At 42.8% G+C, this 72,089-nt stretch overlaps 1 long non-coding RNA gene and 1 pseudogene across 3 annotated transcripts; both read right to left on the bottom strand.

Annotated features, from left to right (window-relative positions):
* Positions 1-24,447: 24,447 nt before the first annotated feature.
* LOC128581507 (long-chain fatty acid transport protein 2-like) lies at positions 24,448-27,196 on the bottom strand (annotated as a pseudogene). The gene has a single exon (XR_008378859.1). The product of XR_008378859.1 is annotated as a long-chain fatty acid transport protein 2-like (transcript).
* A 5,155-nt stretch (positions 27,197-32,351) lies between these two features.
* LOC128581630 (uncharacterized) lies at positions 32,352-63,449 on the bottom strand. 2 transcript variants are annotated; one of them, XR_008378893.1, is made up of 3 exons: positions 61,821-63,449; positions 35,509-35,667; positions 32,352-35,373 (listed from the first exon to the last, which is right to left on the bottom strand). It is a non-coding gene; the product is annotated as an uncharacterized LOC128581630 (long non-coding RNA). The 2 variants fall into 2 exon arrangements; XR_008378892.1 differs by lacking the exon at positions 61,821-63,449 and adding an exon at positions 49,310-49,433.
* Positions 63,450-72,089: the final 8,640 nt, after the last annotated feature.

Here is a 72,089-nt window from a genome sequence, read left to right as displayed (position 1 = left end):
TAAATTAAAGAATCAACTTTTCAATGAAAAAGTAAATTCTAAATGTGTTCTATTTTAAACTCATTAAGACTAACTCAATTTTCAAATTTTGCTTACCTCCCTTCATAACATCAAGCATTAATTTGAAATTGCAGTCATTATTAAATTTACTTAGTGTATGCATCTCAGTTCCAGATAATAATTCTAACATCTTCAGGCATATTTTTGGTTTTTTTTTTTTTTGTAGAGACAGAGTCTCACTGTACTGCCCTCGGGTAGAGTGCCATGGCGTCACACGGCTCACAGCAACCTCTAACTCTTGGGCTTACACGATTCTCTTGCCTCAGCCTCCCGAGCAGCTGGGACTACAGGCGCCCGCCACAACGCCCAGCTATTTTTTTTGTTGCAGTTTGGCCGGGGCTGGGTTTGAACCTGCCACCCTCGGCATATGGGGCCGGCACCCTACTCACTGAGCCACAGGCGCCACCCTTCAGGCATATTTTTGAACCCACTGGATGGAAGAATCTGTAGTCGAATTTGCTGGATTTTCACAAGGCAGACACCCCACTTATCTCCATCTTCATTTTGTTTCCATAACTTGATTTTTGTGACCCATAATGAGGGTGAAGATGGGGCCTGAGTGCCCTAAGTCAATAATTTTAGGGGCCTAGATTCTGGGGGTGTTGGCTGAGCTGTGTCATAGACTAGCAGACATGGCCAACAACAGGGTCTGGTGATAGCAGTGTCTGTGCCCTTGATTCTAGAAGGTAAGAGTGAAGGGGTACAGAAGAAACAAGAGGGCATTGGAAGAGAAGCCAGGAGCTCAATGACATCCTTTGGGCCTCAGGTCCCAAGCCCTAGGGTTTAGGTTCTGCCCTAGGATGACTGTGTTTCTAATTCCACTCATGTTTTCATAGTCTGAGAAAGAGAATGTGACTGCCTGAGCCTGGATCAGGCTCCCCTCCCTAGAATTGATCAGCCATGGCCTGAGGCAGGGGGACAACCACCACTCACACCTACAGTAATTGAGAGCTGAAAATGCCCCACTTTCTATATCCTGAACATCCTAGATGAAATTTTCTAAATTTTAATTGTGGCTTAATTAGCCAACTCAAGCCCAATCTCAGTGATGAAAATCTCACATCTACTATATGCAAATAATTTGTGTGTCCCCTGTCTGTTGGTGTTTTTAAAAGGTGAAAGATTTACACCATCTGAAGAGAAACCAGAGTATCTCTCTTGGCCTATTTAATAATCAAAGTACAAAACCATGGGCTAGCTAAGCACTAGCAAGTGAATATTAAGACTAGAGGTTCAATTACGCTAGGTCTGAGAACATTTATGGAAAACAGGAAGAAGGCAAAGACTGCTCTGGAAAGAGTGGCTAAAGGGAACGGCTTCTGTCTGCAGTCCAGCCCAGCTCAGGGGCCGGCTGGGAGCCTGGAAGTCTGAACTGCCTCTCACATGTGCATTTCTACAGCAGTAAAGAATCCATGGCATTAGCAAGTGACACCAAATCAGCCTGTCGCCGTTTAGCTCTGACATGCCCGAGTGTGAACTCTCCATACGATATCAGTACAGAGGGAATGGGAGTGACAGGAAACCCAGTGACCTCCCCAGATCACACACTGCCCATCTCTGGAAGCTGCTGGGAGTCGGGGGCCTCTCAGAACATCATGAATTTAAGGCACCTCATGAGATCTGCTCCCATACAGCAGTGTAGGAAATGTTCAGAAAAGGCGAGCTCTGTGCTGAATGCCAGCACAGATGTGTTGCATCAGTGGCCACACTGCTTGGGGAATTCCCTCCCGGGTCTGTGCTCTGAAGGGCAGACATTGTCTGTCTGGGACCTTGGAGTCACCCATCCCAGGAATTTGACCACAAACACAGACTTATAATTGGCAAGAATTGTTGTTCTGTGGCCCCAAATATGCATGCCACACTTTCTTTGGAATAAAAAGTTGTGATGTCTCAGAGAAAGTAGAATGTTTACCGAAGAGCGTTGCCCTGCAACTACCACCGTGGCTCAGCCCACAGTCTGCAGAATAGTTGGTAATGCTCAAAGTGGCTTTAATCCTTTCACCTAATTTTGCGCTTCTCTGTAAGACAGGCCAGCACACATCCAGCAGGTCACCTAGTCATTCAGAAACGTTAACTACACCTTCTAATTTGCCTCCCTGGTTCTTAGGTGAAAGAAAATTGAGGCTGTAGGTTCCCTCCCTCACTCAGCATGCTCTTTGCCCAAACATAGGATCTAAGGCATTCTTTTAACTTGTGTCTTAAGATGACAATCAAAATGGCAGCTCTATAAAAAAAAAGCAGTCAAGAAAATTTCTACTCCCAGTATTTTGATTATCAAAGTCAGAACTGGACTCCATTCAAAGGCAAATGTATTTAAAATCACATTAAATACTAAATAAAGCTTTTAAAAATGGAGGAAGAATAGAGAAAAGAAGAGAAGAAGCTACAGAATGAGTAGGGAAGGAGAAAAAGAGGGAAGATAGAAGGGAGTAAAGCACACAGTGTGCAAAGGCAGCTGACCAGGACACTGCAGGAGGTTCACACCAGGAAAACAAAGAAGTAAAGTTAATGACAAGAAAGAAGAGCACAGAGAAAGTGACAAGGGTGAAGTTAACAGAGCCAAGGAAGAGGAAAAATGGAAATCTAACATAAAAGTAATTTGTATACCAAAAGAAGATATTAGAAAAAAATAGAAAGACATAAAATTCAAATGGGATCTTTTCTACAATGAATGAAAACATAAATACTATATAAACTCTTACTGTATCCCAATAAAAAGAATATAGGGGGAAACACCAAGATTTGTCCAACAAAGAATCATAGATGAACTGAGAAAATCAAAGCTGGTATCCTAAAAGAGCTAACTATTAGCTGACTGCCCCCTTCTCCTGAGCCTTCTTACCAGAACACAATGAAACAAGAGAAATTTGAGGGAAAGCATGAGCTCTGTTACTTTCCAATTGTCATGTGTGTGTGGCAATAGAAATACATTCTAAGATGGGTATGCCGTCTAGATGCGGATGATCCACATAACTTTCTGATACTTATTTTTGAAAACATAATCCAGCAAAAGCGTAGCCATCAAAATTAAGTATTCATTAATTGGGAATATAAAGATGAAATGGCTGACAGTGATCATTTAACCTATTTAAACTTAAAATTAAATGTAATGGAACTTAAAATTTTAAGTAACTTAGCTGAACTAAGTCACTGAGTTTCTCTGAATTCAATTCAAAGCTCAGGAATGTTTATAGCAAGGCCAAAATATCCTGGATCTAACAAGGCAAAATTTACAATGTCTGGCTTCCAATAAAATAACTACCAGACAGGCAGAGAAGCAAGAAAATACAACCCACAATGGGGAAAAAAATCAATTAGCTGAAACTGGCTAAGCAATTAAACAGGTGGTAGATTTAGTATACTAGCACGTAAAAAAAGCATTGTAAGTGCCCAATAAGATAGATCAGAAATTTAACTGATTAATTAGAGACCTGGAAGATATACAATTGACCAAGATTTAACTTCTAGAAATGAAAATTACAATGTGTGAGAGACAAAAAATACACTGAATATTATTGAGGACAAATAAGATGTTGCAAAAAAGAAAAAAAGAGTGAGCCTGAATTCACAGAAATAGAAAAACTTCAAAGCTAACATGGAGTGAAATAAGAATTTCAAATAAGAATTTTCAAAAGTGAAAAGAGCATTTGTGAACTGTGGAAGCACTTCAGGCAACCAAATGTATGCACAAGTTGAGTCGCAGAATAAGAAGGTAAGAGACTGAGAAAATATTTGAGGAGAGAATTGCTGAAAATGTTCCAAATATGAGGAAAATTATAAACTGACAGATCAAAGAACCTCTATTAACCCTAAAAAAAAGAAACATAGAGAAAACTGCACCAAAGTGCATCATGATCAAATTGCTGACAAACAATATACAGAGAAAATTCTGAAAGCATCCAGATTGGAGAGAAAAGATGCATTAACACAAAAAAACATAAGAATGACAGCAGATATCTCACAAAAAAAAAAATGCAAGCTAGAAGACATAGTAGAGAAATATTCTTAAAGTACTGCAGGAAAATAACTTTCAGCCAAGAATTTTTTAACCAGTGAATTTTGTTTTCAAAACTTATGGCAAAACAATGACTTTTCTTGACACACAAGATCTGAAAGAATTTATCACCAGCAGACCTAAGTATGAGAATGTAAAGTCTTTCAAGAGAAAATTTGCAGATGGAAACTTTGACCTATACAAAGAAATAAAGAAAACCAGGAATGGTAATGAAATAGGCAAAGCTAGAATATTTTTCTGTTATTTAAGTATTTTTAGAAAATATTCAAATATTTAAGGCAAATAACAAAATATTATGGGATTTATAACATGTGTAAAAGTAAAATATGTGATGGTGGTAGCATAAAGACTGAGGGTGAAAATGTAGTGAATGTTGTGAGATTCTTATGCTGCATGCAAAGTAATATAATATCACTTGAAACTAGACTGTGATCATTTAACTAAGTACCCTACAAATCCTAAAGAAATCACTAGAACAATACACGAAAGAGGTATGGTTGTAAGCTAACAAAAATGAAATGAATCAATTAAAAAATTAGCCCCAAAGAAGGAAGAATAATACAGGAAAAGGACCCAAAAACAGATGAGGCAGAAAAACAACAAATAACAACATGATAGATTTAAACCTATCGTATCAATGATCACATTAAAAGTAAGCGGCCTAGATCCTCAATTCAAAAGCAGAGGATGGAATACAGGACAAAGAAGTAAGACTTGAGTATGCTTAAGAGAAAAACATTTTAAATTTAAAGGTACAAAGAGATGAAAATTCAGGGGTTGGAAAAAAACATACAATGCTAACATCAATCAAAAGAAAATGGGAATAGCTGTACATCAAACAAAGCAGATTACAAGCAAAGAATATCAACAATGGAAAAGAGCATCATTTCATAACGTTACAAAGGTCTAAAAACCCAGAGGTTTTCTGTAGTTGATAACAGCTTCAAAATACACAAAACGAAAACTGATAGACTAGTAAGAGGAAATAGATGAACCCACAAATAGAATCTAATATTTGCAAACCCCTATCTCAAGAATTGATAGAACAAGTAGGAAGAAAATAAGTAAGGGTATAGATTTAAACAAAGCTGGCAGCCAACTTTAACCCAATTGACACTAATAAAACATTCTAGCTGATGAGCACAGAATACACATTCTTTTCGCAGAAAATATTTACCGAGGCCTACTCCCAGTCATAACCTAAGTCTCCATAACTTTAAAAGCGTACAAGTCATACAAAGTATGTTCTCTGACATAAAACTGCTTTAGAAAGCAGTAAAAGAAAGGTATCTTTTAAAATTCTCAATTACGTGGAATAACAAATAACACACTTCTAAATGACTCACTGATCAAAGAAAGAATCAAAACAGAAATTAGAAATTATTCTGAAGTAATTAAAAATGAAAATACAACATATTCAAATGTTTGAAATGTAGCTAAAGCAGAATTTGCAGGAATTTTCTAGCACTAAATGTCTGTGATAGAAAGAAAGAAAGAAAGAAAGGTCTCAAATCAATGACTTCAGCTTTTGCTTTAAGAACCTAGGAAAAATGTTTCAAAACATTTGTTGTATGCAATAAATACATACAATTTTTATTTGTCAATTTTTTTTGCAGTTTTTGGCTGGGGCTGGGTTTGAATCCACCACCTCGGGTATAAGGGGCTGGCACCCCACTCCTTTGAGCCACACACTGCCCCCATTTGTCAATTTTTTAATAAATTAGACTTATACACACAAAAGACTAGGAAAGGGAGAGCAAATGAAACTCCAAATAAGCAAAAGAAAGGGAAAAATAAAGATCAGAGTGGAAATCAATGAAATGGAAAAAAAGAAAAACAATACACAAAATTAATAAAGCCAAAAGCAGGATCTTTGAGAAGACTGACATTGATAAACCTTCATCCAGACGGACAAGGAGGAAAGGAGAATACACAAATTAGCAATATCAAGATTGAGAGGAATGACATTGCCACAGTCTGCATGAACACCCAAAAGTCAGGATGGGAAATAAGACATGGAGCCCAGAAAATGATGGTACATATCCTTTTTTTTTTTTTTATTTTTGCCAACACAGCATTCAGTTCAAAGAGCAGATCAAAGAACAGCTGTTTCAGTGTGATCTCAATTATAAAAAGGTACTGACATGTGTATCAGCTGATATGAAGAAGTATCTGAACAATGCAGGTCTGAGTGTTTACAAGGGTCATCATAGGCTATTGGGTCTCTGGGGATTTTTGACAATGAACTTACTTCATTTTACAATAAAACACTAAAGCTATTTTTGAAGCTTTTATCTTCAGATAGAAATTCATGTTTGGGGGGACATTGCATTGCACACATTGTGGTATTATGACTTTTTTTGTAATATGATTTGACAGAAGCTATTTAAAGTTAAAGCATGCATATGACTTGACTAGGGAGCTGATCTTACATAAATAATGATTTTAAGATGTGAGGACTCCTACATAAAACCATGTGTGAGCTCTAGAATGCATCATTTCACTATTAGTCATCAAGGATTTGTATATATTCTGTAACAGTTTTCTTTTTTCTTTTTTTTTTTTTTTTTATTGTTGGGGATTCATTGAGGGTACAATGAGCCGGGTTACACTGATTGCAATTGTTAGGTAAAGTCCCTCTTGCAATCATGTCTTGCCCCCATAAAGTGTGACACACACCAAGGCCCCACCCCCCTCCCTCTGCCCCTCTTTAAGCTTTTCCTCCCTCCCCCATAAACTTAATTGTCATTAATAGTCCTCATATCAAAATTGAGTACATAGGATTCATGCTTCTCCATTCTTGTGATGCTTTACTAAGAATAATGTCTTCCACTTCCATCCAGGTTAATACGAAGGATGTAAGTCTCCATTTTTTTTAATGGCTGAATAGTATTCCATGGTATACATATACCACAGCTTGTTAATCCATTCCTGGGTTGGTGGGCATTTAGGCTGTTTCCACATTTTGGTGATTGTAAATTGAGCTGCAATAAACAGTCTAGTACAAGTGTCCTTATGCTAAAAGGATTTTTTTCCTTCTGGATAGATGCCCAGTAATGGGATTGCAGGATCAAATGGGTAGTCTAGCTTGAGTGCTTTGAGGTTTCTCCATACTTCCTTCCAGAAAGGTTGTACTAGTTTGCAGTCCCACCAGAAGTGAAAAAGTGTTCCCTTCTCTCCACATCCACGCCAGCATCTGCAGTTTTGAGATTTTGTGATGTGGGCCATTCTCACTGGGGTTAGATGATATCTCAGGGTTGTTTTGATTTGCATTTCTCTAATATATAGAGATTGTGAACATTTTTTCGTATGTTTGTTAGCCATTTGTCTGTCATCTTTAGAGAAAGTTCTATTCATGTCTCTTGCCCATTGACATATGGGATTGTTGGCTTTTTTCATGTGGATTAATTTGAGTTTTCTACAGATCCTAGTTATCAAGCTTTTGTCTGATTCAAAATATGCAAATATCCTTTCCCATTGTGTAACAGGTTATATCTTTGCTTTGGTTATTGTCTCCTTAGCTGTACAGAAGCTTTTCAGTTTAATGAAGTCCCATTTGTTTATTTTTGTTGTTGTTGCAATTGGCATGGCAGTCTTCTTCATGAAGTCTTTCCCCAGGCCAATATATTCCAGTGTTTTTCCTATGCTTTCTTTGAGGATTTTTATTGTTTCATGCCTTAAATTAAGTCCTTTATCCATCTTGAAACAATTTTTGTGAGTGGGGAAAGGTGTGGGTCCAGTTTCAGTCTTTCACATGTAGACATCTAGTTCTCCCAACACCGTTTATTGAATAGGGAGTCTTTCCCCCAAGGTATGTTCTTGTTTGGTTTATCAAAGATTAGGTGGTTGTAAGATGTTAGTTTCATTTCTTGGTTTTCAATTCGATTCCAAGTATCTATGTCTCTGTTTTTCTGCCAGTACCATGCTGTCTTGACCACTATGGCTTTGTAGTACAGACTAAAATCTGGTATGCTGATGCCCCCAGCTTTATTTTTATTACTAAGAACTGCCTTAGCTATACGGGTTTTTTTTCTGGTTCCATACAAAACGCAGAATCATTTTTTCCAAATCTTGAAAGTACGATGTTGGTATTTTGATAGGAATGGCATTGAATAGGTAGATTGCTTTGGGAAGTATAGACATTTTTTTTTTTTTTTTTTATTGTTGGGGATTCATTGAGGGTACAATAAGCCAGTTACACTGATTGCAATTGTTAGGTAAAGTCCCTCTTGCAATCATGTCTTGCCCCCATAAAATGCGACACACACCAAGGCCCCACCCTCCTCCCTCCATCCCTCTTTCTGCTTCCCCCCCCATAACCTTAATTGTCATTAATTGTCCTCATATCAAGATTGAGTACATAGGATTCATGCTTCTCCATTTTTGTGATGCTTTACTAAGAATAATGTCTTCCACTTCCATCCAGGTTAATACGAAGGATGTAAAGTCTCCATTTTTTTTAATGGCTGAATAGTATTCCATGGTATACATATACCACAGCTTGTTAATCCATTCCTGGGTTGGTGGGCATTTAGGCTGTTTCCACATTTTGGCAATGGTAAATTGAGCTGCAATAAACAGTCTAGTACAAGTGTCCTTATGATAAAAGGATTTTTTTCCTTCTGGGTAGATGCCCAGTAATGGGATTGCAGGATCGAATGGGAGGTCTAGGTTGAGTGCTTTGAGGTTTCTCCATACTTCCTTCCAGAAAGGTTGTACTAGTTTGCAGTCCCACCAGCAGTGTAAAAGTGTTCCCTTCTCTCCACATCCACGCCAGCATCTGCAGTTTTGAGATTTTGTGATGTGGGCCATTCTCACTGGGGTTAGATGATATCTCAGGGTTGTTTTGATTTGCATTTCTCTAATATATAGAGATGATGAACATTTTTTCATGTGTTTGTTAGCCATTCGTCTGTCGTCTTTAGAGAAAGTTCTATTCATGTCTCTTGCCCATTGATATAAGGGATTGTTGGCTTTTTTCATGTGGATTAATTTGAGTTCTCTATAGATCCTGGTTATCAAGCTTTTGTCTGATTGAAAATATGCAAATATCCTTTCCCATTGCGTAGGTTGTCTCTTTGCTTTGGTTATTGTCTCCTTAGCTGTACAGAAGCTTTTCAGTTTAATGAAGTCCCATTTGTTTATTTTGGTTGTTGTTGCCATTGCCATGGCAGTCTTCTTCATGAAGTCTTCCCCCAGGCCAATATCTTCCAGTGTTTTTCCTATGCTTTCTTTGAGGATTTTTATTGTTTCATGCCTTAAATTTAAGTCCTTTATCCATCTTGAATCAATTTTTGTGAGTGGGGAAAAGTGTGGGTCCAGTTTCAGTCTTTTACATGTAGACATCCAGTTCTCCCAACACCATTTATTGAATAGGGAGTCTTTCCCCCAAGGTAAGTTCTTGTTTGGTTTATCAAAGATTAGGTGGTTGTAAGATGTTAGTTTCATTTCTTGGTGTTCAATTCGATTCCAAGTGTCTATGTCTCTGTTTTTGTGCCAGTACCATGCTGTCTTGAGCACTATGGCTTTGTAGTACAGACTAAAATCTGGTATGCTGATGCCCCCAGCTTTATTTTTGTTACTAAGAACTGCCTTAGCTATACGGGGTTTTTTCCGGTTCCATACAAAACGCAGAATCATTTTTTCCAAATCTTGAAAGTACGATGTAGGTACTTTGATAGGAATGGCATTGAATAGGTAGATTGCTTTGGGAAGTATAGACATTTTAACAATGTTGATTCTTCCCATCCATGAGCATGGTATGTTCTTCCATTTGTTAATATCCTCTGCTATTTCCTTTCTGAGGATTTCATAGTTTTCTTTATAGAGGTCCTTCACCTCCTTCGTTAGGTATATTCCTAGGTATTTCATTTTCTTTGAAACTATGGTGAAGGGAGTTGTGTCCTTAATTAGCTTCTCATCTTGACTGTTATTGGTGTATACAAAGGCTACTGACTTGTGGACATTGATTTTTATATCCTGAAACATTACTGTATTTTCTGATGACTTCTAGGAGTCTTGTGGTTGAGTCTTTGGGGTTCTCTAAGTATAAGATCATGTCGTCAGCAAAGAGGGAGAGTTTGACCTCCTCTGCTCCCATTTGGATTCCCTTTATTTCCTTGTCTTGCCTAATTGTATTGGCTAGAACTTCCAGCACTATGTTGAATAGTAAAGGTGACAGAGGACAACCTTGTCTGGTTCCAGTTCTAAGAGGAAAAGCTTTCAGTTTTACTCCATTCAGTAAAATATCGGCTGTGGGTTTGTCATAGATAGCTTCAATCAGTTTTAGAAATGTGCCACCTATGCCTATACTGTTCAGTGTTCTAATTAGAAAAGGATGCTGGATTTTATCAAATGCTTTTTCTGCATCTATTGAGAGGATCATGTGATCTTTATTTTTGCCTCTGTTAATATGGTGGATAACGTTTATGGACTTGCGTAAGTTAAACCAGCCTTGCATCCCTGGGATGAAGCCTACTTGATCATGATGAATGACTTTTTTGATGATAAGCTGTAATCTATTGGCTAGGATTTTGTTGAGAATTTTTCCATCTATATTCATGAGTGAGATTGGTCTGAAATTCTCCTTTTTGCTTGGGTCTTTTCCTGGTTTTGGTATCAGGGTGATGTTTGCTTCATAGAATGTGTTGGGGAAGATTCCTTCTTCCTCAATTTTTTGGAATAATTTCTGCAGTACAGGAATAAGCTCTTCCTTGAAGGTTTGATAGAATTCTGGAGTGAAGCCATCTGGACCAGGGCATTTTTTAGTTGGAAGCTTTTTTATTGTTTCTTTCATCTCAGTGCTTGAAATTGGTCTGTTCAGGAGGTCTATTTCTTCCTGGCTAAGTCTAGGGAGAGGGTGTGATTCCAAATATTGATCCATTTCCTTCACATTGTCAAATTTCTGGGCATAGAGTTTCTGGTAGTATTCAGAGATGATCTCTTGTATCTCTGTGGGATCAGTTGTTATTTCCCCTTTATCGTTTCTGATTGAGGTTATTAGAGATTTTACTTTTCTATTTCTAGTTTGTCTGGCCAATGGTTTATCTATTTTATTTATTTTTTCAAAAAACCAACTCCTTGTTTCATTAATTTTCTGAATGATTCTTTTGTTTTCAATTTCATTGATCTCTGATTTGATTTTGGATATTTCTTTTCTTCTACTGGGTTTAGGCTTAGATTGTTCTTCTTTTTCCAATTCCATAAGATCTCTTGTGAGATTGTTGATGTGCTCTCTTTCTGTTTTTTGAATGTAGGCATCTAAAGCGATGAATTTTCCTCTCAAAACTGCTTTTGCAGTATCCCACAGGTTTTGGTAGCTTGTGTCTTCATTGTTGTTATGCTCAAGGAAGTTAATGATTTCCTGTTTTATTTCTTCCTTCACCCATCTGTTATTCAACAGAAGATTGTTTAATTTCCATGCCTTTGGGTGGGGTTGAGCATTTTTTTTAGAGTTGAGTTCCATCTTTAGTGCCTTATGGTCTGAAAAGATGCAAGGTAAAATTTCAATTCTTTTGATTCTGTTGATATTTGTTTTGTGTCCCAGGATATGATCAATTTTGGAGAATGTTCCATGGGGTGATGAGAAGAATGTATATTCTTTATCTTTGGGGTGGAGTGTTCTATATACGTCTATCAAGCATAGTTGTTCTAGGGTCTCATTTAAATCTCTTACATCTTTGTTTAATTTCTGTTTAGAGGATCTGTCCAGCTCTGTAAGAGGTGTGTTAAAGTCCCCTGTTATGATGGTATTATCAGATATCATATTGCTCAGACTGAGTAAGGTCTGCTTCAAGAATCTGGGAGCATTTAAATTGGGTGCATAAATATTTAGAATGGAAATGTCTTCTTGTTGTAGTTTTCCCTTGACCAATATAAAGTGACCATCTTTGTCTTTTTTGACTTTAGTTGCTTTAAATCCACATGTATCTGAAAATAAGATTGCAACTCCTCTTTTCTTCTGAATTCCATTTGCCTGAAAAATTGTCTTCCAACCCTTGACTCGGAGCTTTAATTTGTCTTTTGAAGCCAGGTGTGTTTCTTGCAGACAGCAAATGGATGGCTTGTGTTTTTTAATCCAGTCAGCCAATCTATGTCTCTTCAGTGGGGAATTCAAGCCATTAACATTTATTGAGATAATGGATAAGTGTGGTAGTATTCTATTCGTCTTATTTTGTGAGAGTCCATTGCTTAGTTTTATCTTTTGCATCAGTGTGGAGGTTAGGTTCTGTCCTTTGATTTCTGAGTTCTTACTTTGCTGCTGATCCATTGTGGTGGTCAGTGTGCAGAACAGGTTGAAGTATTTCCTGTAGAGCTGGTCTTGTTGTGGCGAATTTCCTCAATGTTTGTATATCCGTAAATGATTTGATTTCTCCGTCAATTTTGAAGCTTAGCTTAGCAGGGTACAGAATTCTGGGCTGAAAATTGTTCTGTTTAAGTAGATTAAAGGTAGATGACCCTTGTCTTCTTGCTTGGAAAGTTTCATTAGAGAAGTCTGTGGTAACTCTGATGGATTTGCCCCTGTAGGTCAACTGGCGCTTACTCCTGGCAGCTTGCAGAATCTTTTCTTTTGTCTTGACTTTGGACAGGTTCATCACAATGTGTCTTGGAGAAGCTCGGTTAGAGTTGAGGCGACCCGGGGTCCGATATCCCTCTGAAAGCAGTGTGTCAGAATCTTTGGTGATGTTTGGGAAATTTTCTTTTATAATATTCTCTAGTATGGCTTCCATTCCTCTGGGGCATTCTTCTTCCCCTTCTGGAATTCCTATAACTCGTATGTTGGAACGCTTCATAAAGTCCCATAATTCTGACAGTGAACGTTCTGCTTTCTCTCTCTTCTTTTCTGCCTCTTTTACTGTCTGAGTTATCTCAAGAACTTTGTCTTCTACCTCTGAAATTCTTTCTTCTGCATGGTCTAACCTGTTGCTGATACTTTCCATTGCATCTTTAAGTTCCCTAATTGACTGTTTCAGTTCCTTCAGGTCTGCTATATCCTTTTTATATTCTTCATATCGTTCATCTCTTATTTGATTCTGTTTTTGGATTTCCTTTTGGTTATTTTCCACTTTATTAGCAATTTCCTTCATTGTTTCCATCATTTCTTTCATTGTTTTCAACATGTGTATTCTAAATTCCCTTTCTGTCATTCCTAACATTTCTATACTGGTGGAATCATCTGCAGTAGCTACCTCATGGTCCCTTGGTGGGGTTGTTCTAGACTGGTTCTTCATGTTGCCTGGAGTTTTCTGCTGATTCTTCCTCATGAGTGATTTCTTTTATCTGTTTGCTTGCCCTAAATTTTCCTTTCACTTCCTCTTGCTCTTTAAGTTCTTGTGCCTGTGGACTAAAGGTTACAGGACCAGAAGGGTGAGAAGGTTGAAGAGCAAGAAAGGGGGATGAAAGAAAGGAGGACCGAGTGATAAGAAAAAAAGAAAGATAGAGAAAGGAGAGGGGGTGGGTATAAGGAATATTGACAAAAAGAAGAGAGGCACAGAAAGAGGGAGACAGGGCAATATAGGTGTACAGTAGGGTACTTTGACACAACCTTAAAAAACCCCACCTTCTGGGGGTGCCCAGTTGCGTGGTTCCCTTGAGGTCAGCAGCTCTTTGCTAACCTGATCAGACACAGTACCCCACCTCCACCAAGTAGAGAGGAAAGACAAAAATGCTATAAATCAAACCAAAAGAAGCAAACAGAAAACTTTACAGGGATAAAATTGGGTGAAAAACCAAATTATATTGGTAGAAACACTAGCAAAAATGAAGTTGAAGTTATTAAAAAAAGCAGCAATGGGAAATTATAATTAAACTAGGAAAATTGAGAAAGAAAAAGGGATCTGTGTGGAAAAGATTGAAATTAAAAAAAACAAAAGAATATCAGCAACGTCAAAATAAACAAACAAACAAAAAAAAACAACCAAGCAAAAAAAGAAAGAAAAAAATACACAACCAAAAACAAAGCAGTTTGTATATGTTATTGAATATTGTCTGGGCAACACGTGGTCTTCTGGGGTATGAGATGTTAGTCACAGTTCAGATACGACTGGAGGCTGCTGATTACTCAAACCCCAGCAGGTAGACACCCTGAATCTCTCTTCAGCCTACTTAAAAGGCACTTCAAACTTGTAAACTTGTTGAGCAGAAGCTTTCCCAGCTTTCTTGCTGGAATCGCTGCTGAAGTGGCTATCCACTTACTCAGTGTGCCAAAACCGGTCTCACTCTGCCCCTGAGGGTTAGGGCTGCAAGGCGGCTCAGACCCCACCCTTAGGCTACTTGGTTGCTGGGTTACCAGCTCCCACCCGTTTCTAGCTCTGCGACCCTGAGGGCGGAGCTTGCCGGGGCAGATCGCTGACAATGGATCCGTGTGACCCACCACCAAACACTATTAGCTCCGTCTGGCTCAGCGGCTCAGACTGGGGCCCTAGACAACGGCCAAAGTTCTCGCACTCCCGCTCAGGCCTTCCCCAAGGCAGTTCAACTCAGTGCCAAGTCCAAGGACATCAAAACAGTTCACAGGTAAGGCCTTTCTGGTTTGCAGTCTCGCTGCTACTGAACTTACAGTTGTGGGCGGGTTTAGACGGATTGAACACACGCGACCACTTGCCGGTTTTCCACGGATTTAGTCCTCCTCTTGGGGTCCAGAAGTCTCTCGCTGACTCCCTGTATCCTCATAGGAGTGATGATAGGCAGTTCTCACCAGCCAGAGATGCCTGGAGTCCTATCTCCCCAGACTCACGGTGCCCAGATGCAAGGAAGCTGTTACTCGGCTGCCATCTTGCTCCGCCCTCGGGAAGTATAGACATTTTAACAATGTTAATTCTTCCCATCCATGAGCATGGTATGTTCTTCCATTTGTTAATATCATCTGCTATTTCCTTTCTGAGGATTTCATAATTTTCTTTATAGAGGTCCTTCACCTCCTTCGTTAGGTATATTCCTAGGTATTTCATTTTCTTTTTAAACTATGGTGAAAGGAGTTGTGTCCTTAATTAGCTTCTCATCTTGACTGTTATTGGTGTATACAAAGGCCACTGACTTGTGGACATTGATTTTATATCCTGAAACATTACTGTATTTTTTGATGACTTCTAGGAGTTTTGTGGTTGAGTCTTTGGGGTTCTCTAAGGATAAGATCATGTCGTCAGCAAAGAGGGAGAGTTTGACCTCCTCTGCTCCCATTTGGATTCCCTTTATTTCCTTGTCTTGCCTAATTGTATTGGCTAGAACTTCCAGCACTACGTTGAATACCTTTACTAGGTGACAGAGGACAACCTCTGTCACCTTTACTAGGTGACAGAGGACAACCTTGTCTGGTTCCAGTTCTAAGAGGAAAAGCTTTCAGTTTTACTCCATTCAGTAAAATATTGGCTGTGGGTTTGTCATAGATAGCTTCAATCAGTTTTAGAAATGTGCCACCTATGCTATACTCTCCAGTGTTCTAATTAGAAAAGGATGCTGGATTTTATCAAATGCTTTTTCTGCATCTATTGAGAGGATCATGTGATCTTTATTTTTGCCTCTGTTAAAATGGTGGATAACGTTTATGGACTTGCATATGTTAAACCAGCCTTGCATCCCTGGGATGAAGCCTACTTGGTCATGATGAATGACTTTTTTGATGATAAGCTGTAATCTATTGGCTAGGATTTTGTTGAGAATTTTTCCATCTATATTCATGAGTGAGATTGGTCTGAAATTCTCCTTTTTCTTTGGGTCTTTTCCTGGTTTTGGTATCAGGGTGATGTTTGCTTCATAGAATGTGTTGGGAAAGATTCCTTCTTCCTCAATTTTTTGGAATAATTTCTGCAGTACAGGAATAAGCTCTTCCTTGAAGGTTTGATAGAATTCTGGAGTGAAGCCATCTGGACAAGGGCATTTTTTGGTTGGAAGATTTTTTACTGTTTCTTTGATCTTGGTGCTTGAAATTGGTCTGTTCAGGAGCTCTATTTCTTCCTGGCTGAGTCTAGGGAGAGGGTGTGATTCCAAATATTGATCCATTTCCTTCACATTGTCAAATTTCTGGGCATAGAGTTTCTGGTAGTATTCAGAGACGATCTCTTGTATCTCTGTGGGATCAGTTGTTATTTCCCCTTTATCATTTCTGATTGAGGTTACTAGAGATATTACTTTTCTGTTCCTCGTTAGTCTGGCCAATAGTTTATCTATTTTATTTATTTTTTCAAAAAACCGACTTCTTGTTTCATTAATTTTCTGAATGATTCTTTTGTTTTCAGTTTCATTGATCTCTGATTTGATTTGGGAGATTTCTTTTCTTCTACTGTTTAGGCTTAGATTGTTCTTCTTTTTCCAATTCCATAAGATCTCTTGTGAGATTGTTGATGCGCTGTCTTTCTGTTTTTCAAATGTAGGTGTCTAAAGCGATGAATTTTCCTCTCAAAACTGCTTTTGCAGTATCCCACAGGTTTTGGTAGCTTGTGTCTTCATTGTTGTCATGCTCAAGGAAGTTAATGATTTCCTGTTTTATTTCTTCCTGCACCCATCTGTTATTCAACAGAAGATTGTTTAATTTCCATGCCTTTGTGTGGGGTCGAGCATTTTTGTTAGATTTGAGTTCCACCTTTAGTGCCTTATGGTCTGAGAAGATACAAGGTAAAATTTCAATTCTTTTGATTCTGTTGACATTTGTTTTGTGTCCCACGATATGATCAATTCTGGAGAATGTTCCATGGGGTGATGAGAAGAATGTATATTCTTTCTCTCTGGGGTGGAGTGTTCTATATGCGTCTATCAAGCACAGTTGCTCTAGGGTCTCATTTAAATCTCTTATATCTTTGTTTAATTTCTGTTTAGAGGATATGTCCAGCTCTGTAAGAGGACTGTTAAAGTCCCCTGTTATTATGGTATTATCAGATATCATATTGCTCAGACTGAGTAAGGTCTGTTTCAAGAATCTGGGAGCATTTTAATTGGGTGCATAAATATGAACCAAGTGTATGGTGCCCCATGATCATATTAATGTACATAGCTATGGTTTAATAAAAATAAATAAATAAATACAAATATTTAGAATTGAAATGTCTTCTTGTTGTATTTTTCCCTTGACCAATATAAAGTGACCACCTTTGTCTTTTTTGACTTTAGTTGCTTTAAATCCACATGTATCTGAAAATAAGATTGCAAATCCTCTTTTCTTCTGAGTTGCATTTGCCTGAAAAATTGTCTTCCAAACCTTGACTGGGAGCTTTAATTTGTCTTTAGAAGTCAGGTGTGTTTCTTGCAGACAGCAAATGAATGGCTTGTGTTTTTTAATCCAGTCAACCAATCTATGTCTCTTCAGTGGGGAATTCAAGCCATTAACATTTATTGAGATAATTGATAAGTGTGGTAGTATTCTATTCATCTTATTTTGTGAGAGTCCATTACTTAGTTTTATCTTTTGCATCAGTGTGGAGGTTAGGTTCTGTCCTTTAATTTCTGAGTTCTTACTTTGCTGCTGATCCATTGTGGTGGTCAGTGTGCAGAACAGGTTGAAGTATTTCCTGTAGAGCTGGTCTTGTTGTGGCAAATTTCCTCAATGTTTGTATATCCGTAAATGATTTGATTTCTCCATCAATTTTTAAGCTTAGCTTAGCAGGGTACAGAATTCTGGGCTGGAAATTGTTCTGTTTAAGTAGATTAAAGGTAGATGACCATTGTCTTCTTGCTTGGAAAGTTTCATTAGAGAAGTCTGCGGTCACTCTGATGGATTTGCCCCTGTAGGTCAACTGGCGCTTACTCCTGGCAGCTTGCAGAATCTTTTCTTTTGTCTTGACTTTGGACAGGTTCATCACAATGTGTCTTGGAGAAGCTCGGTTAGAGTTGAGGCGACCAGGGGTCCGATATCCCTCTGAAAGCAGTGTGTCAGAATCTTTGGTGATATTTGGGAAATTTTCTTTTATAATATTCTCTAGTATGGCTTCCATTCCTCTGGGACATTCTTCTTCCCCTTCTGGGATTCCTATAACTCGTATGTTGGAATGCTTCATAAAGTCCCATAAATGTGACAGTGAACATTCTGCTTTCTCTCTCTTCTTTTCTGCCTCTTTTACTATCTGAGTTATCTCAAGAACTTTGTCTTCTACCTTTGAAATTCTTTCTTCTGCATGGTCTAACCTGTTGCTGATACTTTCCATTGCATCTTTAAGTTCCCTAATTGACTGTTTCAGTTCCTTCAGCTCTGCTACATTCTTTTTATATTCTTCATATCGTTCATCTCTTATTTGATTCTGTTTTTGGATTTCCTTTTGGTTATTTTCCATTTTATTAGCAGTTTCCTTCATTGTTTCCATCATTTCTTTCATTGTTTTCAACATGTGTATTCTAAATTCCCTTTCTGTCATTCCTAACATTTCTTTATAGGTGGAATCATCTGCAGTAGCTACCTCATGGTCCCTTGGCAGGGTTGTTCTGGACTGGTTCTTCATGTTGCCTGGAGTTTTCTTCTGATTCTTCCTCATGAGTGATTTCTTTTATCTGTTTCCTTGCCCTAATTTTCCTTTCACTTCCTCTTGCTCTTTAAGTTCTCATGCCTGTGGACTAAGGGTTACAGGATCAGAAGGGTGAGAAGGTTGAAGAGCAAAAAAGGGATGAAAGAAAAGAGGACCGAGTGATAAGAAAAAAAAAGAAAAATAGAGAAAGGAGAGGGGGTGGGTAAAAGGAATATTGAGAAAAAGAAGAGAGGCACAGAAAGAGGGAGACAGAGCAATATAGGTGTGCAGTAGGGTACTTTGACACAACCTTAAAAAAAAAACCCACCTTCTGGGGGTGCCCAGTTGGGTGATTCCCTTGAGGTCAGCAGCTCTTTGCTAACCTGATCAGACACAGTACCCCACCTCCACCAAGTAGAGAGGAAAGACAAAAATGCTATAAATCAAACCAAAACAAGCAAACAGAAAACTTTACGGGATAAAATTGGGTGAAAAACCAAATAATAGCGGTAGAAACACTAGCAAAAATGAAGTTCTAGTTATTGAAAAAGGCAGCAATGGGAAATTATAATTAAACTAGAAAAATTGAGAAAGAAAAAGGATCTGTATGGAAAAGGTTGAAATTAAAAAACAAAACAACATCAACAACATCAAAATAAACAAAAAAAACAACCAAAAAAAAAAAAAAAGAAACATAACCAAAAACAAAGCAGTATGTATATGTTATTGAATATTGTCTGGGCAACACGTGGTCTTCTGGGGTATGAGATGTTAATCACAGTTCTGATACAACTGGAGGCTGCTGATTTCTCAAACCCCAGCAGGTAGACACCCTAAATCTCTCTTCAGCCCACTTAAAAGGCACTTTGAACTTGTAAACTTGCTGAGCAGAAGCTTTCCCAGGAAAGTGCTTGTCGCTGGAATCACTGCTGAAGTGGCTATCCACTAACCTAGTGTGCCAAAACCGGTCTCACTCTGCCCCTGAGGGTTAGGGCTGCAAGGCAGCTCAGACCCCACCCTTAGGCTACTTGGTTGCTGAGTTACCAGCTCCCACCCGATTCTAGCTCTGCAACCCTGAGAGCGGAGCTTGCCAGGGCAGATTGCTCACAATGACTCCCTGTGACCCACAGCCAAACACTATTAGTTCCGTCTGGCTCAGCAGCTCAGACTGGGGCCCTAGACAACGGCCAAAGTTCTCCACACTCCCACTCAGGCTCTCCCCAAGGCAGTTCAACTGAGTGCCAAGTCCAAAGACACCAAAACAGTTCACAGGTAAGACCTTTCTGGTTTGCAGTCTCAGTGCTGCTGAACTTACAGTTGCAGGCGGGTTTAGACGGATTGAACACACGTGACCACTTGCCATTTTTCCACTGTTTTAGTCCTCCTCTTGGAGTCCAGAAGTCTCTCGCTGACTCCCTGTATCCTCTCAGGGGTGATGATAGGCAGATCCCACCAGCCAGAGATGCCTGGAGTCCTATCTCCCCAGACTCATGGGGCCCAGATGTAAGGAAGCTGTTACTCAGCCACCATCTTGCTCCACCTCATTGTAACAGTTTTCTGACAGTAAGACATCTCGGGTGGTGCCTTTTTCTAATTGCACAAAGTCCCCATTTGGGCTAGCAACAGTGCTTAGAGGATACAGGGATTTGCCTGCAAATTTGTACAGATCAGAAGACAGTGGGAGAGAGGAGGAGGGAAGGGAGAAAATAGAAAGAGGAAGAAAAAGGAAGAGAAAGAAGAGAGAAAAGAGGCTGGGCAAGGCCAAATTACAACCTACTCCTATCAGGAAATATTATGAAACAATTTTTTTTTATTAAATCATAGCTGTGTACATTGATATGATCATGGGGCATCATTCACTAGCTTCACAGACCATTTACCAAGTTTCACATATACCCTTGTAAGATGCACCACTGGTGTAATCCCACCAATCCCCTTCCCTCTTCCCCTCCCTCCCCTCCCTTTCCCCCTTCCCCCTATTCTTAGGTTGTAACTGGGTTATAGCTTTCATGTGAAAACCCTAAATTATTTTCATAGTAGGACTGAGTACATTGGGTACTTTTTCTTCCATTCTTGAGATACTTTACTAAGAAGAATATGTTCCAGCTCCATCCATGTAAACATGAAAGAGGTAAAGTCTCCATCTTTCTTTAAGGCTGCATAATATTCCATGGTGTACATATATGAAACGATTTAAAAAGAAAAGTAATACACTATCTATTTGAATTGGCCTAGAGAAATAGGCAGGATTTATTTAGAGTACAGAAGCAAATTGCAAAGTAAATGAAATCGTCAGTCCTTACTTCTGGTGAGTTTTTTTAAAGGAAAGGAAATGTCCTATACATTTGTCCACGTAAGTATTATGACCACTAAGAAAAGTATGAAGACATGCATATCAACAGTTTACCTCTGGGATGTGCATTTGGGAAAGTGGGCATTACTTTTTTCCTTATTGTTTACTGTACTTATTTAAAGAGTGCAACATGATGCTTTGAAATACATATTCATAGTGACGTGTTTACTACAATCAAGTAAATTAAAATATTCATGATTCGCCATCTAACATAGTCTTACCTTTCCTGTTTGTTTGTGTTTGTGTGTGTGCGTGTGTGTGGTAAGAGTCCCTAAAGGCTACTTTAGCAGATTTTCAATATACGATGCACAAACTATAGTTCACTCCTGTACTTTAGGTCTCTAGACTCATTTATTCTACATAACTGCAAATTTGTACCCTTTCACTTACATCCCATTTCCTCCCTAGTAACCACCCTTCTACTCTCTGTTTCCGTGTGTTCAATTTTTTTTCTTTTTTAGATTCCACATCTAAGCGAGATCATGCAGATTATTTTTTTCTCTGTCTGGCTTATTTCCACAAACGCATGTCACAAGACTTCCTTCTTTTTAAGGCTAAATAATATTCCATTGTACATATGTACCACATTTTCATTATCCATTTATCCAGTGACGGACAGTTAGCTTGTTTCCCTAGCTTGACTACTATTGTGAATAAGGCTGCAATGAGCATGGCATGAGTGCAGACATCTTTACAAGGTGGTGATGTCATTTCTTTGGGTATACTCTCAGAAGAGAGATCGCTGGGTCATATGGTAGTTCTATGTTTAACTTCTTTAGGAAATTCCATAATATTTTCCACAATGGCTGCATAAATCCACATTCCCACTAACAATGTGCAATGGCTCCATTTTCTCTACACCCTTGTCAACACTTGGTATCCCCTGTCCTTTTGATAATAGCCATCCTAACAGGTGCGAGGTGATCTCTCCTAGTGGTTTGGATTTGCACTTTCTTACTAGTGAAGTTGAACACCTTTTCATATGCCTGTTGGACATTCTTATGTCTTCTTTGGAGAAATATCCATTTGGTTCATTTACCCTTTTTTAAAATTATTTGTGGTTTTGCTATTGAGTTTGTGAGTACCTTACATATTTTGGATATTAACCTCTTATCTGATTGATGGTTCACCACTATTTTCTCCCACTCTGTTGGCTGCCTTTTCTTTTTGTTGGTTGTTTCCTTTGCTGTGAAGAAGATTTTTAGTTTGATGCAGTTTTACTTGTTTTTGCAACTTTTGTTGCCTATATTTTTGGGATCATATCCAAAAACTCATTGAAAAGGCCAATATCAAGGAGATTTTTTCCCTATATTTACTTCTAGGAATTTTATGGTTTCAGGTCTTACATTTTAGGTAGGTCTTTAGTCCATTCTGAGTTGATTTTTTTGAATGCTGTCAAATAAGGGTCCAATTTTATTCCTTTACTTGTGGATATCTAATTTCCCCAATACCATTTATTAAACCATCCTTTCCCCCTTGTGTGTTCCTGGTGACCATGGCAAAAATTAGTTGACCATATACGCATGGGTTTTTTTCACAGCTTTCTATTCTGTTTCGTTGGTATATATACTATGTCTGTTTTTATACCAGTATGATACTATTTTGATTACTATTACTTTACAACACAATTTGAAATCAGAAATGTGATGCTTCCAACTTCGTTTTTCTTTATCAAGATTGTTTTGGCTACACAGGGTCTTTTGTCATTCCATATAAACTTTAAGAATTTTTCTATTTATGTGAAACATGTCATCATAATTTTAATAGGGATTGCATTGAATCTGTGTATCACTTTAGGTGGTATAGACAGATGGGTATTATTGACTTTTATGTATACACTCCTGTTTCATGTACACTAACACTTTGAACATGTATTACTCTCTGCCATCAAAAAATAAAAATAAAATTTGGAAGCAAATTATAACTTTAAAGTTTTTAATGATCTTTAAAGTTTTCATTGGAAGGCTAGCTCTATTGTCCTTTCATTTTTCCAATATTCAGAAAAGTTTACAGCTATTCATTTATCTGTCCATCCACCTGCCCTCAGCCCATCTTCCCAGCCATGGAACAAGTGTTTAGTGTCTAAGCCCCTCCTCTCTGCTAGGAGCCAGGGATTCTGCTAGGAGCCTCTTGAGGAGTAGCTGGAGATTCTTGCAGCCAACAGAGGAGCCACCACATTGTAGCAGCTCTCAGGTATGAGGGCTAATTAGTGCATAGCTGAGCCCTGCACAATTACCCTTCCTGGCAACTGGCATACCACTGGAAAAGTAAGTGGTGATTTTAGGTGACACAGTAAATCGCAGGTAGACTTGTCTCTTTGAAAGCATAAGGAACATTTTCCAGTGAGAGCTCAAACGCCCAGCTGTGTTAAAATTAACTGTGAGCATGGTTTTAAAGCCTGCTTCACATAGTCAACTGTCTCAATCTTTCAGATACTACATTTTATGAAGGAGCTCAGATAGATGATCTTTTAACACAACCAAAGTTTGAGAATCACTTTTCTATAGACTCTGAAAAACCTCAAGTGGAGCCAGATATTAGCAAGCACTGAATAAAAGCTTCCAAAATTCCTGCCTGCCTTCGTGTTCCCTGGGTCAGAAAGAACCAGCCCTTGAGAGGTAAGGGCAGTGAGAGCTGGTGCTCCCAGGGTGAACTGTTAGCCCTCTCATCCACAAGCTGGCAGCTCAGAGCCAGTCTTCTGGTGGCACAGAGTGGGTGAGCGGGAGACCCAGTGGTAGGAAAAGAAGGAAGGTGTGCAGGCCAGAGACCTCCTGCGCTTCCCTCTCCTGGGGAGAGCACAGCAGGGGACTGACACCTCTGGCTCCCTGTGGTGAGGAGGGTTTGGAGAGGCCAGTATGAGGAGGTGGGTCAGGGAGGACACAGGGTCACCACTTGTGTGGTGTGTGCTGTTGTTGTCAACGGCCCAGGGAAAGCTTCAATGTGCTGCCCAGAGAAGCAGGCACTGTCCCCCTGAGACCTGATCACTGATTCCTAAGAGGTGAATGATAGCCTTGAAGACACAAGCTTTGGCTCCAGAAAGCGAGGCCAGCAGGAGAAATTGCTGTGTTTGTGTAACACAGAAGAGGGGAGATGGTATGATCAAGACTGGGAAGATGCCCACAACAGCAAGACCAGTGAGCCCCAGGAACCTGTCCCCACCCCACATGGGGGCCTGGGGACAGCTAAGGCTTTGGGGAGCAGGGAACACAGAGGAAATTACCTCTGCTGCCTCTGAGGCGAGCAGCAAACTCTGGCCAATAACTACATGGTATGAACTGTATTTCTGTGGTCACCCAACACTTTGCTACAAGTGGACTTGTAACAAAAAGGACATAGCAGTGCAGTGATGCCAATCACCAGAGCCAAGAAGCAGCTCTTGTTCATTTTCCAGGGCCCATGAACCCCAGGATCTTTGTGTGATCTAACTGGAGGGGAAGGAGCCCCAATAACAGCCAGTGTCATGTTTCTTGTTAACCCTGGGGAGCAGATGCTTGGAACCAGGTGTAATTTAATTTAGAAAAATAAAGAAATGTGATGCTTCTTGCACCTGAGTGTGGAGGAGCAATTCATTTATTTATTTTTTTATTATTAAATCATAGCTGTGTACATTAATGCAGTCATGGGGCACCATACACTGGTTTTATAGAACGTTTGACACATTTTCATCACACTGCTTAACATAGCCTTCCTGGCATTGTCTTAGTTATTTTTTTTTTTTTTGGTGTTCATCTATTTTATTACATATTTTAAAAAATAATACCCTCCCTCCAGCCAGGCTCTTTTTGCATATACGAACAGTAGGTACACATTGAAAAATAATTATCTCTAAATCTTTTCACGTGCAAAGGTTCAGTGGTAATTTTAAAAAGTCTCCCCTTATTGGTATGCAAAATTTCCTAAGAAAAAATTGCATCTCACAATCTTTGATCAAATTAAAGTTGAGTTATATCAAGTGGCTGTACTAAGTCCATTCAATTTCTTTCAGGAAATATTCTGAGTTATCCTCCCGGGAATAATCAGAGTTTCAGAGTTTTAGCACTTATGGCATTATAAATGTCCTCAGTCATGGGCACGTACGTTTTGGCTGTGTCATCCAAGAAATACAAGGCATCTTTGATGACAGTGGGGTTAAAGCCCTCCTCCACCAAGGTCACTTTGCGGTGTTTAAAAGTTCCAGTGATTTCAATGGTGTCCTGTATTCTTAGAAACCGTGGCCTTGCATAAGTGGGCAGATAATCAGCAATGCGCTGGAAGAGTTTCTTTCCATCAAACTTATGGTTTTCTTTCACCTTGATCGAAGCCATGCCAATTCACCCTTCATGACCTGGCACAGGCACTCCGTACACATTTACTTCCTGGACAAAATCAACCAGTCCTACTATGTCAGCGACTTCCATGGTGGCCACATTTTCCCCTTTCCACCGGAATGTATCTCCAACTCTGTCATGGAAGTAGATGAAATTTTCATGGTCAATCATTAAGAGATCTCCACTGTTGAAATACATGTCTCCTTTCTTAAAGACATCCCTCAGTTTTTTCTTCTCTGTCTGAGTTTTTCCCCCAGCATAGCCACTAAATGGTGTAAGCTGTGTGATCCTGCAAACTAGGAGTCCAATTTCACCTTTAGGAACTCTGATGCAGTATCCATCTCCATCACGGACAGGTTGATCCTTCACCACATCCTATTTAATCAGGTCATAACTTACGAATCTTCTCTGTAGGTAGTTTAATCTTCCAACAGCACCTATTTTTCTTGTATAATTCAGGAATCTGATATTGCCTTCAGTGGCAGCATAGAACTCGTAAATGTGAATATCCCCAAACCTCTTGATGAATTCTCTCCACACATCTGCTCGCAAGCCATTTCCCATTGCCAGTCTCACTTTATGATCACGATCGTTTGGCTTCTGGGGTGAGTTGCATAAATACCGAAGCAGTTCACCAATGTACTGGATGACAGTGACGTTGTATTTTCTGCAATCATCCCAAAATTGGCTGGCTGAGAATTTAGCCCGCAAGGCAAGAGTAGGACCAGTTAGGATACATCCATGGACGCCAATCAAAAGTGCAGCACTGTGGTACAAGGGCAAAGTGACATAGATGGTATCATCTGCCTTTATCCTGGTTGCTACAAAAAGAGCAGTTCCATACCATATGCGGTGATGATTGATCACAGCAGCTTTTGGGAGACCTGTGGTTCCAGAGGTATAAATGTAAAAGGCAGGAGTGGAAAACGTGACTTCAGACCTCCAGGCCTCTGGGACAGGTTCAGCTGACACTTCATCCACTTTGTCCAGCAAGGAGTCGATCCCGTCTGTGTTAGAAGTTCTGCTCACATAATAGACGGAGACATCATCTTTTTTTCAGGGTTGGCAATACCTCTTCAACAGCTGCTTGTAGTTCTGTAGCGGCCAGCAGCACCTTCGCCCCGGAGCACTGGAAGCAGTGCAACAGGGACTTTGCGCGGATGTTGTAATTCAGGCACGCCATGGCACAGCCCAGCTTGGCCAGCCCCAGCCACAACCACACGTAGGCCGGCTCATTACCCATAAAGATCGCCACGCAGTCTCCCTGGCGCAGGCCGAGGGGGTCGTGCAGCGCCCGGGCCACCTGGTTGCTGCGCGGGTCCGCCTGAGCTTAGGTGAGCGTCTCATCACCGAAGAGCAGGAAAGGCTTGTGCGGAGTCTGGCGCGCTTTCTCTAGGAAGACCCCCAGGATGGTGAGCACCGGCCGGCGCCGACCGTTGCTGCGCACCCGCCAGGCCATGCCGGCCACCTGCAGGAAGTAGCCTACGTCCTGGAAGAAGTAGGGGCAGCAGAGGTTCACCAGAAGCGGCAGGAGCAGCACCCCCGCCCGGACGGTGTAGATGACCGGCAGCATGACGGTGGCGGGTCCCTCTGTCCCAGCGAGGGCAGAGGACGCACTTCGGGCGTGCAGCGCGGCGGCGGGGCGGGCTCCGGGCGGACAGCTGGCGGGCTGCGCCGGGGCGCACGGCGGAGGGACGCTGGGTTCGCAGCAAAGCTGGGACTCAGCGGAGCGCCTCGCTGCCAGCACCGCCGCGGGCTCTCGGGCAGGTGCAGTGGTGTGTGGCTGCGGCGGGTTCCGGGCGGGACCGTCCGGCTGAGCCCGCCCCCTCGCGGGGCGCTGCCACCTGCGCTCCCGGCCCGCCCCTGCGGTCCCCACCGGGCTGGCCAGGCGGCTCTGCGGCTAGCCGGGGAGTCTCGGACACCGCTCCGCCCAAGCGCAGGTGTCTGAGGTCAAGTCTGGACGCTCGCTGCGATCGAAGTCTACCGCTCGGACGGAGCCATGGCTTCCTTAAACGGCGAAAATAAGACGTACTTAGCGGATGTTGAGACGATGCCAGCGGGGAGCTATTGTTGTTTGTTGTTACCACTGGTAGAGTGGCTTAGGGAAATCGCTTATTGTTATCGATAAAGTGCCTTACTCACGTGAGTCAGTCCTATTACTGATTCATAGCGGGTACCAGGTGCCACTGTCAAACTAGAATCCCATCTCGCCTTCCTGGTCCCCAGGGCTTTCCGCCTGCTCTCTCTTTGTTTCTCTGATTTGCTTCCCCGCCCACCCCCAGCTTTGCTGCCCCGCGGCCTCCCGTGGCGAAGGCTTCCAGGTTGAACGAAAGCATCAGCGACGGTCACGTCCAGCTTATCCTCATTTTCTTAGTTATCGTGTTAAGCATTCACATTCTACATTTACTAAGTTTCACATGTACCCTTGTAAGATGCACCGCAAGTGTAATCCCACCAATCACCCTCCCTCCACCCATCCTCCCTCTCCCTCCCCTCCCTCTCCCCCTTCCCCCTATTCTTAGGTTGTAACTGGGTTATAGCTTTCATGTGAAAGCCATAAATTAGTTTCATATGAGGAGCAATTCATAACTTAGCCATTTATTAATTCCTCTGTCCACATGTGAACGATTTGAGAGCACCTTAACTTGGCTGCTGCAAGCCGCGTTCTCCTTATTGTTCAACATCCAGGCTATTCAAGGCACTTTTGCAAGAGCTGAAGTTTATAAAAATTGTATGTCTGAAGTTCTTATCAAAAATCAGTTTTCCACTATTTATGTTTTAGACTTCTTGCCACCTTTTGCGAGTAGGGAAGGGAGGGGTGGGCTGAGTTCTTGGCCAGAAAATTTTAAAAGTGGCTCCCAAGAGAGTGAGGAGCTGAAAAGTGAAAAAAGCAAACCTCCAATGTGTTGGCACCAGCAGCCTGAAGCAATTTAAGAAAGTAGGGTGAGAGGGCTTGCCAAAGACATAGGCATGGAATCATTTCCCTTTTTAAAACTGATAGATGAAAATAAGAAAGCTGTAATCCTTAGAGGTAATTTACCCACATGGAAAGGTCTCCCAGCATTCTCACCAGTTACACATTTAAGGTTTTTTTCCTAGTAAATAAAAATATTTAAAGTTTTTTTCCTAGTAAATAAAAATATCCATATAGAGAGAGAGATTAGTACAAAATATAAAAGGGATCGAAAAATACAAATAAAATAAAAAGTGGTCTTTTCCCCTCTTTTTGCTCCCCCAGTTACCTGCCCCAGAGAAGGTTACTGGTTTCTTCTCCATCTTCACAGAGCTATTCTGTGCACATCTAAATACATTCACATACAAATGCATTTCAGTTCCACAATCCCTTGTCAGTATGGACCATGATTTATTGAACCAGGCCCCTCTTGATGAGCCCCAGGGTGTGCCCAATAGACCCATGCTACAATCCATGCTGAGAGAAATACTGGCGATGTATTTCCAAGACTCTGTAGGTTAGTGAAATCAGGGCTTGCCTAAAACATAGGAAATGTTTCCAGGGGGCAATTTGTTTAATTTAGTTGGCTCATGGAAGAAAATCTAAGAGTGTCCAGAATTCCTTTGGGAGCAGAATCCCAGCCTTTCCATGCCCAGCTCCTTGGCTCAGCATAGTCAGGGCCTTGCAGGGCCTTGTCCATTTCCCAAGACCCCCTCTCCCCACCCCACTCTCCTCCCCCTATCTCCATCCCCTATCCCCACCCCTGCCCACAAGGGGCACTGCTGGGATGCCTCACCTTTGTTAGTTAAATGGTGGAAAGGCACTTCGACCTTGAGAAGAATCCCTTTCCTTTTCACAAATGCTCTAAAAAAAAAATACAAGAAAATTGAAGAAGTGGAAAACATATTGCAAGAGGAGGCTAAGTCCAAAATAGCTTCAGAACAACCTTCTGGGAGCCTGGACCACCAAGGTGGCCAGAAACCTGAGTGAGTGTCAGGAGAGGCAGAGTGAACTTTCAGTCTGAACCATAGAAAATCCATGGGACATTTCCTTTCCTAATAAAACTTCACACACCAAAGCTGTTTCTGACAGGGTTGACATTTCTGTGGAAGTGGTATGGAGGTCTTCACTTTGCAGGTGCAAGAGGTCCCATGGTAAGGCCATTGGGGTTGTTGAGAGCATTTCGTTTGTGGCCCAAGGTTGACACAATTGGAGGACAAGAGAGAAAATGGGAGAGAGCCTCGTCCCTGGGAACAAGAAAATTCCACCAAGCCCCATGCTCCCTCTTTCAGGACAAGGTCATAAGGATACAATGGGGTTATAGAGAGGGGAAAAACAAAGGAAAAGTCACTTTATAATCATTACCTCATTTAATTCCTGAAGAAGGGGTGGGAGGGCACATTGTTTCCATTATATTAACCACATTCCAGAAAAATTGGAGAATAGTGAAGGAGAGAAAAAAAAATCACCCCAATCACATAATTGAAACAAAGCTATTGTTACTGTGTTGGCAATTGTTTCTTTCCACCCTGACATGTTAATGTATTTGTTATTATTTCTATATAATTATTGTCAAAGTGGTACAACTTTACAGCCTTCTTAATTTTTCATTAACCATTATGGCATATACAGTTTCCATGTTACCAGATGCTTCAAAATCATCACCTTCCTAAATACTGACCAATCATCTTCATGGCATCAGTTTTCCTTGGACAGTTTCTTATTGCTGAACATTTGCATAGCTCTTGAGGTTTTATGTCTGCAATATTTTAAATATTATTATCATTTCAGATGGTTTTATTAAGATAAATCCCCTTCCCCCCGCCCCGTGGGTAGGGGAGTAAGGGGTAGGGAGAGGAAGTGAGAGGACAATCACCTTAAAACGCCCTCCAGAGCCTGGAAAATGAGATTTCCTTTGAGAACTCTGCTGTAATGACTGACCCGCAATCAGGGAGCACAGCAATTTGAGATGTGATCTGAAGGGTAGAGGCAGCAAAACGGTGTTAAAGGTATCAGTGTAGCTGATGGATATGATAGTCAGCCAAGAAAAAGTCACCATGCCACCCAGAGTGCTGGTGATGCCGGGTGAGTCCTCGTTCACTCCTCTTTTCTCAGTATCACTGGTATTAACTCAGTCCCACCCCACTCTCAAACTGTCTTGTTTCAATAAATAATTGCATGGTCGCTCTCCTACACAGATAGCTTGACAAGGGCCAGGCCTCTCTCTTCTAGTGGGGTCAGACAGATGAGCGCTACTGTGCCCAAAAGGTTGGAAAAGGGTAAGGTACATCTAACAGAGGCAGAGGAGTTACTGGCTTCACAAGGCTGAGTCCTGAGCCCACTTGGACACAGATGCTCTGATGAGACAGGGCCTTGGTAGGTGCATCTGGAAACTGAGCCCTGGCTCGGTGCCCGTGAGCACAGTGGTTACAGCACCGGCCACATACACCAGGGCTGGAGGTTCAAACCCGGCCCAGGCCTGCTAAACAGCAATGACAGCTGCAACAACAAGAAAAGAATAGCCAGGCGTTGTGGCAGGCACCTGTAGTCCCACCTACTTGGGAGGCTGAGGCAAGAGAATCTCTTTTTTTTTTTTTTTATTGTTGGGGATTCATTGAGGGTATAATAAGCCAGGTTACACTGATTGCATTTGTTAGGTAAAGTCCCTCTTGCAATTCTTGTCTTGCCCCCAGAAGGTGTGGCACACACCAAGGCCACACCCCCCTCCCTCCTTCCTTCTCTCTGCTTTTCCTTCCCCCACCATGACCTTAATTGTCATTAATTGTCCTCATAGCAAAATTGAGTACATAGGATTCATGCTTCTCCATGCAAGAGAATCTCTTAAGCCCAAGAGTTTGAGGTTGCTGTGAGCTGTGACACCACAGCACTGTACCAAGGGTGACATAATGAGACTCTGTCTTGAAAGAAAGAAAGAAAGAAAGAGAGGAAGGAAGGAAGGAAGGAAGGAAGGAAGGAAGGAAGGAAGGAAGGAAGGAAGGAAGGAAGGAAGGAAGGAAGGAAGGAAGGAAGGAAGGAAGGAAGGAAAGAAGAAAAGAAGGAAAAAGAAACTGAGCTCAGAGTCTGGGCCCTGTACTCCCAAGTAGCTAAAAGGATGCCTCAGAACCACCAGGAGCCAGGAAAAGGGGTAGTAGCCACAGGAACCTCCCCGTGCCCACTGAGGGGGCAGCGCTGCCCTGTGGTTATGGAACCCAAAAGCTGAAGAACCAGAGCCCCCCACCTGGGGAAACAGAGGCCCACCAGACCCTCCTGGACTTGGAGAATCACCAGAAGGGTGAGCCAACATTGCAGCGCCACGATCACCCACCCACCAGCAGTGGGGAGGAGAACTGAAGCAGGTTCTGGGGCATCTGGGAAAACAAAGGAATGTGCTGCCCTCGGCTATACCTTAAAGTGTTCAGCAGGTTATAATTCACAGGTTGGGGACAGCCTGCAGGCCCAACACTGGACCCAGTCCAGCCTCCTCGCTCTGACTCCATACTCACCATTAGTGTCCTACGGTTGTGGGAAGAGGACACCCAGGCAACTCCATGTCTCCTTGTCAATTGGAGAGTTAATGAAACAGAATAAATAATTAGTAATCTATGTATTGGTTTTATGAATTTGGACAGCTCAAATCAGCCTACAGGGGCTTACTCGACCCTAAGACAGTTTTAAAAATGAGTTTCTGAACCACAGGATGAAGAGCAGACCTATCCTCCAAATATTTTAGGACAATCACCCTAGAATGCCCTCCAGAACCTGGAAAATAAGATTTCCTTTGAGAACTCTGCTGTAATAACTGACCCACAATCAGGGAGCACAGCAATTTGAGATGTGATCTGAAGGGTAGAGGCAGCAAAACGGTGTTAAAGGTATCAGTGTACCTGATGGGTGTGATAATCACACTTTCATCTGCCTTCGGTTGCTCTGTATTTTTACTTTTAAATGAACCTGAAATTTACTATGTAATGTTTTGGTTCAAGGCTAAATTGCTTTCTTCCCAGTTGCAAAGGGATTAGTGGGACGACACATTTATTTTATGCTTATTTATGTAATTTTGTGTACCATGTAGCTTATTCATTCATGAGCTAAGGGTCTTTGAATTATTTATTCTGTTTCATTAACTTGCCCATTCCTGAACGAAGACCAAATTGTGTTACGTATGTATCCTTATAGCACATAGTTCAATAATTACTACAATAATTATATTTTCGATTCAAAGATTTATTTGAAGCACTCAAATTACTTTCCGCAGTAACTTGAGCATTTGTTCTGTTTCTAAAATAGCTGTGAAGTTATTAAAATGACTTCCATTAAACTTACATGAATTTGGGAATAATTGATATTTTCACAAGTCATTGCCTTATCCAAGAGCATGATACATTTGTCCAAATATGTATGTAATTTGCGCACGTACATTTTATGCACCAGTAAAGTTTTGTGATTTTCTTGATTGCTATCGCACCAATTTTCCTTGAAAATCCTCTGAGGTGTTTTATGGTATTTGTTGTTATTCTTTATGTGTTTTTCCTCATTAAATTTGCTTATTACTGGAGAAGTATGTATTTTAAGCACCACCTTATGTATGGCAAAACTGGGACACAGGTAGGTTCATAAATTGCTCGAGATTTATTAAGCAATTAAGCAAGGGAGCAGCAGTCTGAAGAAAAGGAGGAAAGCCCCAGTGACCCCAGCGTGCACAGGAGCTGTTTCGGCCATCCTGTGCTGTTTCCCCAGCAGTGTATGGGGCTAGGAGCCCCGGACCTCTTCTCTTCACCCCTCTCCCCATGCCCTCGCCTGACCCCAACTCTCCAGTCCTTTTGGAGCCTGACTGTCCCTTCATTGCACTTCCCTCTCTAACCCTCTCCAAAGTTCCCTCTGCTTCTGAGAATGCTCATCACCTCCTCCCGTAGGAAATGTGGGTTCTGCTCACTGGTCACATTTTATACTCTCCTTGTGACCATTTCAGAAGCAAATTCAGTGAGCAGAACGCACAACTACTGAGTGGAGGTCTCCGTGGACACAAAAAAATGGACTCAGCGTACTCAGATCTCAAGACACCTGAGTAATTGAGCTGCACCCTGCTGGGCTGGATGCACCCACCAGCTGCTGAAGGGTGCCAGGCCTCTGAAGGTGTCTGAAGCCAAGAAGTTGGTACTCTTTCCTGGGACTGGGATGGGAGACTCCTCTTCGGGTGGTCCATCCAACTCACATCTTACTTCCACAGGCTGGGAATTTTTCATGAAGGAAAACCCATAGCATGTTGAGAGAAGTGTCACTGGCCCTGGGGAGGGCAGAGCTCCCCCTGGCGGTGATCATGGCTCTAAAGTCAGTGCCAAGAGGTATGCGCATTCAGCCATGACTTTTCCCTCAGGGGCTCAGGAAGATCAGCACATCATACTTCTTCCACATCTATGAAACTCTTCCAGTCTGGGGAGACGACTTTGTCTCTTAGTTACTAATCACAACTCTGTACAATGTCTTTTTTTTTTTTTTTTTTGAGACAGAGTCTCACTCTGTTGCCCTAGGTAGAGTACTATGGTTCATAGCTCACAGCACCCTCAAACTCTTGGGCTTGAGCAATTCTCTTGTGTCAGCCTCCCAAGTAGCTGTTACAACAGGCACCCGCCATGATGCCCAGCTAATTTTTCTATTTTTAGTAGACACGGGGTCTCACTCTTGCTCAGACTGGTCTCGAACTCTTGAAATCAGGCATTCCAACTGCCTCACCTTCCCAGAGTGCTAGGATTTCAGGGATAAGCTATGAAATGTGCCTCTCTGCAATGTCTTTCTGTAAGTCAGATGGATTCCCTGTACTGAGCATGGCCAGGGGGTACACTGCACAGCAGAAAACGAGTTCAGTAGGTCTGTCCGGGCTGCAGATCTGCTGTCCTTTTGGGATTGGGGTCTGAATCATTGTTGAGTGTTGAGGACGGGGAACTGCCTCAACTCCTCATTGGTGAAAGGCTCCCCACTGAGCACACTCGAAACTGAGCACAGGCTGGCGCCTGGCCCCCTGAGACTGAATTAGAAAAACAGACACCTAGGAAGTGGGACCTCCAGGAGGGCTGAGGGGTCAGAACAGACATCAAGCACCCTCAGAAGTCAGAGAAGAGGGCCCACTGTTAGGAGCACAGAGGGGCCAGGCTGGACTTCTCAGAGGCCTGGTGGGAAAGGTGTGGTTTAGAGACCTAGGAGCGCGTCAGGTGGGGCTGCAGCGGCCATGCCCAGAAGGGAGCTGTTCTCTCTTAGTATGGAACAGAGTGCAACTGAGCAAGCCCCAAGTCCAGAAGCCAGGCATCCTCACCTCATTCTTCCACCAGCTACGTGTCACTCAGGGAGACCTGCACTTAGTTCTCAGACACCAGAACAGGCGCTTTGATGTCTTCAGAATAAAGGGCTCTATAAATACAAATGATAGGAAACTCAGCCCTGATAACGATGTTTTTCAAAAGACCAAAGCATAAGAGTGCAAATAACAAAAGCAGCACTAGACTGAGGTCCAGGTAGTATTTTTAGACCATCCTTCATGGTTCTGAGCAGGCGGAAGATGGAAGAGGTTGTGCTGGCTGCCAGTCCTGCTCCAATTTGGTCTTCAACCCCGGAAAGTGCTGAAGCCTTGATTGTTTTGTTAAAAACATCCCAGAATGGACTTTGTTGTCAGCTGTTGTTGGTCTTTCAAAATTTCCTGTATTTGCTATTGACTGGCACTCCTGGCCTTGATAGAAATGCAGACAAAATGACTCGGCCGTGAGTTGTGGCTGTGTCATCGGCAGCCTCCGACACCCTGGCAGCACTTGATGGACAGGGTGCCAGCAGTCACACGGCAGGAAGTCAGACTGCAGGGCTAAGTCTGGCTGTGACTGGCGAGTATCCTCAGCCTGTCCTTTCCTCTCAGTCCCTCGGTCCCTGCCTCTGTGCAGGGCAACGGATGGGGGTTTCATATCAGACCCCTGTGGAGAAATCCTGCCACAAACACAATGCAAAACTGCACAGTGAGTTATTAGAAATGCCACAAAATGGTTCCTGAGTGCAGTTTCAGCTCAGGCCATATGAAAGCGCCATGCCTGGAAGGGGCCTTCCAAAACACAGAAGGATTCATCACTGTAATTTGGATTTCTTGGTTCACCTTAACTTCTGCAGTAGTCTAGGCTGAGTCACCCCAACACTCTTTAAAGGGTCTCATGATGAGTGATTCTCCTGGGAATAGGACAGGTTATCTCTGGATCCTCAGCATCGGATCAGGGCCTGGTACATAACTGGTGAAGGAGAAAGAGAAATGGTGATGGGAAAGGAGAGATTAGAGGGAGGGAGGGAAGGAGAGAGGGTAGCAGGAAGGGAGGACCAAGGTTAAATACTCTAAGAAACAAGCAGACACAAAGGCTTTCATTCACCCAACACAGCATCTCTCCAGAGCAGGACATGGCGGCTGGGGCTGGGGCTAAGGATTACAGCAGGTAGCTGCCTCAAGCAAAGGTGTCGAAAGAGAGGATGACAGTCTCCGCAGGATGTCCCTTCCTCCTTCTCACGGCAGCTTTCTCATTGCTGAGTACCTGAGAAAGAAGAACCAGGACTTAGCAAGCACTTAGAAACTCTCCTCTCAGGGAAGGTAACAACCCCAATCGTTTGTACCACTCATTGTTTTTTTCTTTTTTTTAATTTATTTTTATTGTTAAATCATAGCTGTGTATATTAGTGCACTCAAGAGGTACAATGTGTGGGTTTCATATACAATCTGAAATATTCTCATCAAACTGTTCAACGTAGCCTTCATGGCATTTTCTTAGTTACTATATGTAGACATTTGCAGTCTGCGTTTAGTAAGTTTCGCCTGTACCCATTCTAAGATGCACCATAGATGTGGCCCCACCCATTACTCTCCCACATGTGGACTCTTTACTTCCCCACAACTAAGGTCTTGGTACTAATTGTGAAATAAAGCTCTTAGTCCTGAAGGGAGTTAAGGAAACTTTGGAGTGAGAAGATGCGTGTTTGTTTCCTCAGATAGGGAACAGGCCTTCAACTGTTATTCACTGTAACCATAAAATGTAATTTTATAACAGCCAAGGGCATGAAGAAGAAAGGCCAAATTCTGTGCCCTGGCTTCCATTTCAATTTACTGGAGGGTCGCTAGTGGGACTGGAGCAAACTACAGGCACTTAGTTTGTCAGGGTGCCGTGTGACTGTAATTGCTGAAACAAAAGATGTGAGGAATAACAAGTTTCATGAAAGGCAGATGTAAACACACCCCGATTAAAGCTCCAGACATGCATTAGGCTTAAATATGTGCGGTGTGAACTCCCTTGACAGGCCGTAGCATTTCTAAATAACTAGCTGTGCAATTATCCATGAGGAGTTTTAGAGGGGACCTCTGAGTAGGACACAACAGAAGCCACCTCCATCTTATGGGAACCGAAACTGTGAGACTGACCCGTCCATTAGAGGAGAAGCAACTTAGAATGCTCCTGAACAGCACTATCTTTTTTTTAAATCATTTTATTTTAGCTGAATCTCCCAGTAGCCATTACAGCTAAAAAAAATAAAATAAAATAAAAAAGACCAACTAATTTCCCTTTCCATGGGTAGAAACAGTTTTCAAGTACATTTTACTTAGGGATATCAAATTACTTGACTGCTTTGAAAACCTTCCACAATCCTGAAGGGTTTTAAAAGGACCAAGCACTGTTGCCTCTGCTTCACAGAGAGAGAAACTGAGTAAGTTTCTCTCAAAACCTTTGTCACAACAAGGGTTTAGACAAAGTCGCCCAGTATTCATTTCAAAGAATTAAGGTTGAACTTCAGAATATAAACTCAGGAACTCTGCATTCTAAAGGTTTACTTTATTAAAAGGTACAAAATGTGAAGAGAAATGTTCTAATGTAGAAAATATGTATGTGAACAAAGTAAGAAAGTGTTTGGGGGGAAGTCATTCCAGAAACTAGGCTCTCCCTTGACAGGGTAGCTCCCTTGAGAAGCATAAATAAGGTGGTTGAGAATCAATTCTTCAATCTCTTATAAGGCTGGAGTTAAATACTGTATTCTAAAATTCAACAAACTTACCCATATTCTTTTTTTTTTCATCCACATCCTATTGATAATATATTTGTTTGCACTAATGTCAAACTTCTAAGGCAGACATTAACCCAGCTCAGACATGTGTTTAGAAAATTCGCCCGGGCCAGAACCAAAGACTCAGGTTTCCCTTCCATGTGTGATTCCTGGTCACTCTGATATTAGCATTATCTGGTATTGAACATCATGAATAAAGCTGGTCATTTTTGCAGCATTTTAGGACTTGGCTATTTCTGAACATAAATCCAAACTTTGAAAATTCTCATTTCACTTGTTTGTGGTCATGCCAGCAATATTCTAAGCTGAAGACACTTCCTTGTTCTGCTCTAAGATGACATGTAGGTCAACTCAACTGTTTTAATCAGCTATAGTCTGGACTCACTATCTGTGTTTCACAACAGCTTTCAAAAGACTTCATAAATTTTGACCAAATTTAATACCCTTATCTCTAAAAGCATTTTATGTTAAAAAAAACAAAATGAAAACCAGCAACCAATTTAAAAAACAGAAAATTTCTTATTAGGCATTTTTTGTAATTTAACCAAATCCATCACATGGGAAGAGCTCACTGCAACATGTGCGGTCTGGATTCACACACAACAGACACGTGCTGCAGGGGCTGTCGGCTGCTCAGCCCAGCAACGCAGCACTCAGCCACTGGCCTCATAAAAATCAACATTTAACTCTTTCTCTTTCCTCGGTATCAGTGGCTAATGGTAGACATAACAAATGGACACAATCACATAATCCTAAATCTGGGAAAGACTTTGAAAGTCGTAAGTTCAAATCCCACCTAAAACAGGAGCCTTTTCACATCCCTCTGACACGGAAGTGCCTACACGGGAACATCTCAGCGGCCGGCTCTGTGCTGAGCACCTCCCGTGGGCTACACAGAAAAGGAAGCTACCTGGCATGGAGCTCCTCGCACAGAGGATCTGCAGGGAAATCTGATTTTCTCCACATTGCAGATAGGTCTGTGGAAGTCCAGGGATCGAGTGAGCTGTCCCTGTGTCACACAGCGTGTAAGTGGAGCCAGTGTCTGACAAACACCAAACCCCATGCTCTTTCTAATGTATAACAAATGGAAATGTGTGAATTAAAACTCATCTGCCCTGGGTGTGCTTTTGCTTAATGGGTACAATGTTAGGTTATGTGGCACACTTCTTGGAGGTGGGACACAATTTTAAGAGGGACTTTACCTAACAAATGCAAACATTATAACCTAATTCTCAATTAACCTGAAACAATAAAAAATAAATAAATAAATATAAAATAAAATACGCCTTCTATCAAGTGTCCATCATTGGTTTCAACTTGATTTCTGAATCTAATCTCCATTACATATAAATCCACCTATCTAATCTGTATTATACATAGAAATATATCTTCCACTGGTCACCTTTTTTTTTCACCTGCAATGCCTCCCAGGGCACACAGTGACTTCTGGCTATGCAGCTGGCTGCTAACTGAGGTCTCCCCAATTCCAGTGTTGCCCTTATGTAACAATGAATGAATGAATCATTCTCCACCCTGTACCTAGAGTGATTTGACAAATACATGAATATAATCTACCACTGGCTGTTTGGCACTTTCTTAAGGATTCCTGGGCCCTCATAAGGAAACCCAAATGTCTTAGTGTGACCACAGAACCCCCTACAGAAGTGCACACATGACCGTACCCACTCGCACATCACATCCAGTGCCTAAGATACAAGGCATCTCACTGACTGGTCCATCTTCCTTCAATTCCTGAGACCAAGAACTTAGCAAAGCGAGGAGAGAAATCGCTATCACCCTCACTCCAGGCCATTCCAGAGGCAGGGACTGAGCAGGGCTCCTGGGTAGTGGGACCTCTAGCTGCTACAGCCAGACCCTCTTTTTCCAGCCCCTTCCACGTGTTGTCCAGGGTTCCATGATGCCTGGCTTTCTATTTCCCACCCACCCACCCCCGCCCCGAGACAGAGTCTCACTCTTGCCCCAGGTTTGAGTGCCCTGGCGGTCAGCCTAGCTCCCAGCAACCTCTTGGCAAAGACAAGACTACTGCTTCCAATGAAAGCGCCTACTCCTGGGTCCTGGAAACCAAAAGTGGGGACTCTCTCCAGGAGTGTGCTCTTCAGAGGGAAGGCTCCTGGAAGCAGCGCTAAATTTACCATTAGCAGAGCCGCCTGCTCCTCGGAAGGTTTCTATAAGCCTGTGGCAGGCATCCACCTTAGCTTCTCATCTTTCAAGTCAGGAGCTGAGCTAATTTCTTGGCTGAGTCAGCCAAACAAGATGCGATAGTTTGGTAACCGTCTGATTTAAAATGAATGTAATTTGTCAAACCAGAAAATTCATTTTACAACAGGATTCATAACCTGGTGAATTTGGGTTTTTGTGTCTCAACAACCAGGTGTTATAAACATACCTTTCATACTCTGTTTCTGAATTCTATCGAGGAGAAAGGCCCTTAAGGTTATAGAATCTGACTTACATAGCAAGGCCCAATGGGAAAGCCACGTCTATGCTGGAAGCCCAAACTCCAGGGCCCTGGCTTTGCCTCCAACCCCCACGCTATTCTTTCCACATCTGTGACATGTGAGTATTTATATTAGGTGGCTTCCAAGGTTAGTTTCAGCTCTGGGGTTTCACAATCACGATTTATAGTTATAATCAGTTCCATTTCCACCTTCTAGATGAGGTCTTCTATGACGACTCTGTCTAAACTAGTCCTCATCTGATCCTCTGTCAATGTGCCCTCTTTGTTTCCTGTGACTCATCTGTTTCACATTCACATTCTCTGTCTCCCACACGGTGCTCACAGGGGCGCCACTGCTGCCCTTCACTGCCATGTCCCCAGAGCCCAAGTACTGGACATTGCTTGGATGCCTTAATGTAAAAATACCTGTGTGTGGGATGGAGAAACTCCTTCCTCACAAGGCTGAGAACATCCTGTGTGAGCCACATCAGTTCCTGAAACTTCCAAGGTAAGCCCAAATCTGTGTCACTCCAGTCGGGTCCCAGGGCTACCCTTCGGCTCTTTCAGTCTTATCAGCAGTTGCCCAAATAGAAAACATGTAAAGTTTCTTTAAATCCTATTTTAAAACCCTTCTGTGTAATTTGGAACACAGTAGCTCAGGAGAGCTGGCAGCTGGGAAACAGGGGTATTCAAGGGCCAAGTAACATTAGAAGCAGCACTGTTAATGTTTATACTAAGATGGTAACAAGGGAATGCTTGAATTAAACTATTATTGACTTAAACTCATTAAATAAGACAACTAATATGAACATTGAAAGACTCCGCATTTTTGTTCTTCTTAAATCAACCTGGTAGAGAACATTAATATTTGTGTGATATTTGTCTTGAAAGGGAAGATGGGCAATGATTCCTGAAAATAGCCTTCCTTCTATATCAAATAGAACTTAACAAAGACGACTGCATTATAATTTGTTTATATAAGTAGGGCTTATTATTATTTTTCCTAAATGATTTGAGATTCTCTACCATGAACATGGCATATGATCATATGGATTTGAAGAAATATGAACTTTAGAGAAATAAAACATAAATTAAACTTAATTCTAAATTGATTAAATACATATCATTCTCTGGAAGAAAATATTTTTTATTGGATGATACCTTTGTGAGAAACACTCTCAGTAGCAGATCATTATAAGGACATTGTCATGCTTTAATGAAAAAGAAATGGTATCACTAAAAAATTGCTGGGTGTGGAGGTTCATGACTGCAATACTAGCACTCTGGGAGGCTGAGGCAAGTGGATAGTCTGAGCTTAAGCATCCGAGACCAGCCTGAGAAAGAGGGAGACCCTGTCTCTACCAAAAATAGAAAAACTAGCCAAGTATCGTGGCAGGACCCTGCAGGCCCAGATACTCAGGAAGCTGAGGCAAGCACAGTGGCTCACACCTGTAATCCTAGCACTTTGGAAGGGTGAGACGGGTGAATTGCTTAAACTCAGGAGTTAGAGACCAGCCTAAGCAAGAGTAAGACCGATCTCTACTAAAAATAGAAAAATTAGCTGGGCATTGTGGTGGATGCCTGTAGTCCCACTACTTGGGAGGCTGAGGCAAAGGATCACTTGAGCACAAGAGTTTGAGGTTGCTGAGACTCTGTATCAAAAGAAAACAACAACAACAGAAAACCCTCACTATTGATAGCCTGGTAGAAGAGAGGAATTGGAAACACGCAGCAGTGGCTCCTAAACCTTAACACTCCCTGAGGAGAGACAGAGTGGAAATGGAGGTAGTATTCCATCTCTCAGGCTCTAGATGTAGAAACAGCAGTGCTGAGAGGGAAGTAGGATATTCCTACACCCCAACCACTATCCCAGGGAAAGATGAGGTCCTGGTAGAGAGCTGGCATGGCTCAGGTTTCCCCTGAGTGTCCCTTGTCACTGCATAATTTAACACCTGCAGCCTGCATGGTTCAAGAGCATCTTGGAAAGGAGGACTGTATAGGACAAGTGCGTGTTTGTGTGTATGTGGGGGGGGGAGGTGTGTCTTTGGTATATTTGTTTAATTAAGCAAAGCCAAAGTCATATTCCACTCTCCCATCCTCCTAGCTTGTCATGCATGGGAGCCACAACGTCCCCACAGGACCCAGGCATGAAAAGATGGCACCATACAAGTAGGATGTCATCTATAGGTTTCCTGCCACTGGCTCAGTGTCCACTTTGTGCTTGGCACAGCCTTCCCTGTCACTAAGTAACCATGGGATATTGCCTTCCTAGTCCTGGTCAACCTTGAGCTCCCCCTTGCCGGTAAAGGAAGGGAGTCCACTTGAGTGGAAATACTGAGGGCGTGGCCCCTGGGGGTTCAGGGGAGGTCAGCCCTGTGTGCAGAGCCACGAGTCTCCACTGGGCCTCCAGGCAGTTGGCAGGCTCCAGGCAGCTCCTCGGAGCTCCCATCCTCCCTGATCTGGAAGCATCAGCTTCCTTTGTTTGCCTGTGACTCCCTGGGGATTGAACACACACAATAACAGGTTGCAAAGACCTGAAGATTGTTCTGACAACAGCAGCTCTCCCTGAACACAACTGCATCTTTCCAAAGTGCTAAGACACAGATAAGTAGTGCCCCCCAGTAAGAGGGTACTGAGTCTAGCCAACACCACCATTGCCACCACTGTCTCTAAAGAAGTTTTACATTCTCCGTTTCTTGACAGGGCTCTGCGGGAGTCTGCACGTTCACTGAAGACGGGCTCCACCTCTATCATGGGCAGTGTGTGAACATGCATGTGTGTGTGAGTGCAGAAAGACATTTATGTGAAAGTAAAATCTAACTCCTAAGAAATACCTTATCCCTGCCACAATGGACTCTTCCTCAGAATGTTTATGGGTGAAGCATGGTTACCATTCCCAATATTTCTGGTTCTTCATCTTAAAATGTGGGGTTAGCCAGGTACTAAATAGCCTTTCCAAGCATCACCTGTGAACAAAGATGGCTTCTAACACCAACATAAAGTGAGGGTGTCTGCCTGGGCAGAGAGCCCTCACCAGCCATAACTGTACATGGGGAGGGCCTAGTGAACATTAGCAGGACAGGGGCCTGGCTCCCACCCCAGACCAAGGAAAGCAGAATATATGGGGAAGAGCTTGGACATCTTGATTTCTTTGAACTCCTCAGATAATTTTAACAGGTAGTTGGGGGTGGAAAATCCTCTGTCAGGCCTTACAGAGACATTTTAGCTGAAGTCTACTGCTCTTCCCGCCAGCCTGAGAGCAATTCTATTCACAGAGGGAATGTTCCTGTTCCCACAGACATGTCACCAGACATGTCTCAGACTTCGACATGAGTCCAGGTCACCTGGGAGAATCATAAAGACCACAGAGCTACAGGATCCTTAGAGTGGGCCAGAACCTAGACCTTAAGACCTCACAAAGCTCCCGGGCTCTTCTGATGCCCACCAGAGTTTGACAGCCAAGGGCCTCATCCTTACAGAGCATAGAAGGTGACTGGGCAAGCACATATCCCTACCCCCATGCATGTCAGCAATCAGCAAGAGAGTGCTAGAGCCCACATGATAGTAACACTAGTCACAAGTCAATTGCTCCTGCTGGGACCAGAACCCGGGAGAACCCCCACATCTTCTTCCCTCCCCCCACACATGAAATACACTCTGGAGATGAGCAGGACTTGCTGTCTTTAATCACTGCAGGCCTGGGCAGGCTTCTGTCCTCTGCACTTACCACCCTGGCACCCAGGACAGAGGCCTGTGCCCATGTGCTTGTGCGCTTATACAACGCCACACCTCAAACCCTCCATCCACAGAACCGACAAAATAGGTTAAGTCTGTGTTGTCAAATGGGAAGGCCCCAACAGAAGTCACCTTCCTGACCCCAGGTGTCAGTGCTCCCACTCCAGGGCTACTGCCCAAGCTCTATAGTCAACAAGGAGACAGGCTCATAATGAAGCCTCCCCCAGGAGGACAAACTATTGTCCACACCTTGCAGAGGGCTGCTCGGAGACTGCCAAGTCCGAGGAGAGACATGAGAATGGCTGATCATGGCCTGGAGTCTCTGCCTAGCTTACTTAGGACATCATGGTCCCCTGACTGAATGAACAGGACAAAAGGGAAAGTGTGTGCCAAACATCTGCCTGGTCAACCTGTCTGAAATGCAGCAAGATGGGCCCTCCAAGCACCGGGATGCAGCACTGTCTGCTTCCAGCCTGACGCCTGAGACAGAGGCAGGGTAGTGGTGGGTGCAGACTTGTGGATGCTGTCCAGACAGGGCCCTAAGGGGCCACTCTGCCCAGGTGCTGGCCCAGACTCTGGATCAGATACACTCTCAGTGCTAACCACACTTGTCCACCTTTCCTGCCCCTTCCTTCTTCTGGACACTCACCTCTGACACCTCCCCTACAGCCTCATGTGGGCATCCCAGTCTCTTCCCTCTAGGACTTTAGCCACCTGCCAAACAACATTTATTTCTCTATTTGGCTGTGCACATTTATGAAATACCCTAGAAAATTTCTGTCCAGTAACACCAAGACACCAAGGGGCAGGGCCATCCTCACCCCATCCCCAGCCCAGGGTACTCTGCAGCTGGAGCACAGCACTCCCTAGACCAGGCTGGCGAGGGCACCCAGAAGGACAGAGGGGCAGGAGATGGGCTCCTCTCTGGCTGCGCTGAGGACTATTTAATAGAGAAGTAATGAGCAGCACCCACAGATTGGGAGTTTGAAATCAGAAACAAGCAAAGGCCAGGGATTTTTTGAAATGAAACTCAGATCCCAGAAATTTAGCATGTAGAACAACCTTCTTAAATATAAGAATTAGCTGGAAGAGGGCAGTGCCCGTAGATCAATCGGTAGGGCACCGGCCATATACACCAAGGCTGGTGGGTACGAGCCCATCCCAGGGCCAGCTAAAATAACAATAGCTGCAAGAAAAAAATAGCCAGGCATTGTGGCGGGCATGTGAGTCCCAGCTACTTGGGTGGCTGAGGCAAGAGAATCACTTAAGCCCAAGAGTTTGAGGTTGCTGTGAGCTGTGACGCCATAGCACTCTACTGAGGGTGACATAGTGAGACTCTATCTCAAAAAAAAGATAAAAAGAATCAGCTGGAAGAGATAAAAATGCAGATTTCTAGGCCTCTACCCCAGAGATTCTGCTTCCATATATGGGGAAGCTATACCCTTAGCAAGCCCTGCCAGGCCGTGTGCAGGGGATCTGAGGAAAGACTGGGAGAGACACAACTGCAAAGCAAAGCAGAATCCAGGGCTGGTATAGGTTCCGATAACCATGGCCAGAGCACAGTATAGAAACCCTAGAAACCCAAGAGAACCTGAAGTCTGAGCTGGCAGGAAGGGCAGGAGAAGCAGGAGGGATGTGGGTGGGGTTGGACCCCAAAGCCTCATCTCTCTGAGCATGGCTTCCTGTGATTCAGAAAATCCCTGGTGTTTTAGTTCAACCCTGGTACGGCCCTTGAAATATGAGCAGGTCATAGGGAATCTTGGGGACTATGAAGTCTTCCTCCTTAGAAATAGACTCCTAATTTATAGAGTTGAGAGTCCACCCGAGAGGAAAGGGCTGGATTTATTGCTGGTAAAATATGAAGGATGTAACGTGATACCTCTTCAAGTCTCCTTATATGTTTTCACCAGCCAGGCAGTAATTGCCTCCTGAGGAGAGGCCCTGATGGGTCAGGGGAGGAATCCTACCCACCATGTAGGAGGGGAAGGTCTGGGGCCAGGCACGGGTGCAGAACAGAACAGGATCTGCAGGAAGAAGTTGTGAGTGGGTCCCCCCAAGACTGAGGGGCCTCAAATAAGAAAGCCACAGAGACATACAGAAGGGTGGGGCAGGTCAGAAGGCAGCCAGGGCTGTCCTCATGACAAACACAGGAATTCTCTCCCATTCCTAAGGGCACTGAAGTCACCCTGAGGATAACAGAATTGCACATATTCCTTGGGCAATCATGCACAATGAGGACCCAGATGAGTCACCCTCACTCTAGCCTGGCCTCTTTCCCTTGGGGGGTTTTAGCAGACATAAAACTGTAGCCAAATTAGGACACTCTAAGGAACTAAAGGCACTGAGTCTTGCTGGCCCATGACCAGAAGCATCAGATTTTCTACCTGACTTAGAATGAACCTTAAGTCACCCTACCCTCATTTTCTACATAAGCCCAGTGCATAAGTCTATGCAGAAGACCTCCAAGTACTGTCTAAGTGATGTCAAAGCTGTATTGGAAGAAGGGAATTTTCTTCTCCCAACCAGTGGTTGAGGAGAAAGAGGCATGATCCCACAGCACTAGGAAGACTCTCATTGGCCAAATAATCACAAAAATAAACAAAAAAAGACAGCTGTAGGGGGTACCATAGAGAGACAGACGTACATGATATCCAGCTTGCATGCTCCTGCCCCTTCCAACAAGCTCTGGGGGATGGGAGCTCCTGAGGGCAAATGGTAGCATGCAGAAACCCAAGAAGCAGTGGGGAGTGCCCAATTGTGAACAGAGGTCATGGGAGCACTACCTCAAAGAGAGGCCAGAGCCAGACTGGGGAGGGCTGCCGTCCATGTGAGGATCTAGTCTTTGTTCTTGGGCAAGAGGGAAGACATTGAAGGGTTTTCAGCGGGGTAGTGCATGATGCAACTCTGGAAAAGACCACTCCAGCCAGATGGAGTGCAGAGAGAGGAAGGACTGTGAGTTAACAGGAGCCAACGCAGAGAAGGCATTTGGGCTGCAGCACCAACCAAGATGCTTGCTGTGAATAAAAGTGGATGTGTCTGAGAACACCTCAGCAGACAAAATCAGCCAGTTCTGAGGAGACATCATTGTCATGGGCAACATTCTAATGTAAGGAGCACAAGAACAAGAAATGACTTAGAGCCAAGATTCCTATTCTGTTCTTACTATATAAAGACTGAGGTGCCATCTACATGAGAACTTCAAGAAAGCAGTTGGCTGTGTGTTTCTGGACCTGAGAAGAAAGTTCTAGGAGATTTCAACGTCCATGTTAGCTGAACTCAGTTCACTGACACCTGGGTCCTGAAGGAGGTGGTCAGAAGAGAAGCCTTGTCCAAAGGGAGATGGCCCAGAACTGAGCCACAGTTTACCCACTGAGGACAGTGATCCAGGAAGGAAACAGGAGAGAGAAGCAATTCAGAGGCCAGATGTCATCTGTGGCCATTGCTTCAGGTCCCAGCAGAAAACAGTGCATGAAAAAAAAAATACATAGAACAAGCATAAGCACCATACTATCTGGCACAGAATGAGCCAGAATGTCAAAGGGGGAGATGAGGGAGCAACTCCCAGACTACCAGCTCTGAGCCCAAAGCCACACCTGTGAATAAGAATGAGGACCCCAACCCAAGATAATGCAGTGAAATTGCTCTGTCAACCTCCAAAGGAGTCAGGCTTCACCTGGATCAAAGGCATATGAGCCCCAGGTGGTTCTGCCTGACACTGAACAGGCCAGTGGACAGGCACTCCCTTCTACTCAGGATTGGCTTATTTCCAGGCCCCCAGTTTTTTAAAGCAAAACAATGACAATTTTCTGTCCATGTCATTTCCTAGGAACACTCACAGGACAAAGTCTGAGCTACAGTAAACAGCATGGGAGCCAAAGCTCTCTGGCTCCAGCAATCGCATGAGGCATGACTCATTTAGAACATTCTCTTTCTAAAGAGGGAAAGCAGGTTCAACAAGGGCTCGCACACAGTTGTCTTCCTGTGGCAAACAAAACTCAAGCCAGCCCAGCCCAGCAGGCCAGACTCAGGAGAGCTCCTGATCCAAGCCACATGTGGGCTACATGCAACTCTGTGATAGGAATTTTGTGGATGATGATGATGGTGATTGTGATAATGGTAATGATGATAACAGTGATGGTAATGATGGTTATGGTGGTGATGGTGACAATGGTGATGGTAGTAGTACTGACAGTATGGTAGTAGACAATGGTGATGGTAGTAGTACTGACAGTATGGTGGTTATGGTGATAGTTATGGTGGTGATGGTGATGATAGTAATGGTGGTGATGGTAATGATGGTGATGGCGGTGATGGTGGTGATGGTGGTGTTGGTGATTATGGTTATGGTGGTGATGGTGGTGATGGTGATGGCGATAGTGATTATGGTTATGGTGGTGATGGTGATGATGGTGATGATGATGTAATTCTCCTCCAGAATTGCCAAAACACCCAGAAAAGTCTTCTCTGGAAGCAATATTGTCATGGTAAAGTGGGTCAGGAAGTCTTTTAGTGCTCATAGGGCTGGGGGAGCATGGGAAGGTACCTTTAAGGATGAAGCACAGTGAGCCCTAGGAAGAGCCAACACAGAGATCACAGCCTGACAAAGACCAAGAGTTAGGGGTTGGGGCAGGCCCCAGCTGCAGGACATAGAGAGGAGGCAGTGGGGAGTGAGGGGGAAGAACCATGATTTGGCACCCAGGGAAGCCAGGTTGGGCAGCAGTGGATCTTCTGAGCTTGGCAATTATACCCAAGGAGAGGATAAGTGTTGAGCAAATCGTTTACTGGCCATGTAGGGTCTGTCAGCCAGGCCCACCTAAAATCACAATCTACATTCTTCCCAGGGTACAATAAAGCCCTCAGTCTGTCTACACTTTTTTTTTCTTTTTTTGCAGTTTTTCTTGGCCAGGGCCTGGCTTGAACCCGCCACCTCCGACATATGGGGCCAGTGCCCTACTCCTTAAGCCACAGGCACCACCCTGCCTATACTTTCTTTACTGTGGTTTCTATCACTTTCTGATTTGCTCTATAATTTGTGGGTTATGTCAGTATTCCTGAGCTGCTCCCCAATTCCCCCCAATTAGAATATGCACCAGCTCCAGGAGGGCAGGGAACTTTCTCCTGCTCCCTGATCTATACCAAGCACCTAGAGCAGTTCCTGGCACATAGTAAGTGTTCCCAGTATTTATTGAATGCAGAAGCAAATCAATGGCAGGTAGAGTCACTCATCAGGGTTGGACTAAGCTGGACCAGCTGGTGGTCTGCACCATCCACTCCCCCATTATTCTTTGGATAATCCTTGCAGTTCTTCCTGCAGAGTCACAGACGCAGCCCCTCTGTTCAGACATGGCACTCCCTTCGCCACTGATTGGAACCAGATGGAATCTTGCCTATAATATGACTGAGTACTCATTTCAGTAAAGTAAATGAATTACCCAAATGTAGTCATTATAATCTATCTTCATCTTTGTGACATACTTGGCAAGTTGTTATAAACCAGGACAAAGGGAAAAGTGAGTAAATTCACATTCATTGAAAACTGAAAGTGAATTTACAGATCTCTCAGCTCTGCCCACAGGACCCAGATACGGAGCAATTGTCATCTCTATTGAGCTATTACAACTGAACAATGAGCTCTTCTATCCATGTATCAAGATTTAGTCTTAACACGTGGCAACCCAGCTATGGGAGCTGTCTGATAATTCATAATTTCATCCTAGGACATCAGATTTTAAAAGACCTTTAAGGTCATCTAAACAAATTCCATCTGCTTGAAACCAGCACCAGTAAATCTCCACTACCACTCTCCCGAGCCTGTGCTAAAGCCCAGCTTGCAGAACTCACCCCACTCAAACAACAGTCCCACACACAAAATGGATTAGCCACTCCTGGAAGCTGAGTCAGTCCTAAAGAGTCTAAGAGCTTTAGAAACCTACCTAGGCATGACAAGTAACTCGCAGAACCAATACTTGAACAGAAGAGTGTCTGACTTTGACCCAGTATTCTTCACCATCAAGTCCATCAGCTCTGAATCCTGGAGGCAATTGTCAATGTAGGGGATTGGCGATTCCTACATCCACAACACCTGGACTCACCAAGCAATCGTAAGGGCCTTAAATGCAAGAAGAACAGACATTATTGCTTCCCCATATGATGTTAACAGGAAGTACATATTATTCATATAAAGTATTCTTGCCAAAAAAAAAAAATCTGAGTTTAATGAAGACTTGGATATGACCACAAGTTTGCAAAAAGCATGGAAAATTAAAAAAAAAAAAAAGTTCTCCAATGAGAAGATAGCTAAATCCAGGAGACAATACCCTCTACGGAACAATGACCCATGATACCGTTTCTTTAACAAATAAATAGATACCTTTTTTAAAAAGAGAGAGAAGTAGTACATATTAAAAGAGACCTAATGTGCACCTGTCTGTATCCTAAGTTCAGCAAAGAACCTACAAGAGGACAATTTTTATGTATATTTTAATGTGGAGTACTGGAGTACTACTCATTGTTGCATAAGATATAAAAATAATACAATGATCGTGCTTTTAAAAATACATTTTCTCTTAGAGATATATACTGAGGTGTTTAGGGGTAAAATATGATATCTAGAATTTGTTTCAAAATACTCCAGGTGGGGGGAAGAGGTTAAATGAAATAAGAATGGCTAAACACTGGTAATTTTTGAAGCTAGGAGATGAATAAGTGAGGTTTCATTATATTACTTGTTTTACTTCTGCATATATTTAAAATGGTTCATAAGAGAGTTAAATGTAAAGAGAAGTAATGACGCCAGGGATAGAATCTTAGGCCCCAAAGCAACACCATACTTGTGGAAATGGGCAAACTCTGCCTTTAAAGAGCTTTCCCATTACAGGAGGTAAGGTTGCCAACTTAGAGCAACCCCAGCATGTTTACCACAGAAACCCAAAGGAAAATGACTAAGAGCTAAAACCATCTTGAATTTAAGAAAAGATCTATATTTAAAAAAAAAATAGAAAAACATTCAAATACACATAATGAACTGGGGAAAATATTTCTAAAGTACATGTCAGAAAAATCTTAACATTATCATTAAATTTAAAATCATTTAAGTTTATAAGAAAAAATAGAATATTCCTTCTAAATGGGCAAAAGATAGAAGCAGAAAGTTTGGTGGGGGGAGAAAAGCATACAGATAGCTTGTGTAAAGGGAAAAACAAGAGAACAGTTTCACGTGTCCTAAAGTCAGCAAATATTTAAAAAGCACACCGAGATGGCATCACTGGCTAGCTTAACAAACTCATCAACAGCCATGGGCTAGTCCTCCTGTGGGTGGTAGTTCAGGGGGATGGTTTTTCCCCTACACTGCTGAGGTGTGTAAATTGGTTCATACTTCCTATTTATATGCAGTAAAAAAAGCTGCAATAATGCCCCTTTCCCTTTGGAGATTCTCTTGCAGATATCTCTGCCCCTACTCTTAAGGCTTGCTTTTCTTCTCATCCTGTGGGCTAAAAGTTTGCTCCTAAGTCTACAGCTACTGAAAAACTGGAATAGATCTAGAAGACAAGTTGTTTATTTTTGCTATTATGTATAAGTCACCTATTAAAAACCTGCTTCACTCAATACTATTTCATACATAACACTAAAATAATAGTTTTCCTCAGTCACATCCTCCCTTGAGTCTCAGAATCTTAATTTGTACAGTGAACCCACTGGGACGGTTTTGGAAAATACACCCATTGGCCAACACTTTGAGTTCTAGTCCAAAGTGGAAAGTGTTCTCTTGTGTGATCCAAGATGTAAATAAAGGTAGAGCCAGGGCCCCTAAGATGTATTCTTGGATTTTCCAGAAGGTTGATTTTTCTCCAGCCTTAGCTTGCTGTGGGATTGACATTGTGGATTAACTTCCCTAGAGGGAAATTTACCAGAAGTTGAGAGCCCATGTACTGAGGGGTGCATTGCCCACATCCCCCAAGGACAGTGAGTCTGTGCAGTAGGGAACTGCCCCAGTCTCCTGCCCTAGAGTAGGGGGCCTGTTGGGAGTGTAGTCACAATAGAGAACAAAGCAGCCCTGTGGAACCACAGTCTGAAGACCTGAAGCTCCTGGTCCCTGGAGGAGCAGATCCATGGTCCTGAACCCTTCACTGCTCAGCCCTACAGTAAGGCCAGGGACATGTATGAACTGTACTGAAGAAGACCAACAGTAAACAGAACGAGTGCGACTATGAGCTGGCTCCAACAGTGAATGCCGAGGACACACGTTGGCTTTATCCTGATTAAAATCTGAATGGAATGCTGCAGAATTTCCAGAAACATGAGGCATTGATTGGTCAACAGAGGAGGAAATACTGATGTTGATTTTCACAATGGGAACAGAGACATCTGTCCTCGCAACCCCACCCTCCTTTTTCATACTTGGAAAATCGGACATTAAAAAAAAAAAAAAAAAAAGGCAGACCAAAGAAGAAATAGAACATGACAGCCAGAGAGAAGACCATAGCAATAAAATCCTGGATCCAGTTCTGGGCCCTGGTACTCAGCATGTCTTGCAATTTGGCAGAGTAGTTATCAGGATCTGTTAACAGATCGATGAGTACTTGGGTAAAGAAAGCACGTGATCTGAAGAGCTGGGCTGACTTTGCTCACCCAGATTGCTCAACTTACTTCAGGTTAATCAATATTTGATACAATGTTGAAACTTCTTTTCTTTATTTCCAATTCCAAAGCCTATTTTTAAAATATGCTCATTATCAGTTAATGCACACAACTGATTTTGTTAACATATGTATGAATCTATGTCTGAAGAGCTAAAATTTACCATTAAATTCATGCCCCTTTCCCTTTGGAGATTCTCTTGTGGATATTCTGGCCCTGCTCGTAGGGCTTTTCTTCTCATCTTGTGGGCTAAAAGTTTGCACTTAAGTCTACAGCTACTGAAAAACGAATAGATCTAGAAGACAAGTTGTTTATTTTTGCTACTATAAACCTACTAAAACCTACTAAAAACCTACTTCTTCACTCAATACCGTTTTGTACGTAACACTAAAATTACAGTTTTCTAAATTACTACTAAAATTACTAAATTAACAAATAGGCATACAGTCTCTTTAATATAAGGATATGTCATGCTTAAAACCCTGCTTGTTCACTAAGCACTATCTTATACACATTAAAAAAAAATCTAAGAAAATAGCTAACAATTAATATTGGAATAAGTTATGGTCAACCTATGCCAATGAATGGAGCAGTAGCCATACTTACTATGCAAACTAACCTGACAATGACTCTGGAAAAGTTTCTGGGAGGAAAACATATCGTATATACACACATATGTATTTATGTGTTATATCTATAAAGATTCTTTCTAGAGAAACTTGGAAATGTGTGGTCATCACATGATCATGCCACTTGTGTGTGCTGATTTAACTCCTGAATCTCTGTCATTACATGGGGGCTGTTTGGGTTTTGCTCTCATAGTACAGAAAAGCTCTTAATTATTAAATCTGTGCATAATAAAATGCAAACAAAACAATTATTCAACTATTTTCCTTCAAACGGACACTCACGTTTCTCAAATTCTGTCAAAGTTGTTTTAACAAAATCTTTCCTATCAAAATGATCTGCAAAGAATTAACATGGTGATCCCTTCAACTTTGGTTTTCCAAAATCCCTGCTCGTTTTCTCTTTGAAATCCAAAATTACTAATACACCATACGTGCCTTTCTCCAGAAAGCTCTAGTGGCCAAGCAGAAGTGTTTCCTTTCAGATCCAGGAAATGGTATTTTATGATTAAATTAGTTTGAGCAACACAGCTCTGTGTGTTTTCTACTGAAGAGCTGTGATTTTCTAGCAGATGGCCTCAACATTTTTATACTGAGGCAAATTTTACTTTTCCAATCTCAGTTAAAAATCTTTAAAGTGTTTGCTTTGGAAGGAATTGCTACACAATGGGAAAAGAACCATATGCACTACCTTATCATTTAGGGAAAATATTCCATTAAAAAACTGGATTTCATTATGGCCTGTTTTGTGTACCCCAGCTGCAGATTTGGTTGCTGCACACATTATAAGGGCACCAAGTGTCTGCTTTTCGTTACCCTCGCTGAACGCCCGGTGCTCTGAATTCCAGCCCCCTACATCTGTGTGCACGCACGCTGTGATTCATTACAATAGCAGGAATTTGCTGCTGTTATGATTGAGATAAATTAGCTTTGTGGTCTGGACAGCCATTTTGATAGCCATGGCTCCACCTCAAATGTGATGCCTTGTCTGAAGTCATCTGTAATACATTCTGGTCAAAGAAGCAAACACAGAGATGCTATATTTTCTTAGGAATTTTTTCAAAAAGTACTTATGTGGTCCTGGAATTTAATTATTCATAACGTTTTCCTACATTAACTCGTTTAATCCTTGTTAACATCCTTAGGAGTTAAAGCTTTCTCTTATCTGTCTTAGATTTAACAAGGGATTGCTATCATCAATTCAGTGACTCGCCCACAGCAAGCTGGGGCCACGCTGGTATATAGCTCAGCCTGACCTCAGATCAGTAACCTGGCTCTAAATGGCTGTTATGTTACACTGTCCCCCAGCCACGTTGGCTCCAGGGAAGGTCTGGAAGCCCCCACCATTCATTTCTATAGTGTCTCATGAAGAGGGGAAGAAACAGACTCAGTTATCCATACTCTTCCCAACCCACCTGCCTATACCTCGGACTGGGTCCATCACTGGCCATGGGATATACTGGTCTCTCTGCAAGCTGAGGGGAGGCAGCCAACCCAGGGGTTTCTACCGAGTCACCTCCTTCTAGAGATGGCGTCTGTGACTTCTCTCTCTCTCCCTTTTTCTATTATATAGTTCCACAACAGAGAATTTTAATATTTTCCTTTCTATAATGTTTACTTTAAAAAATATTGTTTATCTGAAATTCAAATTTAACTGGGCATTCCAAACCTTTATTTGCTTAACTAAGTGCTAACCAATAAAGAATGCTGCTGGACTCCTTAAATAACAGGAAACAGTCACAAATGTAGCGGGTCCAGACACTGCTATTCCCTGCTCCTCCCCAGCATGCCCTTCCCTGGCACCCAGCAGCATGTCCAGCCCATGACCGCTGCTCACATGACCTCAGACTATGCTCAGCTCTTTGCTGCCATCAGTCTCAGCTCAGATGTTCCCTTGCCTTGAGGCTTTCTTCAACCACCTTGTCTTGTCCATCCTATATTTTTATTGATGGTCTCCAAGGCCTGACTACAGTTACTCAACGTGTGTGTTTGGTTGTGCTGAGTCCCACCTGATTACAAAGCAGGAATCTAGACCACCTTGGACCCTGGGGTAGCCCCATCTAGCTCACAGTTGACTTCCCGTTAGCAACTGCGTGAATGAATGAACCCTCCAGGGAAGCAGGAACATTCCATGATACACTAAAGAGGTTTCTGACACATGTCATCTAGCAAGTCAGAGTGCCAGTGGTCTTACCAGCTAGGCCTTCTATGTGCAAAATGCACCCAGGCACAGCAAAGACCATCTTGGACAGCACACTAACACTGCACATCATCCTTCCTTTTGACTCCAGGGCCACGTAGCTCACTCCTCTGTCACTTACCACTGTTGTCTTGCAGTCCCCTGCATAGCTCCCAGGCCAACTGAGTTCACATAGAGCAGAGATAACTTCCTGGGTCCCCTAGCCATGTAAAGAGAGCACCCATGAAATGCTAAATCCACAGTGGTAGGCGGTATGTACAGTGCTCACACGTTCAGATGTGCCCTGGAATCTCTGAATAGTCCAGGCTACCTGGACTGAGGTCACAGCAGGTGGGGACCTCAGCATACACTGCACAGACTCATGTAGATACGGCCAGTCTGGTGGAGGCACTCATCCTGGCAAGGTCTGGCTGTCATAAGCCAGTTGGGAGAGCAGGAAGCAAGAGCTAGAGTTGTAGTTTCCACCCAAGGTGAAGCCCAGAGTTTGACAACAGAACAGAAGAATAAACAAAAGTGATGCAGGGGCTGAATTCCGCTTGTTTCGTGCTCCTCTCGGACAATGCTTTTCAACCGGTGTGCTGCAGCTCACGGGTGTGCCATGAGAGGACCCTAGGTGTGCCGCAAAAACTTTTAAAGATCATCAATTAAATTATTTTCAAAAGAAGTTCAAAGCACACTAAGTATATTCTTTTTTTTTTACTTTTTCTTATTGACAGAATTTACGGTGCCACAGAAATTTAACTATAGGTTCAAGTATGCCGGGAAATTAAAAAAAGTTTGAAAAACATGCCCTAAAAGAATGAAATAGAATAAAAGGAGAAAGACTTTGAGAAAAGGAACTGATCAAAATAGTATAAACCAAGACACTTTCAGCGGCCTGAATTCTCTTCCCTTGGTGAAGACACATGTCCTTTTTCTGGATGCAGTTAAACATGAGCAGACAAGAAACCTAGGGAAGAAATTCAGGCATGTCTGACGTGCTCTCTTGTGTCCTAGGGTTCTCCAAGTTCACTTGCTGATGATATTGCTGCAGTAACTGAATAGTCAGCATTCTCCAGAGAAACCGAGCTATATAGATAGGTAGGGGTGTGTGTGTGTGTGTGTGTGTACACGCACACACATAGATACAGAGAGAAAGAGAAGTATTATGGGAATTGGCTCACATGACTGTGAAGGCTAAGAAGTCCCACAATCTGCCATATACAAGCTGGAGGTCCAGGAGAGCTGCCCAGCCCAAACCTGGAAGCCTGAGAATAGTGGAAGCTGATGCTATAGATCCAAGCCCAAGTCTGAAGGCCTGAGGACTAGGAGTGCTGATATCTAAAAGCAAGAAAAGGGTGTCCTGGCTCAAGAAGGGGAAAGACAATTTGCCCTTTCTCTGCCTTTGTGTTCTATTCAGGCCCTCAACAGATCAGATGGTGGCCATTGACAGGGTGAGGATGAAACTTTTTTATTCAGTCTGCTGATCCAAATGCTAATCTCTCCTCTAGAAACATCCTCACAGACACACCCAACATGGACGTGTCTGTCACCAGCTCTCTGAGTATCCCCTACTCCAGTCAAGTCACCATGTAAAATCAACCATCACAGACGGGTAAGGACATACTAGGTAGTTCCCTTAATATTTATCAATTAATTTGCAAAAGAGCAAGAACATAGATCCTTAATCTTTCTTGGGATCAAAATCTTTATTCGGTGACACTGTCCGTAGTGAGAAAACATTATCCCATAATCTGTCCCCTCCATTGACTCAATTTCTCACACTTCTGTCCTCCGCCCTTGCCATCTGACATCTCTATAATGAGAAATCATTACCTTGCAGCACATATCCACCCAATGGAGAAATCCACAGGAGTGGGAGAAGGGGATGGAACTCATTGCTCCACAGTTCTTCTCCCTGGAGGCCACCCAGGCTCGTCACATGCCCCTCTGTGGTCAAATTCCATTCTGGTGACACACATTTGGAAGGACATGTTCATTTAAGCACAACAAAACTGAATCTCATCTCCACATCTGGAGCTAAGAAAATTACCTTAATTAAGCACGGCAGAATCCAGATTTATTGCTCATCACAGAGCAAAGACCAAACCTGATATCCCAGAAAAGCCATTTTCCACTGATGCTTGTACTCTTGTCCACCTATGGCCTTCAGATGCACAAACTCAAGGAGAAGAAATGTGTTCCCTGTCAACGTGGTAAAGAGATTTAGAGTTTAATAAAAAACAGAAGGCCAATACAACTAGTTTAAAAGTGAACACAAAGTCAATAGCTGTTTAGACCACATGTCCTTCCAAGCAAGTAGGATGACTATCTGTCCTCCTCCCTTCCTCCACGGGAAGCGGCTGGTGTTCTCTGTTCTGCCTGAATTTCCTTCTGCTTTGGTATCTTGTTAGGTCATTTTGAGTTGGAGGTAGTACAAACTATTGACTGTGGGAAAATGATGAGAGAAATAAAGCAATAGATCAACAATACATAAAACTGAAGTCCTGAGAAATGAATTGTTTTCCCAGAAAATAGATCCAACGTAGAAGAGAGGAAGCACATGGAATGCCCAAAGCAGAGTGAATGGCCCAATTGTGCAACAAGCAATTCAGAAAGGTGGGCGAGGAGGCTGGCCCATTAGCAGGCTCTCAGGTTGGGCCAGAATTCCCTGTCAGTCATTTATTTTAAACACTACTAATAAAATGCTGAGATTCTCATTGCTCAGAAAAGAAAGTGCCCTTTATAAAGAAATACTCCAAGGATGCTGTGGATCTTTACTGCACTCACCATGACCGTGACTTTTCTTTGGCTTGCTTCCTTTGTTTTAACCTGGAGATCACCACCACCACAGCCATCCCTCATGCAAAGGCCCTACTCCTGGCTGCTATTCAAGGTTCCAGAGCCCTACATTCCCAGAACTTACTTGGAGGGCCCCACTTGTCTTCTGGACATCTCCAATGGGTCCCACCAGCCCTCAAATTCTACATGCCCCCAACTCAACACAGAATCTTTTCTCTAAATGTGCTCCTTTCTCTTTCCTCTCTGACCCCATCAATGCCACCTGTGGCCCCAGACAGAAAACTCAGCTGGGCCATCCCGCTGGGCCCTGAATTGCCACAGCTCCAGAGCTGGGGTGCACCCTGTCAGCACTAACCACTGCCCAGCAGTGCCCCTGGGTTGCAGTTCCCCCTGCACTGCAGGGGGACAAGAGCCCATCACCCTTCTCCTCCTTCTAGGTACATGCTCCTGTGCACGGTGGGCTCCTCCCATCCTGCAATCCTCTCCCAGCCTAGCCCAGCTCTGGAAAGGCTCCAGCCTGCCCTGCACTCATGCTGAGACCCCTGATAGCTCACTGAATCTCTGCCATCACTGCACGCTTGTTTGAGTAGCGCCAGCTCTGCCAGCACTGTCCTTGCTCCAAGGGAGATTCCCATATTTGTCCCAAATACCCAATGTCTACCCTCCATGGGTGCCCAGGTCCAGAACTAGCCACATATCTCTTCCCTCCCCAGATCTCTTCCCTCCACAGATCTCATTGAAATCACTGAAAAACATGACAACAATAGCAAATACTTCACAGTATAAAATCAGAAAGATTCTCATCAGAGAATCAGGGAATCAGAGAATCAGGGAATTTCTCACTCTGGGTCAACAGGGAAGGGCTCTGAAGGCACCAGTCCCAACCAAAGAGACTGAAGCACTCTGATAACATCTCCCTGCCCTGATGCACCTGCCCCAAGTAATACCTTCACTGTGTCCCATGGGACGGGTCCCATCCACCTGTCACTCCTTACAAATCTTCTGCCAGCACTCCTGATACTCTGACCCTCACCAAGCCCCCACAGCCCTGGGTGGGGGTGAGGCAGGGGACGGCCTGCAGGGTGAAGGGAACCCTGTCCTTCACACTGGGCACACATGCACACCATCACCCAAGTCCACACCAGGACTGTCCTTCTGCGTGTGAATAATAGATACCCAAATTTGAGGAAAGCTGACTGTTAAAGGAAGCACAACAAGCTGACCAGTGAAATAATTTCCCCATGAGGAAAAGTAAATGGACTTAAAAGATGTAGTTAGTATCCTCAGAGACATTCAAAGGCCACCTGAGGACAAGAAATAAAATGATGCCCCAATGTAAAGCTCACCAGAAAGGCTGAGCAATGGTAAAAACTAAAGGATAATACAAAAATTATCTAGAAAAATGTCAGGAATGAGACCAAATTTATCAGAGATTATTAATACAAGTGGGAATGGATGAAATTGCCTGACTGCAGAACAAAAATTTACAGATTGGGGGAAATCCGAGATTATTTTGCTTGTAAGACAAACAAAAATGATATAAAAAATTGACACTTACATTAGGGTACTCCAGAGAAACAAGGCCAACAGGCTACATATGGGTCCACATCGATACACAGCTGACCCTTAAACTTCACAAATTTAAACTGAATGGGTCCACTTACATACAGATTTTTTCAAGCAAAAGTGGATCATTAATTCAGAATTCTTGGGATGTAAATTCAAACCCATGCACGTAGAGGGCTGGCTTTTTGTATATGCGGTTTCCACGGGTCCAGCTTTGGGACTTGAGTATGCTTGGGTTTTGGTATACTCGTGGGTCCTGGAACCGGCCCCCCACATATTCCAACAGACAACTGTACGTAGGAGGAAACTTATATAGGAACTGGCTCACACAGTATGGAGGCTGAGAAGTCCCACAATCTGCTGTCTGCAAGCTGGAGACCCAGAAAAGCCAGAGGCATGATTTGGTCTCAGTCTAAAGACCTGAGGTCAGGGACAAGGCAAAGATTTATGGTCTAACTCCCAGTCTGAGTCCAAAAACCTGAGAATGAGGGACACCGGTGTCTAAGGACAAGAGAGAATGGATAATCTTAGCTCAAGCTGATATAGCAGATTTGCTTTTCTTAGTATTTTTGTTTTTTTTAAGCTAATTGGATGAGGGTGGATCTTCTTTTTTCATTCCACTCATTTGAATGCTAATCTCTTCTGGAACCACCTCAAACAACAACATGTCATGTCCTCCCAGCTATCTGGGCATCTACGTCCAGTCCAGTTGACAAATAAAATTAGACCTAATTAGGTATCACACCGTGATACCTAATGGTGTGAATTGCATAACTGTATAGATCACTATATGCATTATATAAGTACTATATTGATGAAGAGAAAATAGAAACATCATTATTGTCAGTGTAGAACTCAAGGTGAAACATTAGTGAGAGAGAAGGGGCTCTGTGTTAATCAGAGGAATGGTTCTATTTGCCCACATGCCTGTTCCCCAGTTCTTCATCCCAGTCCTTGGGCCTGAGCTTCAGTGTCCCCCCTGCAGGGAAGACTTCCTGACTATCCCTGCTCAGTACCTTTAACTGGCTGGTCGTTTGTTTCCTTCTTAGCACCAATCAGAATTCTTTTAAATTAGTATTTGTTTATCTGCTTAATTGTTTTTTGTCTCCATAACATAATGTATGACTCATAAAATGCAGGAAGCTTATGGGGGGGTTTTATTTGCCATTGCATTGCTAATGCTTAGCACAGCTCCTGGCACATACAAAGCATTTAGTAAGTATTCTCAAAATGAATACCGAAGCATAATATCACAAATCTTTAGGCACCCAAAAACTCCGAAAGTACCCTACTAAAATATATCTTAAATAAAGGCAAATTTAACAAAGCTACATGACAGGAACAAGAAGAGTCTATTCCAACTTTATTCAACACAGATTCATTTCATTTCTGCATGATCCAGGTCCTATAAGTAGGCGGGGCAAAGCTGAGGATGAAATGGACTAGTCTTGCCTCAAGAAACTTGCATTGAGTTGACTCCAGGACTCAGCTAACACAACTAACCAGCAGACGAGATGTAATACATGAACGTTATGCACGTGGCAATATGAGAAGGTTGTATGTGTATGTTATTATGTTGCAACAGATATTTATTCCATTACATAGCTTAGCAACACTGTGAAAAGTTGATTATGTTTGAGGCTGAAAAACAGCCTGTGGCTCAGTGAGTAAGGCGCCAGCCCCATATACCGAGGGTGTGCAGGTTCAAACCCAGCCCCGGCTGAACTGCAACCAAAAAATAGCCGGGCGTTGTGGCGGGCACCTGCAATCCCAGCTGCTTGGGAGGCTGAGGCAGGAGAATCGTGGAAGCCCAAGAGCTAGAGGTTGCTGTGAGTCCTGTGTACATCATGGCACTCTACTGAAGGCGGTAAGGTGAGACTCTGTCTCTACAAAGAAAAAAAAAAAATAAAACATTTTCTCAAGTGCATACTACGTTCATACTTCATACTACTTTCTCTAACCAAAATGTAATAAAACTAGACACTGATAACAAAGGCAGAGCCAACAACTCTAAGCAGTGGAACATTCAAATAAATCTTGAGCTAACCATAGAAAACAAAATAACAAAATTGAAATTGAATTACAATTGAGGTACCCCAGATGGAAACCTTTTGGAGGTTGGTAAACATAGTATGCAGAGGAAAGCTTACAGAATTCACTGAATTTTTTTAGAAGACAAAATAATAAATGAATTAAGCACTTGACACAAGGATATAGCACAATAATAATAAAATTTAAGCCAAAATAAATAGGAAAAAATGTAAACCCCAATAGTAAAGAAATAAAAGAGGAAGTTACATAATAGAGAAGTAAAATACACAGTTGATTATTTTTAAAAATATAAAATAAAGCAGACAAACCTCCCTCAATCAGGCCAAGAGAAAAAAAGGAGATCAAACACAAACAGTATTAGCAATAAGAAAAGGCATGTAACCACAGACACAGTGGAGACTAAATAATTATGAGAGTACCATGTTTAACTCTGAACAATAAATATGATCATTTAAATGAACTGGGCAATTTTTTAATAAAGCCAACATTTTTTAAAGTCAAAATGAGAGGACTTGAATAGACCAGAGGAGCTCAGACCAGATGCAGCTGGCACCACCAGGACAGCCGAGCCTGGTTCCTTACCTCTGCCCTAGAACTTCTGTCCCTGTAGCTTCTGGCCATCAATTCCAGTCCTCTGATGATGCCTCCAAAATAGACTCTACATGTCCCGGCTTCAGAAAAAAGCTCAGGTAGGTGTCTCTGGTTCTCAGGGTCTGGAGCCTATGACTTTGGTGGGAGATGATTTTTGCATAATAAAGGTGGACAGATGCTGGCATGAATGTGGAGAGAAGGAAACCCTTCTACACTGCTGGTGGGATTGCAAACTAATACAGCCTTTTTGGAGAGAAGTATGGAGAATCCTCAAAGATATAAAAGTAGACCTTCCATTTGATCCTGCAATCTCATTACTAGGTATCTACCCAGAAGAACAAAAATCATTTTACCACAAAGACATTTGCACCAGAATGTTATATGGCTCAATTCATAATTGCCAAGTTGTGGAAGCAACCTAAGTTCCTAACAACCCATGAATGGATCAACAAACTGTGGTATATGGATACCATGGAATACTATTCAACCATTAAAAAATGGAAACTTTACATCTTTTATATTTATCTGGATGAAGATGAAACACATTCTTCTTAGTAAAGTATTGCAAGAATGGAAAAATAAATAGCTGATGTACTCAATACTAATATCAAACCAATACATAAACAATTGCATGCTTGTATACACAATAAAACACAAACATAGTCTAATACGGGAGCAGAGGGGGGAGGCAAGGGGAAGAGGGGAGGGGGAAGGTCAGTTGGCATAAAGAGGGAGGCCATGTGGCAGGATGTCACCTAATGTGCATACTGTGAGGGTGTATAACACACCCCGTAAGTAAGGGGCTCTTTTACAACTGAAACTTTACCCCCGAAGTGAGAACAATGAAACCTAAAAATTTGTACCCTCATATTAATTTGAAATAAAAAGTAATAAAGGTGGGAAAGGCTCTGTCTAAATATAGGATGGAGTTCAGAGACTCATTGACCAAAAAGACAGACACCCTACACATTACCATAAAAAGTAGAGCAGATTTTAATTAACACTTCAGCAACCTCGGTGCCCCGGAAGCTGCAAAACAGACGCTCATCTACCCTTTCATGGAGGATTCACTTCAAAATGTAAATCTCACCTCATTTCATTCAACACTTACTTGCTATGTGCCAAATATGTGCACCTTTGGGATTCCAATGGTTTACTTTTACATCTCCATCTACATACCCCCTCTGGTACCTCAAGGTCAGCAAGCCCCAAAAGTGATCGCTGACTGCTGACTCTCCATTTACCCTATTATAAAGGGAGTAAAAATGGATCATAAGGTTTAAATGGGACTGTGCCAGGAACACGATGAGAGACAACTAAACATTATTTGTCTTTATCATTATTCGTCCTTGTCTCCAACCCGAGCCTCCCAGGACCCCCACCTCATTATAGCCCTGAGAATCCAGCTCCACGTCACCCATTCTGTACAGAGCAGTGTCCCCAGAAAGGTGAAACCCCTGACCCTCTGCATGCCCAGCGCTGCATCAGGCCACCCTGACCTCTCACACCGCCACGCTACCCCTGTCACAGAGCTCCAGTTGCACTTCCCTCTTTTTCTTCCTTGAACACAGAGGATTGCTTGAGGCTAGGAGTTCAAGACCAGCCTGGACATCACAGCAAGGCCCCTTCTCTAGGCAAAAAAAATTTAGAAATTGGGCATAGTAACATGTACCTTTAGTCCTAGTTACTTGGGAGGCTGAGCCGTGAGGAAAGTTTGAGCCTAGGAGTTGGAGGCTTCAGCAAGCTATGATTGTACCACAGAACTCCAGCCTGGATAACACAGCAAGACCTTGTCTCAGAGGAAAAAAAAATCCTGGACACCCTAAAACCATCAGGAACATTTGCATCTGCAGTCCTCTCTGCCTGGAAGGCTCTGCCACCGATCTCTACCCAATCGCCCTGCAGATGTCCTCTCATCTTTCCTGTCCTCTGAAAGAACTTTCCTGATCACCCTAACTGGAACAAAGCTCCCTTCCCATCTCATCCTCACTACTCTCCACTTTTCCTCATCTTATTTTCTTCGTATCTTTAGAATGGTCTGTCTCTCCCCATTAGAATTCAAGCTCAGTGACCTAAGAGATCTTAGCCCCAGCACCTCAATAAATATTTCTTGAATTAAATACATGCAGGGATAGACGGATGAATGAATGAATGCACTCAGGAATTAATAGGCGCTTCAATTATAACACTTAAAATCTGAATGTCTATCCACTTAATGTCAGACCAAATGCTGAAAGACAGAGATGATGTCCTACTGATCCCCAATTTCTAGAGCCTAAAACTACACCACTAGTCTTCTGCTAACTTAACTCACTTCTTTGTTGCTCTGTACTTAAGTGTTCAGCATAATCTCTTCTTACCTTACTGTCTCTACTTCCCCTATGGCAAGTTAAAGATGGGCTTCTTTGACATGATTCCCATTAAGGAGTGAGCTCTGATTTCCTTCTCCTCCAGTCTGGGCCGATCTCAAGGATTTGCTTGATGGATAGAATGTGGCAGAGGGAACTACTGGGACTTCTGAAGCTAGCTCATAAGGAGCTCCTGCATGGGTCTCTTGAAACTCTCCTTCTTGGAACCCAGTTGCCATGGTGTGAGGCTCCCAAGCCACATGAAGAGTCTACATAGAAGTCTGTGTGTCATTCCCAGCATAGGTGAACAAGCCATCCTGAATGCCCAGCCCAGGTGAGCCTTCAGATGAAGTCCTACCTGGTCAATGAGAGGTTAAAAAAAATTGTCATATTAAACCACTAAGTTTTCCCATAGCTTCCTAGATAGCAAAAGCTAACAAGAATACTCAATAATTAATTAACACTAAAATAAAAAAGTAATGAAGAATATGCATGCCTGTAACCACCTAGTCAACGAGAGGTTAAAAAAAATTGTTATGTTAAATCGCCAAGTGTTCCCACAGCTTTCTAGATAGCAATAACTAATAGGAAGATTCAATAATCAATTAACACCAAAATAAAAAAGTAATGACAAACAGGCCAATAGACGTTGTAGAAGAGAAAGAAATATTCCGGTCTTAGCTCTGCCACCAACTAGTTATTTGGGCTCAAGAAACTCTTGTAACCCCTGTAGGTCTTTGGCTGGGGGAGTACGTTAGCTTAAGAGCAATGAGATCAATCACCTGGAAACCTAAGTCTCCTTTCATTATATGCACACATTTTTAGAATTTTTTACGAAACTTTCTTCTATAACTAAATAATGCTATTGAATTCATATTGTCCCATAGGAAAAGGAAGGGGGTGACAAATAAGTGTCATCAGTATCACAATTTTGTTTTCTGTTTTGCTTTGTTTTTTTCTTTATTTTTTTTTTTTTTAGTATCACAATTTTGCCTTGGATCAATCCCGTCTAAAGGGCAAAGGGCATCTTCAGTGGCAAACACTCAGGCCTGCTGTAGAGACATAATCAAGGCGCTGAGGGCTGATAATTAGGATGTATCTGTTAGAAAGAAGGTGGTAACCCAGGGTCCGTGACAGGAAGGGTTTGGGAGTTGCATTGTTTTGCCTTGGGTTTTTTTTTTTTTTTCTTTTTTTGCTTCTGCTTTTAAATGAAAGGTTTGATAATGTTGGCAAGTTGCTCACCACACAAGGAGAGGGTCAGAAGGCAGTGAAGGTGTCCAGCTTTGATAATCGTCATTCCAGGACCTTGAGCCCTTGCCTTTGTTTCTAAAACAGAAATCTGATCACAAGGCTCTCCACTAAAAGAAAAATCTGTTAAACTCCTGCTGACTGCAGCAATTCAAATTTCTTACACGAGAAGCCGAGTTCTCCGTCCAGCCCCTCCTGTTCCCTCACTACCATCCCTTCCACCATCCAGACACCCCAGCCGCACCCAGCCACATGCCCGGGCCCTTCGTGATGCTCATCTCCTAAATAAATGGAGATTTAAGACACGGTGCACACGTTGCTTTTGCCAGTTCTGTATTACTGCTGGCTCACTTGCTGTTCAATCTCCCTGCCTGTGACTACGCTGCTTTTAGATTTTTGGAAATGATTTGGGACCAGCTTGCTTTGAAACTTCCCCTCTTTTGGGGTGGCAGCCAGGCTTTCTGTTGATCATTTACCATGAAAATGGGCTTCGGACTTAGCTAATTCTAAGTGAACCTTCTTCCCCAGATGTGGTGGAGCTGACAGGAGGGAGTTCTCCACTCCTGCCAGGTGCTTCCCGACTCGCCCTGCCCACAGGAACAGCAGCTGGCGTGTGCCTCTTTGGAATGCCCTTCCCTCTGCCCGTGTGCCCTGCCCCTCCTCCTTGAGGGCGTTAGGAACACTTCCACTCCCTCCCCAGTCTCCCAGCAGACAAAACAGAGTGAGAGGGAGCGTCCCGAGTCTTAGCACAAAGGTCCACCTTCCCTAAGCAGTAGCTATTTCTTACATCATTTCCTCATCCACTTTTAAAATTATATAAATAATTTCTGAGTAAGTCATACATACACATGACACAAAATCAAAAAGGTCAAGAGGTCCCTAATTTAAAGTTTCTGACCACGTATTTATTTTTTCAGTGTACAAATACCTAGCGTGCACAGTACTCAATCCCAGAAGACTTAAAAAAAGTATTCCAGGAAACTTTATTTTCTCTTTAATTTAGTGAGTCTCTCTAAATTTTAGTGACCAATAAATTTAGTGAGTCTCTCTTTTGACATTGCAAATCACATATTCCCAGCATGGATGAGAAGGTAAGACAGCCACCATTCCAGGTACTGGGGGAGCTTATTACTGTTTTTAAACTGAAAATATTTGGACTTTTAAATGTCAGAAAAACACAAATATATGGACGGTTTTATGATGAAAGGTCATCTCCCACCCCTGTTCCTGGTTACCCAACTACCCATGCCCCCTTACCAGAAAGGGAATGCAATTTCTTTAATTTTGCTGTTAATAAATTAAGCTATCCATTGACAGATGTCAAATACCCACTTCTATTTGGGGCACCAATTAAGGTAATATAGTTATAATTGTCCACATTGGATTCCCCCACTTGACTACAAGTATCTTGAAAGCAGGGGAGGAGGTCTCATTTATCTTCACATCATTAACATACATCATGCTGGGAACACGAAGGTTTCAATAAATGTGTCTGGAATCAAGTTGATGGAGCTGTCCACGCACAGAACTTAATTAAGGGAATTAATAGACTGTACAAACTTACAGAAATTTGGGAAGCCAATGCCTCAGAACCCACCATATCCCATCTCTTCCCCTTTTCAGAGCAACAGCCAAGTTTCGTATTGGCCCATTGTCAAGATCAGACACCTCCCTGCCCAAGCTCTAGGACATGACCTGTGGGGGCAGGAAGTGCGCAAAGCGGAGGCCCAGCGATCAGAGGAATAGGCTGGCTCCAGGCTACTTTGCTGGGATGCTGCCACCTCTTCAGAACTTGCTGGGGACCCAGCCCCTCTGACAGCGGTAACTCCCTTTCCTGATCACATCCACTCTTCATTCACAAGTCTCTGGGTTTCTGTCTCCACACCTGAATCTGACCATAGGCCGTCCAAACTACCATGATGACCACCAGTCCAACTAGCGTGGTGACCACCATTCTAACTATTAGGGTGACCACCATTTGAACTACCATGGTGGCCACCATTCTAACTATCAGAATGACCACCATTCTAATTACTGTGGTGACCAGCATTCTAACTACCATGGTAACCATGGTTCTATCTACCACGGTGACCACCCTTCTAACTACCATGGTGGCCACCATTCCAACTGCCATGGTAGCCACCATTCCAACTATCATGATGGCCACCATTCTAAATACCGTGGTGAACCACCATTCTAACTACCATGAAGACCACCATTCTAACGATCAGAAGGACCACCATTCCAACTACTGTGGTGGCCACCATTCTAACTACCATGGTGGCTACCATTCTAACCACCATGGTGACCATCATTCTAACTACTGTGGTGTCCATCATTCTAATTACCATGGTGACCACATTTCTAACAACCATAATGGCTACCATTTCAACTACCATGGTGACCACCATTCTAACTACTACGGTGACCAGCATTCTAAATACTGTGGTGACCACCACTCTAACCACCACGGTGACCACCATTCTAATTACCAAGGTGGCTACCATTCCAACTAACATGGTGACCACAATTCCAAATACCATAAAGGCCAACGTTCCAACTACTGTGGTGGCCACCATTCTAACTACTGTGGTGACCACCATTGTAACTACCATGGTGACCATCATTCTATATATCAGCATGACCACCAGTCCAGGTACCAGGGTGGCCATCATTCTAACTACCATGGTGAACCATCATTCTAATGACCATGGTAACCACCATTCTAACAATCAGAATGACCACCATTCTAACTACCATGGTGGCTTCCATTCTAAATACCATGGTGACAATCATTCTAACTACTGTGGTGGCCACCATTCTAACTACCATGGTGACCACCATTCTAACTATCAGCATGACCACCATTCCAGCTACCAGGGTGGCCACCATTCTAACTACCATGGTGAATGACCATTCTAACAACCATGGTAACCACCATTCTAACAATCAGAATGACCACCATTCTAACTACCGTGGTGGCTTCCATTCTAAATACCATGATGACAATCATTCTAACTACTGTGTTTGCCACCATTCTAACTACTGTGGTGACCACCATTCTAACTGCCATGGTGACCATCAATCTAACTACTGTGGTGGCCACCATTCTAACTACCGAGGTGACCACAATTCTAACTACCATGGTGCCTACCATTCCAACTACCATGGTGACCACCATTCTAACTATCAGCATGACCACCATCTAACTACCGTGGTGGCCACCATTCTAACTACCATGGTGGCCACCATTCCAACTACTATAGTAACCACCATTCCAACTACCGTGGTGACCACCATTCCAACTACCATGGTGTCCACCATTCTAAATGCCGTGGTGATCACCATTCTAACTATCAGATGACCATCATTTTAACTACGGTGGTGGACATCATTCTACTACATTGATGAACCACCATTCTAAACACCATGGTGGCTACCATTCTAACTACCATGGTGACCATCATTCTAACTACTCTTGTGGCCACCATTCCAACTACCATGGTGACCACCATTCGAACTACAGTGGTGACCACCATTCCAACTACCAAGATGACCCCCATTCTAACTATCAGCATGACCACCATTCTAACTACCATGGTGGCCACCATTCTAACTGTCAGCATGACCACCATCCTAACTACCATGGTGGCCACCATTCTAACTAACATTCTAACTACCACAGTGACCACCATTCTAACTACCATGGTGGCTACACTTCCAACTACGATGGTGATCACCATTCCAACTAACATGGTGGCCACCATTCTAAAACCATAGTGGCTACCAGTCTATCTACCATGGTGACCACCATTCTAACTAAAATGGTGACAATCATTCTAAGTACAATGGTGGCCACCATTTATTCCAACTACCATGGTGACCATCATTCTAACCACTATGGTGGCCACCATTCCAACTACCATGGTAACCAACATTCTAACTATCAGGATGAGCACCATTCTAACTACCGTGGTGGGCACCATTCTAACCACCATGCTGGTTACCATTCTAAGAACCATGGTGACCACCATTCTAACTACCATGGTGACCACCATTCTAACTACCATGGTTACCACCATTCTAACTACCATGGTGGCTACCATTCCAACTACCATTTTGACCACAATTCCAAATACCAAGGTGGCCACCATTCCAAATACCGTGGTGGCCACCATACTACCATGGTGACCACCATTCTAACTACCATGGTGGCTCCCATTCCAACTACCATGGTGACCACCATTCCAAGTACCATGGTGGCTAACTTTCCTACTACCGTGTTGGCCACCATTTCTACTACCATAGTGACCACCATTCCAACTACCGGGGTGGCCACCATTCTAACTGCCATGGTGACAACCACTCTAGACATCAGCATGACCACCATTCTAACTACCATGGTGGCCACAATTCTAACCACCATTGTGAACCACCATTCTAACTACCATGGCGGCTACCATTCAAACAACCATGGTGACCACCGTTCTAACTACAGTTGTGATCACCATTCTAAATACCATGGTGACCAGCATTCTAACTATCAGCATGACCACCATTCTAACTACCATGGTGGCCACCATTTTAACTACCATGGTGGCCACCATTCTTACTACCATGGTGACTACCATTCTCACTAACATGGTGATAACCATTCCAACTACCATGGTGACCACTATTCCAACTACCGTGGTGGCCACTATTCCAACTACCGTGGTGGCCACCATTCTAACTACCGTGGTGACCACCATCCTAACTATCATGGTAACTACCATTCTAACTATCAGCATGACCACCATTCTAACTACAGTGGTGGCCACCATTCTAACTACTGTGGTGAGCCACCATTCTAACTACCATGGTGATCACCATTCCAACTATAAGCATGACCACCATTCTAACTACAGTGCTGGCCAACATTCTAACTATCATGGTTCGTACCATTCTAACTACCATGGTGACCATTATTCTACCTCCTGTGGAGGCCACTATTCTAACTACCATGGTGACCACCATTCTAACTACCATGGTGGCTACCATTCCAACTAATGTGGTAATCACCATTCCAACTACTGTGGTGACCACCACTGTTATCGTGGTGACTACATTCTAATTACCAAGGTGACCATCATTCTAACTACTGTGGTGGCCACCATTCTACTACTATGGTGGCCACCATTCCAACTACCATGGTGACCACCATTCTAACTACCATGGTGGGTACCATTACAACTATCATGGTGACCACCATTCTAACTACCATGGTGGCCACCATTCTAACTCTCAGCATGACCACCATCCTAATTAACATAGTGGCCACAATTTAACTACCATGGTGAACAGCATTACAACTACCATGGTGACCACCATTCCAACTACTGTGTTAACCACCATTCTAACTACCGTAGTGGCCACCATTCTAAATACCATAGTGACCACCATACTAAGTACCATGGTGGCTACCGTTCGAACTACCATGGTGACCACCAATCGAACTACCATGGTGGCTAACATTCCAACTACCATGGTGACCACCATTCCAACCACCATGGTGGCCACCATTCTAAATACCATGGCGTCTACCATTCCAACTACCATGATGACCATCTTTGTAACTACCAGGTGACCACCATTCTAACTACCATGGTGACCATTTTTCTAACTACTGTGGTGGCCAATACTCTAACTACTGTGGTGACCACCATTCTAACTATCAGCATGACCACCATTCCAACTACCATGGTGGCCACCATTCAAACTACCATGGTGACCATCATTCTAACTCCCTTGGTTGCTACCATTCCAATGACCATGGTGACCACAATTCCAACTACCATGGTGGCCACCATTCTAACTACCATAGTGACCACCATTCTACTACCATGGTGACCAAACTTTCTAACTACTGTGGTGACCACCATTCTAACTACCGTGGTGGCTACCATTTCAACTACCATGGTGACCATAATTCTAACTACTGTGGTGGCCACCATTCTAACTACCATAGTGACCACCATTCTACTACCATGGTGACCAAACTTTCTAACTACTGTGGTGACCACCATTCTAACTACCGTGGTGGCTACCATTTCAACTACCATGGTGACCATAATTCTAACTACTGTGGTGGCCACCATTCTAACTACCATAGTGACCACCATTCTACTACCATGGTGACCAAACTTTCTAACTACTGTGGTGGCCACCATTCTAACTATCGTGGTGACCACCATTCTAACTATCAGGGTGACCACCATTCTAACTATCACTTGAGTTGTCTGCTATGTGTTAGGTTTTACATCACAATCCATTTATGTAGTTCCTTTACCTATTACGAGCTATAAAAATAAAAATAACTGATAGTCAATATAAGGGCAACTGGGTCAGGCAACAAGTCAGTAGCCTGCCCTGGATCATAGTCCCAGGGGCAGAGCCAGGCTTTAGGGCCCAGAGCAAGAACCCCAGTGCACTGGGTTCTACCTGGTGGGGTGGAGCAGCCGCACGTGCCCATTGGAGTGGAAGGCAGACCCTAATGTTAGCATCAGTTGTGGGATTTAGGGTCCTGTAGGGTGATACCACACCCTGCCCCACAAATCCCAGTCACCACCCCACAAGGGTGCTCAGAGATTGGAATTCTCAGAGAACAAGTCAAATGAGAAAAATA

This window comes from Nycticebus coucang, chromosome 3 (assembly GCF_027406575.1).
Source record: "Nycticebus coucang isolate mNycCou1 chromosome 3, mNycCou1.pri, whole genome shotgun sequence".
Lineage (NCBI taxonomy): Eukaryota > Metazoa > Chordata > Mammalia > Primates > Lorisidae > Nycticebus > Nycticebus coucang.
The sequence above is the reverse complement of the archived record's forward strand: the minus strand, read 5'-3'. Positions and strand labels throughout refer to the sequence as shown.